The 72089-nt window shown below is 42.4% G+C and overlaps 1 protein-coding gene across 1 annotated transcript; it reads left to right on the top strand.

Annotated features, from left to right (window-relative positions):
* Positions 1-18668: 18668 nt before the first annotated feature.
* Positions 18669-62952, top strand: DOK5 (docking protein 5). Its single transcript, XM_075721154.1, has 8 exons — positions 18669-18752; positions 39648-39755; positions 50273-50387; positions 50488-50607; positions 51352-51541; positions 52881-53016; positions 59836-59956; positions 62885-62952. The coding sequence occupies exons 1-8, from the start codon at positions 18687-18689 to the stop codon at positions 62950-62952; spliced, it is 924 nt and encodes a 307-aa protein (XP_075577269.1). The 5' UTR covers positions 18669-18686.
* The last annotated feature ends 9137 nt before the right edge of the window (positions 62953-72089 follow it).

Raw genomic sequence — 72089 nt, 5'->3', positions numbered from 1 at the left:
GCAGCATAGAATGAAATACAAATTCAAATATAAAATTATTTCCATTACACTACTTCTTTGCTAAATTGTCTGTGGTTTGAATTCAGAAACTGCAGGGGGCCAAATGCTGTTCCTACAATAACTTTTCTGGTCTTGTAAAGCAACCGAGAGCATAGTTTGGTCCAGTTTCCCTGTTAATCACCATAATGGTGAATGAAACCTAATGTTAGGAATGTATTAAAAGTAAATGAAAAACAGCATTGCAAAGTAAAGTGGCGGGTGCATGCATTTCCTCATTATATACTAAATAACCCAAGCAGTTAATGCCTTTGCTGGCTAATTACTTTGCTATTTTAGACCAGAAGAAGTCATATTTGAATATAAATTGGGGTGCCATTTTCATCATGTACCATTTTTTTATGACTAATTAACTTTCTTTTGCATTTAAACCACTAAAGCCAATTCAACTTCAGACTCACAAGCACCATTCTCTCCATTTGGGAACACATTTAAAATTCCAGCAAGGGATCGCAGATGATCTGAAATTCATTATTGGCTGTTACACCAATACTTCAGATCACTAGAAGAACAAAGTAGTACTGCAAAGATTATTTGTTGTGTAATCTCTTTCAGAACTCTCTGCTATTTGCAGAGCAATCTAATGAGATACGGACGTGTTTACAAAAGGTTGTTCATAGGAGATGGTTTCAAGCACTCTAGTTAAATCCTTATTTGGTACATTAATTGCTCTTTTACAATAACAGTGGAGATTTTAAAATAACAGTTTTGTTATTGAGGATTAATTTTCAGATCAGAAGGATTTTTTTCTTCTCCCGCCTCCCCCCCGTAAATATCCACAAAGGTAGGTTGAATTACTGCAGATGGGTTAGCCTGGGGGAAAGTATGTATTTTTAACAAATTGTAATTGCAAAACACATTTCCATGACAGAGAGCTCTTGCACCGTTCATCTCTTGAACATACTTTATTTTATTCAATTTTTTGATAACTATCCTTTGCAGCTATAAATACATAATCCTTTCAGATATGATAATAGCACATGCTCTCCCACATGTGATACCTGAGTTTTGTCACTAGTGAGTTTTATTAACTGAACGGAGAGATTTTGTGCAAGGGTCTCGCACTCTTCAGCAGCAGTGGTGTTCGGGGAGAGGCAGCATCATCTGGGGGTCAGCAATCGGCCTGGCACAGGCTCTTTTTCCTGGGAAAATCAATCTCTCTGCTCCAGGTGACTATCTGATAAATAAGAAAACCTAAGGTGCATTGTCTGTGCTGTGTGTTTGCACTTATTTAAAACCCAGAATATAGCCCAGTGGTAGCGTGTTCTGAATTGGCCTGCCAATTTTATTTTTTCTGGCTCTCCTGGGGAAATGGGGGATAGGGGGGAAGCAAACTTCTTTTGTTCTGTCTAGTTCAGTGCTAGCTAAATTCCAAGATAATTCATGCCAGGTATTTCCAGAGAATCTGGATCCTTATGCAGGGCTCACCAACCTGTCTTGGTGTGCAGATGTTACGGTGACTGCATGCCAACTTACTGAAATGTTTTCATTCTCTAGTTGGTTACTAAGACAACAGTTCCACTCAATTCTTTAAAGCAAATTCATTATTTGAATGAACATAACAAGTCCTTCTGCCACTCCTTGCATTTCTCCAGTCATTTTTAGCTCCCACATTGCCTCAGGGTAGTTGCAGGGCGCTGACTTGTTAATTATACAGTCTCTCTATTCTCTGAAACTCCTAAGAATATGATGGCAGATGCTGCTGTGCCGGTTCTTGTTTAGAACTAGAACAGGATGCTGGTGTAGGGCAACTGCGTGATGATCATCTCTGGCACAAAAGGCAAGTGCTGGGTTTCTGGTACATATTCATGTACATATTCATCAAAAGAATGTAGCGGCGTACTGTGGTTTCAAGCCATTGTGATTCAATTCACTGTAGCACTCTTCCTCCTAAGAGGCACTGGACTGAGAATCAAACAGGATGAGAAGAAGCAGATTTGACTTGAGAAGAATTTCTTTAAGTGTACTAAAAAAATAGACATTAATGGTCCTTAAGTAATCTACAAATGTAGATCAGATGCAGCATTACAGAAATGGAGCATTGCTACGGTGTTACCGGTGGTCTGTGCAATGTGTCAGAGGTGTGGCCTGGATAGGTATAAAACTAGTACTTCCAACATTTTTAAGACTGAGCAGTGAAATAATTTTGTTGTCTTTATTCCTTAATTTGAGGGTCTTTTCAAAAAAAGTGCTGAACATTAACTTCTTAGAAATTTGACTATTACTATAAATTTTGCATCAAGGGTGCTCCAGTATAATAAAGATGGTTGGCAGTAGAAAATCTGAAGACAGGGGGAGAGGTTAGATGAAGAAAACGTCCTGATCACATAAATCATTACTCCAGGGCAAAATGTAATGAGCATTTTCTAAAACATGAGCTGTCTGCCCTGTGACATCCATTTAACGTCGTACCTTCGTGCCACACCAATAATTTGTTAACTTTAATGAAATCCTCCTCCCCCTTCATGTCACCCATGCTTTTGATTAGTCTGAAAGTATTCACAACAATACTCAGTATTGATTTCCCTATAAAGACAGCTTCTTGGTCCCCATGGATAAATGTGGGAGCAAGTGACACTTGTGACCGTGCAGATTTCAAATTAATGGGCTACTCTGGTATGACGAAAAGAAATGATAGGTACCTTGTGGTATTAATCATTTTGTGACAGTCCGTCCTAATTGCACCATTTTTAAACCTCTATAGAAAATTCAGCTTTCAGGGTTAAATCATCCTATTGCATATCATCCATCCTCAGTGATGTCCGTGTTTTCAGTACAAAACGTTGAATAAAAATGGTGCAGAAGAGCAGATGCTACACTGAGGCATTTTCCAGGTTTTGTATCACCTTTGACTTCTGAGCAGACATAAACAAGCTCCTGTACAGAACACGGTGATAGAAATGTCTTTGCAGTCACACGTGAATATCTGGAGTAAAACTAAAGAAACATTTCTGTTCAGTAATGGCCTCATTCGAGAGAATGATTGCAAGAGAGGGATCTGTTTGAGAGGCCATATTTATTCCACTTGATGCATATGTGTGTTTACTTACATTTACATAGGAAAGTCTGACATGTTCAGCTTTTACTTCCCCATAGGGGAAATGCAAATATCCATTTAGCTAAATAAAATATGGCCATCTCTGTGACTCCTAACATCTTTTCCTTCTGATCTCTCATTTATAACGTGCTCTTGAATACCAAGGGTGTTGATCACTGGAATCTTGTTAATTCCCCAATGGGGAATGGGGCTTTTACTGACTTTCAGCCTTATCAGCAAGGAGACAAATGAAGCTCTTTGTCTTATTGTTTTCTCTTTTATTCAACGAATTACAGGTTTGATGCAAATCCCATTAAACTCTTGGGGTGTGTTGGATAGTTTTTCCTATTGCAAAGCTGCTCTACTTTTTCCTTCTGTTAGCTGTTAGGAAGAGGTGAGAGCCTCCAGCAGCTGTTGTCTGGGGTTGGTGTCATGCTCCTAGTGCTCCTTACCTGTTGGCCAATGTCAGTTGTTGAACTGCTGTAATGCCAACATAGTGAAATCACACTAAAAAAGTGACTTAACATTTTGCCTGCATTTCAGTACCTGTAAATTGGGGGGGTGGGGAGGGTGGGGAAAAAGAACAAACCACCAAACAAAACAACCCAAAAAACCCTAAACCCACAATCCAAAAAACCCAGTAATTTACCTACATGGCAGAGGTATTCTGGTGCTTCACAAAATGGTGCAAAGGATATGGTAATTACTGTGCAGATATATATGTACACATCTATACAGGCATGCATTTCTTAGTACAAATGGTGCTTTTAACTGTCTTGTACTCTTTATCTGGCAATGATTCATGCAAGATGTTTCTTGTAATCAAACATGCTCTGAAGCATAAAATAGGCATGTCTCCCTTGTGAGATATTACTGCTGGGACCTCACAGTGTGTCTGAGGAAGGAAGTGCACATTCTTTTTCCCCTGTGCAAACTCTGAATCACCAAGAAGCTTGTTTGCACTGTGGCTTTGTGGTGGCAGATCCCGTATGTTGCCTCTCTTTCTGGCTCTTGTGTTCAAACAAGGTGCCGCGCTGAAACCAGAAGAGGCTTTTTCAGACCTCAGAAGGGCAACATCATTTTTGCTGGAATTTGTACTGGTTTTAATGTGGTGAGGTCAGGACAAGAACCAACATTCCACAGCTTAATGATTAAAAAAAATAATGCTGTTAGGGTGACTTTAAAGGAAAGACAGTGGGCTTTATTGATCAAGAAACAAAGTGGAGCCACAAACAGTTCAGCTCCTGCAAATCATGTTAAGTTGTCTCTGGGATACTAGAGATGGTGATGGGTCTTCTCACAGCTCTTCCTAACCCTACCCACACTTAGGAGGGGCTGGCAGAGTAGCTGTGGGACTGTGAGCATGCTGCTACCAGCCATAACCTCCTGAGAGGCTCACTTATTGCCTACAGGGGCAATAGGGGTTTTCCTGGAACTGGCATAAGAGGAATGGTTTGCATCCAAAACGAGCAAGTCCCTGCACTGGCCAGGGCAGGTGGGGGGAGTCTGGACACACGCCATGGGGGGAGAAGCTGCGTGTCGCTGTACAGACCATGCTCCCCACCACAAACTGGGTGGCAGTGGTGGATGTGGAGTGAAACACAAAGCTGGGGGAGGGCACTTCTGCTTGCTGCTACAGGATGTCGATGGGAAACCAATAAAGCAACGTGTCCTTACGTGATAGCTGCTGATTTGCTGCTGCCGCAGACTGAGTCAGTCTCATTAGCGCACCACTTCATTGAGTTTTTCTTTTAATTGCTTCATTGGGTTAAGCTTCAGTAAGCATCTAAGAATATTTTTCCATTCAGCAATAGAGAAAGCAGAGGTGTACAATACATGATGTTGTTCATGGGTTGTCAATGGAATAGAGATGGGAACATTTTTACTTTCACACAGCAGATTTTGGGTTTTTTCTTCCTCTTTATGATTAAAAGAGCTAACATCAATTGCTGGTGTTACAGTGAATGAGAATTACAACAAATGAATCTGAGGCACAAATATGATTTTTTTGTTCTGGGGTGGTTTTTTAATTCTTAATTTTACCAAAGGCCATGAAAATTGATCAAATCCATAATGCCAGGGGACATCAAACTGGATAGTTCCATTGAAACTGCAGTGGCTACATCTTCCAAAATACTGGTTTTGTCTAATTTAAAAAAAAAAAAGTTATTTCTGACTGATTCTAAAATTCTTGTCATTGAAAGACTTCAGAGTTGTAAGCAGTAGCGTTATATTTGCTCTTGTCTGCTTGTCATATACATTCTCACTTGCTTTGATTTGTCACATATTTTGTAATTACCATTAACCATATGAAATCTTCTACAAATGAAATGCACTGCCGACATGGTCATTTGCAGTTATTCAGTTTCAATTAAGCGGATCTTTTTAATAAACCTGAAACCCTCTTTTAATCTTATTCATACTTTCAGGAGCTGCCTTCTAGCTTCATCATACTGGATTTTGGGTTCCAGTTCATTAGTTTTGGCAACCTTTTTGGCCAAATATCCTTAGAGATATCCTAAAGTTCACATAGGTTGATTTAATTTATATTTTTATATGTGTTAAATCACATTCTTGAATTATTAATTTATTTTCCCCCCTTTCCTATATTTATCAGTAAAAATATTTCCCAACTAAATTAATTCTTTGCGCTAAGTTACAAGGAACTACTTAGTTTCCATATGTGCATGCACACACGAGTTATAGTATGACATTTTTGCATGGAAAATGCTTTTGTTGGTCAAAGAGCTTTTTATGTGTAGTGTGGCTGTTCATGTTCCCTTACCTTTGGGAAATGAAAGGCAGCAGGTTTTCTTGGCTTTATGTATTTCTGTTATCTGGACATGAGACCATTGCAATGGCTTTTCACCATCCTAAGCAGGTAAGAATTGCTGTCCTTGTAGCCGAGGTCTCAGTATTGCCCCCTGCCCCTGCGTTCATATGGCAGAGGAGGGCATGGATGTCTGGGCCCTGCTACTCCCAGTGAAGGGCACATGCTCTCAAATTACCATTTCCTTCTTTCTGTCCTGGACCCTATCTCACTTCTGTTCATTGTCCAGTTACTCAGCTTGTTGCATCAATGGTTTTTGTTGGCATCTCAGCTGTGAATTGAGGCAAGGCTGAGTAGGGGGTACCTCCCAGTGCCTGCACTCTGGAAGAGGAGCTGGACATTTGACTTGCGTTAGCCTCGGGAATGCTCTGTGCGCTCCTGGCTCTGCCAAAATAGTTTATTTCTGATAAACTTTATCAGAGACAAATTACATTTTGTTTAATGTTGATTTTTTTACATAGATGCAGTTTGCATGCAACTGTATGGTTTGTGCTTCCTTAAAGATTGGACTGCAATTTGCATCCGCTCAGTTATTAAATGCTAAAAAATTGCATACAGAGTTTAATACTGTGCCTTTCAATTCTGAAGTACAATTGTTTATATTTCGTAATATTTGGGAAATGTTTCACTGGCAGATAAGGTAACATCAAAGTCTTAATAGTTTATTTTATGCAGATATTCTGGAGTCTTTCTAATCTCCTTGTATGATTACTTGTCTTCTCCACTGTAATGTGTTGAATGAAAGGATAATCTTCCTTTTGGATTAGTTCAGTAATTTTAGACCAAAAAGTCCACAGTGTTTTATATATGAGAGTATTTTATTGTTGCTCATGGTGCTTCTGCTGAAATTCAATGTTACTAAATGCACACAAGATCAGTTTTTCATTCTGCTTAGCTGGTAGCTTTAATTGAAAGTCCTTAAAAAGAGTCAGTAAGTGAAATCAACATAAATATATATCATAAATTTTCTGCCTTTCTTCTAGAAATCAAGTACAAGCAAAAAATGTCCAGCAATTACAGTGAATCAGTTGCAAAATGTTTTCTGGGATTATTGAGGTTGTCTGGGCAGAGATAGCAATTAAGAAATGTGCAGAACTGTGTGAAAACCTAAATGAAAACTCCAGTCATATATCTTCGGACTCCGGTAACTAAAAGATGGTTCAAACCAAGCTGTTATTCAGGGTCATGTTATTACTCTGAAATTAAAATGCCTAGAAATGTAATTTACAAAATAAAAAAAAAACAGTAGTAGTGATATTAAACAAGGTGCTGGGGCTTTAAAAACCTTCAAATTTTCACATTTGTGATGCAGTCTTGTGAGGTCTCAACAGTACCTGAACATATCTAAAATGGATTTACAGATTCCACTAGGTGTATATTTTATTCTGTCAGTGTTTTTAAGGAACTGTTAACAATGCAGTGTAGTCAAGTTCCTGAATTTAAGATGGATACATACAGGAAAAAAAGCTCATGGGGAAAAGCCACTGAAGAATTCTATTCAACAAAATCACCAATTGCTTACACTTTTAAAGCTAGAAATCTCACAACTGAACCTTTAAAACTAGTAATTGTAGGTACGTGTTCGCTCATGAAAATAACCAGTTGGCAAGCACATTTATAAAGACAGTGTGTGCAATTAGATTAGCAATTATACATTTTGTTTTATTGGCAAACATTCCTTCTCCAGTTTGAAACAAAGAAGAAAATGTGATGAGTAGCTTTCGGATGACACTAAATATTACACATAAATGCTTTTTAGCACATCTACCCCAAGCAAGTCTAATAGAAACTGCTGATTTTCATAAAAGGTAATAACATTTGGTTAAAGTTTAATGTTAAGGAAATGAACTGTCACAAAGTATAAGGCTTGAACAGACTGAGAAGGGATGACAGCGATGCCTGTTTCAGACCCAAATGCTGCTAAAATGCCATGGTAACACTCATGCATTATTTATTTCTGTGACTAAATATAAGCATTACTTTTGCTATCCCGAACTGAACCACAGCTGGGAATTAGAGTTTTCTTTCAATAAAGCTCATCAGTCTTACTGATCTACCAATCTTACCAGGCAGGCTTTTCAATTAACCAGGCAGTCGTTCGATCCGCTCACAGCACCGCCGTGCCAGGCCGTGCGATGGTGGATGCAAACTGCCCCCAGGAGCTCGCCCAGCCACGAACAGATCCATGTGTTACATGAGATAAATTGCCTGTTTTTTCATCAAGTGACAGATGCGCTATTGCAGGACGCTCAGAAAAGAGAGAGCAAACTGCCAGAAAAAAGTATTAGTTGGTGACACCTATCCAGATCTAAGGGATTTCTCTACAAGGGAGCTGGCAGAAGATACGCTGATGGCCAAATGAATTGCCCTGGCAGCCTGCATGTCATTATCCGTGCACCAACCTTCTGTATTAAAGTTTTAGATCTTATGTAAACTCCTGTAGTGGAAGGTTAATTGTGGACAATTACTTGGTGTCTTAATTTTGCGGCATTGCGTTGGGATTGGAGACAGCGAGGAAAGCTCCCAAGAACAAAGATAAAGACCGACATGTCTGCTAGCGCAAACTGGCATCATTCAGCTGAAGGGAATGAAATTCTGCCAGTTTAGATTTACTGAGACTCCAACCGAAAGCTCATAATAAAGTTACAATGAGCAGACGCTAGTTTCTCCAGAAAAAAACCCTCAAAACTAGTGTTATTGATAGAGAGCGAAACAGAGGCCTCGGAATTACTCATCCGTCATTCAAGGAATGAGGCCCTGGAACAGCCATCGCCTGAGCACATAGCAAACATTATTACATGAGTAATTTATAACGTCGCTATGGAACTGCTTTAAATTAGGTTCACAGTTAAGGCTCTTGGTGAGTCAGGGCTGTAGTATTTTAGTGCTCTTGGTCAAAAATTACCAAGAAGAGCTTTGCAGGACAGAAACAAATCCTCCCCCACATCTAGCCCCAGCGAAGGCCAGGCTCCCCAGGGGGAGGCAGGGAAAGGGCGAGGGGTGTGTGGCGCCTACTTTAAGGACAATAAAGCTTCCCGGTCAGGCGTGCGCTTTCGCTACTGCCAGGAGTGCCGGAGATGTACGCACCTCTGGAGAAGGTTTGCTCCTTGCCCAGTTGATTGCACCTCATGGCCCTGCCTAAAACCTCCCAAGTCCATAGTGGAATGGGAAAATTCTGAATGCTCCTCCTGTCCATTGCGAGAGCCTCCCTCCAAATGTAATAAACAGGTGCTCAGAGGAACCTGACAGAGGTAGACTTCCGAACCCCACTGAAAATTCATTAAGAGTTGGGCTTCCTTAAGCTCTTCGGAAAAGCCCAAGGCACACAAGTGATTTCTGAAGCATGAAAGCGATGCCCAGAAGTTCTGCAACAGTGCCAAGAGCAGAGTACGCTGCCAGTTTTTCACTTCTGCTTCAAGCTCTGGCAATCAAAAGAGACAGGTAATATTGTTACAGCGAAATTAGTTACAATTTAAAAATTACTTCCCCCCCCCCCCCCCCCCCCCCATTCTTTTGGCTGTAGTTTGTTTTGGAAGAGAAGGCTCTTTGAGCTTGAATGTATAAACTCATAAGGACTCACCCCCGAATGACCACAATTTGAATTTCAATACTTTAAGACAGATGGCAAGTTTAGTTTGTTTATAAACTGTACATGGAATCCTTCTATCCAATTTCCTGTTGTTTACTAAAATGTATGGAAAAAGATCAATGCAAAGCTGAGTAGATAATTACCAGGATGGCTGGTCGTTGGCTGTGGCGCAAAGTAGCAGAGAACTGCACGCACCCAAACTACCCGTGCTGTATAGCAATTGGCATTAGTTCATCTTGCAAAGGGAAAATCAGTATACTCTATTTAAAGGCAAATTAACTGTGGTTTGGATTTGTACATGTGTCAATGATCGAAACTAAAAAATAATGCAAAGTGCACAGAGGACGTACTCATCGGCAGCCTTCAGATACTTTGCAAAGAGCTGGCCTGGATGCAGCCTGGGCTGCTGTTCCTCGCCACCTCACCGCCAAAAGGGTCTGTCCTGGCAGGTGGGAGCGGGAGGGGTTGTGAAACTGCGTGCTAGCGTGCTTCAGAGTGAGCTAAATTAGCTTAGGTAACCCATAAGAGTTCCCAGTATAAAGATATTGTAAAGTTTTAATACATCGATGGAAGTTTCAGCAAATGCTTTGTTACGGGTTATAGAGTACACAGGTTGTGCAGTGTGTTAGTAATTTTTCAGCCTGACATTTTATAATAACTTATAACCTTTTAGCTTAGTGCTTTTTACCACCCAAACTCACATATTAATATTAATTTAACATTTTTAATGTGGTGTAAACTGCTTATTGAAAGAATGTTAACATAAAGTGAGATAGATGAGTCTGGCCACAAATGATGACAAAGTTAAATTTGAATTAATCTAACATTTAAATATCAGTAAGGAAACAAAGGCACCGCTGACAAGACTTGTTAATGTTGGGCAGTGCGTGTTTCTCAAGTTGGTTTTTGTTGGTTTTGTTTATGAATGAGTGCTCTTTGTATGTGTATGCCTGTGCTTTTCTCCCCCTCTCTGTTCCTGCTAATCGGTGTGTATATCCACCGTTCAGGACAACTGATGAGTCCCCAGAGCCAGCTGAGCCTTGGCAAGCAAAGTCACCTGTGTTAATGAATACTCATTTGAAATAATTTACATGAGAGATGCAATTTACAATATTTTCTGTGTAAATTGCATGAAAATCAGGGATAATTGGGCGTTAAGTCATTCTTCTCGGTTCCTCAGGGAAGAAGCTGCATGAGAAGGATCTGTAAATTCCACCCAGTACAGCCAGATGTTCAATTTATGGCAACTTTGTTAGAAAACTTGTTAAACTTTGGGTAATAGTAAACAAATATTTTTACTAATATATTCTATAGTCAAAACCCCTGTCTTTTTTTTGCATTGCTTTTGAGTGAGCTGACATAAAATGGAAATTTACCCTTTGGCAAACTTTTCCTGTTTTAGACAATCTACGCCTGTGCTGGAATCTGCTCCTCAAAATATTGAACAGCAGCAATATTTACAGCCCTCAGGAGGTGTAAGCACATGGAATGAATTCTTGTGCTATTTCTAATTGAGACCCTGGGAAATCTGAGAAATCATTCAGCCTTTGAGAATCCTTTCCCATTTGTATACCGGACTGGAAAGGGGACTAGGAAGCACTGCGGCCGAACCCAGACAAGTCCCCTTAAATCTTCAGTTAGACTAACTTCAGCGTCAGTGCGAATGCAATTAATAAATAGTGTCTCACAAAGAAAGGTCACAAGTGACTCAATCTGAGGTACCTGCAGTTGCTGGGCAGTTAGCAGAAGTTTACAAAATCCGTATTCTACACAGCGCCTTTCGCTACGTGGTGTTACGGAGTCATGCAAATAGCTGAGATCCCTTCTTGAGCAGAGGGCCTGTCATTTGCATTTTACCACTCAAAGTGTTCATAATCTTTTTAGTTCAATACTGAAATACAAATTGCAGATGTGTTTGCATGCCGTAAAAAGAATGACTTGCTTGTCCCGGTGTCTGCCTTATTTGAGTTAGTCTTTGGTTTACAATGGCTGTTTAGAATTTCCACCTTCAAAGTTGGCAAAGAACATCTGTAAATTTGGGCTACGTTTTCAAAAAAGTGACATGCAGCTTTTCACATGTGAACCAAATATTTCCAATTGCGTGTGCAGGAGGGTGATTGATGCAGTCTTTTGTCTCAGCTCTAGTTAAGGAGAGGCAGAAAGTACGTCTTTTTAGTTAGCTCTCTTCTGATACTTCGGTGTGACGGTCCAGTGATTCAGTCATCATTCTTTCCTAGCAATTTGTCTTGCTTCTAAAGGGAAATACCTTGCTTTAGCCTTTTAGTGCATTACAAAGCACACATCTCTTGCACCACCTCCATGCAAAGGGATTGATATGTTGGGAGAATGACGCGGAGAACAAAATCCACCCTTCACGCCTTCTCTGTTCAATAGCTCCAGGGTGCAGGGCATTGTGAGAGCTTTGGCTTTTCCTACCTGCAAGTCATGCTGACACGGGGAGTGGTGTTTGTTTTCACATTGATTCATTTTATTCAGGTGCCCAGATCTGGTAAAGGCTCATGCAAATTTAACCTTGCAACTGCACAATGAAATGTTAAAATCCAGCCCCCGAATCTACTGATTATATAAGGCAGCACATAATATCACACTCTGCATTGCGAACTGACACTATTTGATACCTTTAACAAATGCCACCTGCAAATACTATAATTAGAATAGATACTTTTTTCCTAACTCATTTAACAGCAACACAAAGATCAAAAAACTTTCAGGTGTAAATTTTCAGTAGACAGGCAGCAATAAATGCTTAAATACGCACTGAGTCAAGATAAGAATTTGCCTTGTAGACATATTGTTAACACAGACATCAAATTAGCTTGACATTGGCTCAGTAATGAGTATTTAGGGCAAAACAACAGAAAATAAATTTCACTGGAATCAATCAGTATTGGAATATCTATAAAAATATATATTGAAGTCTAATTTGGAAACAACTTCTCACATTTAAATCGTGATATAACCTAAAGAAGCTTCTGTTTGAATTTTCAAGCGAAACCCTTAACATTTGGGTTTAAACTGAAACTTAGCTGATGCTTTTCTTGCAGTGTGATAATACTATGTATTTAAATACACTGTAATAGCAACCAGCATCCTGTTATAGCACTGATGAGGCATACTGCAGCCTGAGTGCTAGTACTAATCCCAAACCCTCTTCCTAGAAAATGTTACCAGAGGCAAGGTTTAGGTTCCTACAGAATGTCCTTCTTAAAAACCTGAGATACCATTTAATACAGACCCTGGCTTAAATATTTCCCTGGGTACCAGTAATACTTTCCCAGTCAAGTTCCTTTGTGAGCATACAATAGGCAAAACTTCCATTTATGGTATGATTTCTACACCTTTGCTAAATCTCACTCACAGCTTGATGTTGGCAATTCGAGTCTTGAGATACCCTTTAGCAGGCTTGTCTCCACTGTCTTGGAAAATGCTGCCTTATCCTAGAAGATACTGATTTTGCCATCAGTGGTGGTGGGTCCTGATTTGAAGGATCTCTTGGAGGAGTTATTCAACACGCTGTGGGGTCTAGCTGGGCCAGCCCCAATGACAACCACGTATGTCACGCGGTGAAGTCCACCTACGCAAGTAACACAGTTAAATCCAACCGCACAGGCAAACGTGAATGGCTCTTTCGTGTCCACGTAGTGTAATCCAGATGCAACTGTTGTTGAGGTCTGAGTCTCTGGCGCTGCTGCATTGCCTACTCACGGCTCGATAAGGACTACAGTTGCATATTTTGGGACCTACTCTGGGCTTACTCTTCTTGTGCTGGCTCAGACAGGAAATATCAAACGAGCAGCCAGGGAAACTGCAATTGCACAGGCTGGATCACTCCAGCTCTGCCATAGCTGAAGATCAGAGCGAGCTGCCAGTCCCGGAGCTGTGCTTTGATACACTGCAGACTCTGATAAATTACCTATAGGAAAAGGGAGGATGGATGGTGACCTTGTGACCTGCCACTCAGTCCTGCTTAATCCCTCCAGCCGTGTTCTGCAGATGCAGGAAGGTCCCTTGATGTATGTCTCCAGCAGAGCAAGGATGAAGAAGTTGCTTAAATGCTTGTAACTGTCACAGAAATACAAAGCAAGCAAAATGAGTTGGGTTTTTCAATAGCTAATGTTACCCTGGATTCACTTTGCTTGCAGATTCAGTCAGCATATATTTATTTCTATCTTAACATTCACTGTGTTGACAGTAATTTTGTTAGGGACAAAATATTACAATCAGAACCACAGTTTCCAGTAAAAGGATGCATTTCATTTGCTGCTTTCCCCCCGCCCCTGCTATCTTCCCTGCCTCTCACCACCTTGGTCTACACGAAGCAGAATTATTTGAATGAATTGTGCAGAGGCAAGGCAATTTCGGTGCCTGATACTGCAATATTACTGTGCAAAATGACATGTTAGCCTGGTTAATAGATTATTTATTTTCATTAAATATTGATTATCAGTGGCTTGTGCTGGGAGGCACTTTCCTGTTTACTGTGCAAGTAGCTATATGCCTACATTCTGTTATGGTAGGGCTTTTTTTTTTTAAGTTAACTGTTCAGTCTCATGAATTTTCATGTTTTGGCACTGACTGACATCTGCATAGTAATTCTGCCAATAAGTTATGTGTGCATTTCACTACTGCAATTTTATACCTAATGTATTCAAAAATCCCTGGAGCGAATGCGGATGTTTTAACCAAGGGTCCTGCCCTCATTTCACCAGGTAAGCTACCTCAAAAGGCTAGCCCAAATTTTATGAAGGTTTCCTAAATTCTGTGACCTAACAGACTATTCGTCTGCCTGAAGCCTGCCAGCCAGCGCTGGCCATTGCACAGGCTACCTTACGGGCATATTAGAAACAAAGACAGAGAAGAAGATGTAACAGCAGAGAAAAGCATCTGAGAAATCTTCATTTCTGCAGAATTCATTCACTCAGAATCAATTAGCACAATGATACGTAGATGGTGAGGGAAGAGAATTCCTGAGCAGTTTTGTACCGTGGATCCAATGTATGGTTTTGCATTAGCACCAGCCGTAGAACAAGCAACAATTATAAGGCAAAACTAATTAAATCTCTGCATTGTGAAAGAAGTAAATTCAGAATAAACTTCTTTTTTTCTTTTTCCAGAATTAAATATGGCTGGCCTAATGATCCAAGGCAGCACTACAAGTTTGGCTTTGCAAAAAGGAAAATAAGGGATTTCAAGGGTTTGCAATAGCATAGGAGAAAACACCACTTTTTTTTTTTTAAGAATGACACGCTGTTATTTTTGCTCATTATCTGTTGCATTTCCTTGCAGCTAGGACAAGTCCAAATTCAGAATTTCCACTATAAAAACTCAGCATGAAATGTCAAAAAATTGTCTCAGACCAAAACAAAATTAGACATAGGAATGCCAAAAAGCTTTTCATGGAGATACTGTGTTTGAAATATTGCATTCCAGTAACCTCAAAGTACTTGATAAGGTCTGAACACTTCATTGTGATGTTATTTCTAAATTGCTCTGAAAAATCAAAACAATAGTGGAAAAATGTTGGCATCTTGACCTTATGGAGACAAAACGTTATGGGAGCTTTTCATAAAAAAATATTGACGTATGTAATACATTTTCAGAAAATCATTTCAGGGTGATGAAATGTGAAACTTTTTTGTCAGGAAATACTTGACTAGTACCAGCTCCATCTGTTCAAGAAAATAACTTCCACAGAAAATATTGCTTCCTTAAAATGGCCTCTGCAGTTTTCTGATTCTTTAACTTGGTAAGTCTCAGAGACATTTGTCAAATTTCGCCTGTAGACTGTGATGAAATAATATCATGGACACGGGGGATGACATGCTGCAAATATAATAAGGTGAATGTAACTTATTTTAAAAATGTCAGTATGGCATTTTGAAAAAAACTGCTACCTTCATTTTCAGGTAAAACGCCTAACAGTGATTTCTGCTTCCAGAGCCCTAGACGCAAACGAGCTCATTGTAGGGCAATACAATGATAGTTATTATGAGATTAGAATATAACAATAATCCACTTAAATTATTAACAGCAGGCTAGTACTTCAAAGTGACCCTTGACTCTTATCTTCGTAAGAAATAACAGCAATAACATTGTCATTAAAAGGAAAAGAATTTGAATTTCAATGAAAGCTTATTAAAAAGGTTTTATACAGTTTTGAATAGAGATAAACATGTGCAGCATTTCCTAATACGGAGTGCAAATGGTCAAGAGACCCCTAGGGAAATGAAAGAAGGGCTCCTGTCAAAACAATGAGAGCACACATTTGCATCGGTATTGAAAACCTGGTAAACAAGCTTTTTTCTAGTGATAGTATTGGGTTGAGAAGCTGAACAATGAGATTTTCTGGCACATTCTTGGAACATATTGCGCACGTGGGAATTAAAATGGATTTTCTCTTTGAACCATAGCATGTGTAAGGGATTTACGTTGTTCAAAGTAAAAACGTAAGTGGACACTAATATCCTAATTCAGCAAAGAATAAGCACAGGCTTAAATCCACCTTCACTTAGCAAAGCTCTTAGGAATGTGTTTACCTGCAAGAATATGCTAGTGGCTAATGAAATCAGCACTGTGTGTTTACAGGTACTGGAAGGGATTAGAAGAAACATCTAAACTTGTTGAAAAGACATCTGAAGTGGCTCTGTAATTTGTTTCCTGCTACAAATGTCTTTGAAACCAAAATAAGCGCGCTCTGGTTTTTTCTGGGTTTAGAATATACTTGATGCTTCCAGCGTTAGTATTTTTATGGCGCTTGGGATTGTGCAGTATGGTTCTGTGCTGAATGCACACTTCTATACAAGATGAAGCAGGCTGGGGGTCTTTACTTTTTTAGCTTTTGCCCAGCAATGAAATCGAACGAATGGTACTATGGAACTGGTATTAACGGTGTTCTCGGGTCTGTACAATATATTTAACAAAAATACATTACTTGGCAGTTTTGCAGCGAGGAACCTGTGCTTTGTAATAGGCAACTTCTGTGTTGATTTAGGGTCGTATTATCCTAGTGGACGGGCTTGTCTCGGAATATTCTTCTCATTTCTGGCGTACTTTGGTGCATGGGTGTGGAAGTTGTTGTTGTTTCTAGCTGAAGCTGTTCTATTTTATGCATTCTGTAAAATAGCTCAGTGAAAAGGAGAGGGAAGTGTAAAATAATAAAAGTAGACTCTGAGCCAAGGACTGCAGACTTGTCTCCTTCATCCTAAGTGAATTAGCCTTTCAGCTAGAGTCTTACACTCTATCTCTGTAATCCACTCCATCAGTTAATATTTCGTAAAGCCTTGCAAAGCGTAATCACCTCTTCCAGCAAGAGCTGAAAGCACCATGCTGTTACCACAGCAGAGCAACCACCATCATTTCTGGCTGCTCCTAAACTGAAGGAGCTACATATTTGAACCAGAAAGGGCCGGCTTTATCATACGTGAATTTTGTAGTCGTCGCACAACTAAATAAAAACGGGCATCGCTTCCACATCACCCTGCGCTCGGCACAGCTGCGAGGTGCTTCGCTGCCCTGCCTTTCTCCGTGCTGCCCCATTTGTAATTTCCATGGCATGATAATTCTCAAAGTCAAAGTCATCTGTCTGGCTGACCTCCTCAGACTGCCTGTATTTGTGATGCTATTAAAAGACATTACGAAGAGACGAACGGTCCCTCTTTCCAGGACATAGTATTTATAGCGTACCGCTAACAGGTAGCCCATGTAGAGCAAGCGGAGTCAGCAGAGCCCCACTCTCCTGGGCTCCATGCGTACTTGGCAATGTTTGCACGTTCTTGGAAAAGGAGAACTCGGAGGATGCAGAAGGCAACCCCGGGGCCCAGTGCCAGGCAAAGTCTTTCATTACCGCAACCGCGCATTGCCTAGAAAATGCGGCATGTGCTCGTGTGACATTTCCGCGCCATGAAGCGCACCGTAGGCCAGCGGCTCAGGTTGCCCGTCTTCAGAAGGAGCTTCTGGAGCTGGGCCACTTGGCAGGCTTTCAGGCATCCAGAAGACTTTCTGGGAAACCCGCTTTCCCGGGCAAAACCGCAGGGCCGAGCCTCATCGCCTGGCACGGTGGGGCAGGCGGGATTGCTCCCAGCAGACCCACCTGCGGCTGGAGCAAACCGCGCTTGGCACAGCGCGGGGGCACAGCACATTTAGGGGGCTTGGCACAGCGCAGGGGCACAGCGCATTTAGGGGGCTTGGCACAGCGTGGGGGCATAACGCATTTAGGGGGCTTGGCACAGCGCGGGGGCACAGCGCATTTAGGGAGCCGGCAGCAGGACTCCCGGAATGGCCCGTGCTGCTGGGAGCCGGGGGCAGCTGACTCCCGAGCGCGGCGGGGACGGGCGGATGGGGGTGCGGGACGAGCAGGGCGGGGGTGCGGGACTGGGAGGGCGGGGGTGCGGGACGGGCGGGACGGGGCTGCGGGATGGGCAGGACGGGGGTGCGGGGGCGTGGCACGGGGGTGCGGGACGGGGCTGCGGGACGGGCAGGGCGGGGGCGCGGGACGGGGGTGCGGGACGGGGCTGCGGGGCTGCGGGACGGGCAGGACGGGGGTGCGGGACGGGGGTGCGGGACGGGCGGGACGAGGCTGCGGGACGGGCAGGACGGGGGCGCGGGACGGGGGTGCGGGACGGGCGGGACGAGGCTGCGGGACGGGCAGGACGGGGGCGCGGGGGCGCGGGCGCCCCACCCGGGGAGGCTGCGAGGGGCGGGCGCTGCGGGCGGCTCTGCCCGGGGCCGGGGCGCGGGTTGGAGCGGGGCGGTGCGGAGCGGTGCGGGGCGGGTTGGAGCGGGGCGGTGCGGAGCGGGGCGGGGCGGGGCGGTGCGGTGCGGAGCGGGGCGGTGCGGGTTGGAGCGGGACGGTGCAGAGCGGGGCGGGGCGGTGCGGGGCGGTGCGGTGCGGAGCGGGGCGGAGCGGGGCGGTGCGGGTTGGAGCGGGGCGGTGCGGGGCGGGGCGGAGCGGAGCGGGGCGGGGCGGTGCGGAGCGGGGCGGAGCGGGGCGGTGCGGGGCGGGGCGGGGCGGAGCGGGGCGGGGCGGTGCGGAGCGGGGCGGAGCGGGGCGGTGCGGGGCGGGGCGGGGCGGAGCGGGGCGCGGCTCCGGGGCGGCTGCGCGCCGGGCGGGCGGGCTGAGCGGCGCCGGCCGCCGCCAACTTTCCCGGGGAAGGATGGCCTCCAATTTCAACGACATCGTGAAGCAGGGCTACGTGCGCATCCGGAGCAGGCGGCTGGGGGTGAGTGCTGGCCCCCGCCCGGGCTCGCCCGAGGGGCACCTGCCTTTGCGCTTGGCTTTTTTCTATTTTCTTTTTTTTTTCCTTCCCCTCCTTTGTCCTCCTCTTTTCGCAAACTGAGCTCAGTGGGTGTCTCCGCAGGGGAGACACGAAACAAAAAAATTGGGGGGAGGGGGAGAAGAGTAAAGGCACCTAAATGCGCACGTATATATGCATTACATGTATACACGTTTATATATATTTTCTCCCCCTCTCTCCTGTCGGGAGCTGGGGATGCTGCCTGCCCTATGCTGCCTCCACCTCCCGGCTCTGCCCTTCGCACCGAGCTCCCCGCAGCGCCCGGGGCCGGGCGGCCGCCGCCAACTTGGGGCCGGGGCTGCGCGGCTGCCGCGGGGCGGGGCGGGGCGGGGGGCTCCGGCCGGCGGCCGGGCCGGGGGGGGCCGGGGGCGGGAGGTGCCGGTGCCCGCGGGACTGGGGGTCTGGGGTGCGGGGAAGCTTCGGGCAGGGGTGAAGGCTGAGAGCGCTCTGTAGCTGCTGAAGCCCCGGGGGTCCTGGGAGGGGGCTGCTGCGGAGCAGGGCGCTCAGGTGCTGGGTGGGACAGGGGAAGAGCTGGGGGTATATTTAAGGCTTCTAAGTTCATTGCATTGGAGTTGCGCAACATGGAAATCCAAAAAGCTCCCTTTAGCTCCTTGTTTCATTTTTAAACTTATTTTAAGTCTGTTCTTTTACTGCGATGGCACGTTCCTAGTTTGGTGGCGGGTACGAGATCGGCACCAGTGGCAGCGGTTCCCCACAGCACCTTGTTTGGCGTGGGCGCTCTTTGAGCCTGGGCTGTTCCTACCAAGCCTGGGCTGTTCCTACCGAGCCTGGGCTGTTCCTACCGAGCCTGGGCTGCAGGTACCTGCTCCCCCGAGCAAGCTCCCAGAGCCACCCCAGGATGGGACTTGCGTGCTCCTCACCTCCTGCCTGCCTCGCTGAGCCAACGGGGCTTTCGGGGGATGCACGCTGGAGGGAGGCTTTGTGTGTGCTTTAGTTGGTGTATCTGCCTCTCGGGACAGGAAGGTGACTCATTTCTTCTGTTTACTGAGGACCGATGGGTTGGCAATTCTGAATTGTTTGTAGCATGAGTTTTGCATCAAGATTTATTATGGGGGGGTTGTGCACGGTCATCTGAAAGCTTTTGCTGGCTCAGTACAATTATACTTTTGTTCTCTTGTTATATCCATCTTCAATGGCTTCTCTACAGTTTTGGTAACTTGCATCTCCCTGACTTGTTTGGAAACTGAAAAGCGTTGTAAAGTATTCCGGCAGGCATCTCTAAATGGAAGATGCTATTTTTCTTGTACCTGGACTTGCAGGCATAGTTAATTCTTTAAGAATCGCGTGATTCTGTGACAGATGGAGATAACGTCATTATGAGAGAACTTGTAGTAAGTTTGCCAGAATTAGTGTATTATAACTATCCTTTCATTACTGAATACATATTAGTATTCAGTTTGCTCCAGCATAAATGAAGAGTAAGATTAAACTTTAACACATCTTTCCATACCGTAACAGTGAAACCCAGTGGGCATGTGAATAAGGCACATCTAATTCTGAGATAGGTGTAAATTCTGTTAATGCCTGTGCCTTTCCTTTATTAAGGCTTTCCAAAACACTTTGAGGGTGGTGGTGGTGAGGAAGCATTCAGTGCCCTCTCAGTAGATGTGCATTTGACAGCTGAATGCAAAACCAGAAAGAAATGGAGAACGGCACTGAGTCCTTGGAAATGGAACAAATGTTAAATGTTTTCTCTGGAAAGACGGTTTCTTTATTTGATTTCATTCCTTCTAATTCCAAACATTTGTGTCATTATCAATGGCTGGAAAGCGTGACAAGGGTGATGGAAAGTGCTTTTGTGAAGAAATCCAAGCAAAGTCCCAGAGAGTTCCCACGGCCGTAGATTTGTTAAAACGAGGAGTCCCGAGTTTGTTGCCCTGAGCTGCCCTGGCTCTGGGCGTGCTGTCCCAACAGCTCTCCGGTGCTGTGGAGAACATTAGGAGGGAAGCTGGTGGCTGCTGTGATCTGGCTGTCACGGCTTTAGATCTGGTGACGGAGGCCGGTGCTATGGGGCAGTGGTGACCTAGTCAAATCTTGCTGCTCCATTTGTTTGGAAATAAGTAGTTTCAGCAGCAGTAATGCTTTTCTCTCCTTGTAGTTTTCAGTTTAGAGTGTTGGCCCACTACTTAAGAACAGACGATTGAAACATGGCTGAAGATTTCTTCCTGTAACTTGCATTTTCTATAAGCTGCTTAAAAGCCCAGTGCCCTGATTTACAACACCCAAGTAGAAGCGGGTAATTATGATTAACCCGAGTTCTTTAAATGCAGGGCAAGCTGGTGTTGCTTGAGCAGCAGCGCAACTGTCGGCACCCGCTTCTCGGTACGCGGCCCCAGCTAAAACGTGTCCTTCCTCCTTTGTGCCTTTTCCTCCTTGCTGCAGGTGGGTGTGTGCACGGCTGTCCTGGAGCTGGCTGAGCACCTGGGGCTACTGCCTGGCTTTAGGAAGAGCTTGAATTCAGTCTTACTCAGTGACTAATGGGAGCTTGGCTTCTTCAGAGGGGAAGGAACGATGCAAACAGCTTGTTTTCTGGTAGCTGCGTTGGGGAGGGCTGTGGGACACCCACGAGCTGGAGGTGGGAAGGGAAAAAAATACTTTAGACCTTAAAATACTAACTTTCAAAGAATTTTCCCATGCCCTGAAAACGTCAGGAAGGACAAGCCTACTCCAGCCCCATGTAGGACTCCTGTGTAATTGAGAAGGATTTCAATACTGTGTGTGTGGTGAGGTGTAAGTGGAAGTTATTAAAATACGTTCCAATATTATGGTGGCACAGCTGTAATCAGTGCATTGTCTTTTCAGACTGAATTCAGCTCCTGGGTTTTTCTCTGTAACACTATGGTAATTCCATCACCAAGGGAACTGGGAGCAGAGCTTGTATCTACAAATTATCTCAAGAAATGACTTTTCTGAATAACTGGGGTGCAGGTGCTAGATTTGGAAAGAAAGGGGTGCAGAGAAGCAGCTTGCTCAAAAGCAGGCCTCTTTTAACAGAAAAATGACAATTCCGGTAGGCCCTACTTTGTAATTTCAAGATTGAATTTAGGCTAATTAGTTTTGTACCTGGACTGTTTTTGCGCACTTTAAATATGTAAATTTAATTTAATATTATTTAATAGAATAGTTTCCATAGCAACATTTGTATCACATGTGTCTTCTGCAGAGCCAAATATATTCAGGAGAAAGTGCACTCTTCCCGAATCTTTCCATCCTTATAGGGAGAAAAAAATAATTCCCTCAGCCCATGCTCCCCCTCTGTTATGTCATTAGCAGTGACACCGAGGAGGTTGTGTGCTCAAAAACTGCTGACAGTGTAAAAGCACAACCTTCCAGAATAAAACAAACAAACAAACAAAATCAGCTTTGCTCTGTGGGCAGCGCTTCCATCAGTGACCACTGGAACTATGTTTCGGGAAAGAAGATGCTCTGTTGTGCTGAGTGCTTTGGCTTGCAATCTACCTTTCATGTGATTAAGTGCTTTATACCTATATACGAAACGGGGGAGTTGTTTTATGGCCTCTGTACCTAAAAATGCTTTTTTTGTGCTTATGATTTTCAAATAATGTCTTGTTCTGTGATACAGATGTGACCTGTGTGAGGGGGAATATATTATGGGGATGTTTCCTCTCCTTAATGAAAAGGCCAGTTCTTGTGTTTCCATTTTAAGGACAGGTGGATGTGCGCTGCTTGTGAACATACGTGGGCCTTCATTGTAGGTTGGACTGGCTCAACTGAATGTTCAAATAACAATTACAGGAAGAAATTTTTGGAATAGAGGGCCTTCGGTGAGCCTGAAGAGCTTTATAAGGAAAGGGGCGCTTGATAGTCGTCTCCGAGGTGCAGCCAGCCCACCTCTCCTCACGGGATGGGAGGCTCCCAGCAGCGTGTGTTGGTTGCAGTCTAACGCTTTGATTGAACTCCCTGTTGTTAAGGCTTACCTTACCCTTCCTGTGTCCCCACCTAAACTGAGGTTTGCTGGAAGCCACTTTTCAGTTTGAGCAAGGATCATGCAGCACAGAAGCTGGGTATCTTCTACTGCCGCTGCCAAGGTGTAGGCAGGAATAAGTGCTGGAGGCTCGAAGCGAAGGCAGGTGATGTTCCTGAAGCCCGTTCCTTGGGGTGCAGGCAGCAGCGTTGGGAGTGCTGACGGTGTGGCACCAGGAGGGTGCCGGCTGCCCTCCTGCACGCAGGGCTTTGAAGACGATGCTGTTCCCCTTGGAAGACCCTGCGGAGTTTGCAGGCATCTGTCCTGTCCCTGCCTCTTGATGTATGGGAGACTGCTGGAGCAAGATGCCATGGGGTTAGCTGTCAGCCCCTAGTTTCTGGTATGCCAGTTAACACGCTTGGAGTGTCTTGTTGTATTAAGTGGTGAAGTACTGTTAGTGTCAGAGGGAAACAATCTCTTCGATGAACAGCAACTGCCTTGAGCTGTCTGCAGCTAAAAGCAAATCGGTGCTGATCAAACAGAAGTGCCTCAAAGAGCCAGCTGAGATGTGCTTGTGGTGAGCAGAGATGTCTCTGTTAAGGAGTTGTGCATATTCACAGCTATGCAAAGCCTTGTAGAGTCTCGCTTGGTTCTGCACAATGCTTGATTGACTAGAAATCACTGGCTTCCAGAAACATTCCTCTGGCTGGCTTAGAAACTAAGCACCTTCTTCCCGAGAGAGGGTTTGGCTGTGGTGGCTTCCGTGGTGCTGCTTTCCCGGAGGGGTGGAATACCTTTCTGAACGTACCTTAAGAGAGCGCAGATATGACTGCACTCTTTCTCCCAGGCTTTGTCTACTATGAACACATCTGGCTTGTGTGCAAGCATTTCCATTGTATCCCCATTTCTCAGACAGTATTGCTTTTAAACTCACTAATAGAACAAGCATATCAAAATGTGAGCTTCATTCTATATACTGCGATGCTTCATCTGCTGTGGTACAAGGTGGATCAAAGCTCTGCACAGGCAATGTGAGGAGACTGTTACTGAACAATCTTCCAGGAAAAATCCAACAGCAAGGAGAGACAGAATCTTTTAAATTTTTAAGGCTTAAAAATAGATGTGGAGCCATCTATGGTAGTTTGTGCTCTTATGCACTCTTCCCTCTGTCACAAACTTCCCAATGCTGAAGCGATCTTTATCTGTCTTGCTAATAAAGCTCTTAAAATGTCTTTAGTCCGGAAGACTTTTGATATAAGAGGTCTATGCCATAATCCAATATAAATCCAGGTTGAAATAAGGAATGAATTATGGTTAAAAAATTGAATGTACAGTTGTTTGCATATTTATTTCTTTCATTACAAAGCAAAGAAAGTGTAACAGTTGTGATGCTTTCTGCTTCAGCAAACTTCTCTTTAACATTGAAACTATTTCTGTTCCCTGGCTATTCTCAGCATGTTTCAGGTTGTCTGTCTCTTAATTTCACAGTGAAGATGCAAGAATTGGAGCTATAAAACCACTTCGGCTCTCACAAACGTAGAGGTAGCCTTCCCAAGCTTAAATACATGTTTTCACAAGGGGTTCAAGAAAACACCAAAGATCGCATGTATCTAAGAGCAGACTAGGAAATGCTGAAATAATTTGCATATGAAAATTAAGGTGACCTGTATTCTGGAAGAGGATGAAGTTTTTTTCCTGTATAAAAGGCAGGGTTATTAAAATTGGAACAGTGTAGGACAGCATATGCTGCTGAATTAATATACATAGATTACTGTTTCTGCATGACAGAAGCACTTAAAACAAATAGTCCTGGCAATTTGTTGTTTGTTAGAGAAGCCTTACAAAGTATTTATCTTTCTAGAACATACACTGTTGCTATTGCTAACTAGATATGCTGGATGTTTACAACCCAGAAAGACAAACTGCACACTAAAAATAATGTGTGGAACTCTCAAAATTGGACATTATTAACAGGCAGCCTGATTTATTTTATCATTGCCATGATTTTATGAAGGTATTTCCTGCATGTGGAGGTATGGGAGTCTGGTCCACAAGTTTGTATTACTATCAAATTATTACAGGCTATTAAAAACACTCATCTGGGAGGATCCATTGCCTTTAATGGAGCTGTGCTAACAACCAAGTGTCTGTTCCTAAAAATCCAGGTCTCTGCAGAGACTTCTGTATCTGTTTGTCAGAGAATAAAGCTCATGGAGAGGAAGAGAGGAGTAAAGTGGAATTTTTTTACCTAGCAATCTGTTTCTTGTACCTCTGTCTGGCAAAGGAAACGCTGCTAACAGATCTTTGCAGAATCCTGTCTCATGAGGTATCTTCCACTTTGCACTTACGAGGCGAGGCACAGAACTGTTCTTGCAGTCGTATCTGTTTAACAACACTTCTAATTAAATCTGCAGTCTGCACAGCCTGCTCTTGGGGTTGTGTGTAACCCCATCTGTTGGAGGCACCTCCTTGTTATGCAAGGAATGATCAGCCTCATCTGTCTGTTAGAGTGGGTCCTCCACGGAAATTTGGGCTGGATCCAAGAAAAAGATCTGAGCACCCAACGTGAGGGTGAACGGGGTTTTAGCAGCTGAAGCCCAAAAGTGCAATCCTGATAGCACTGGTGTTTGTCCATGGGAGTTTCCTAAGGACACGGAGATCAGCCAGTGGCCTCCAGGGTTGCAGTCATGGCAAGCACCGGGTTGTCCAGCATCTGGTGTGTTCCTGCAGCCCTGCCTGGGGGCTTCCTGTCGCTGTCCTCCGATGGGGCCAGATCTTCCGGGAACAAATGTGTAGAATGGAGTTTTGAACGATGGCTTTCACCACCTTTGTTAAAGATGGATAAACTTCTGCCCATACCTCTAGAAACAAGGTTATTTCAAGAGCTAAAGATGAACTAAGCTCAGTCCAGACCTTTTCCTTCCACCCACTGCTTTTGCAGGGCACTTTCCTGGCCATTCTGGGGAGCATGTGGGTCAGAGGATTCAGCCTTTCCTCCTCAGTGTCCTCGCCCTCCCTGATGGGGCAGCGTAATTTGATTTTTTTGTGCGTCTCCAAATCAACTTGGGCATGATTAAGTGATTTTTCATTACAAGAATGGCGTTATGCAAGTGCTGAATGTTACTGGCGATGTGGCTGCTAAGTAGGACCTGACTTCTTGGAGTGAAGGGAAGGAGAAAAATAAGAATTTGTATTTCTGAAGGCAACTGTGTTGATACCATTGATTCACTGGTGCAAGGGTCACATTAATAGAGTCAAAAAAGTTTGTCTGGTTGCTGTTCTTCTGAACACTGTTTAACACGGATCTGAATCACCAAATTCAGTAAAGTCTTGATCATAGTGAAATCGGGGAAGTAAAAATTAGTAGGTAACTGTAACAGGGTGTCTTCTAAAAGATGTGGCTGCTGGAACTACAACAGTAGACTTGTTCCCTCTTTAGTATTAACCTTGTTAAGGACAGAAACTAGATCTGTGCGTGTCACTTTTCTTTGCTTGATGGGTCTGACTAGCTCAAAAACTCTTAATCACGTCAGTGTGAAGGAATGTGGTGTAAGTGGTGTCCTCCAATGCAGAACTAGGGCTCTGCTTGCCAGCCCCATCACAGGAATTTGTAATAGTTTAGTCTTCAGTTTGTGGCAGAGGAGGGAGCTAACTTCTTCACAACTTTGTAACCAGTTGCTTGTTTCTAGGAAATGCTTGCCTAAGTGCAGTAATGTGTGCAGTACTTAGATATTTCTGGAATGATTTGAAAATTATGAAAAATCATTCTTAGGTTTCTGGACTGCTTCTTACTTTGATTAGTGCTTTACCTACAATAATAAAGAATTTTTTTTATTTAGAAAATAAGTGGAATAATTCACCTAAAATTAGGAGGATGTTAATCTTTTGTATTAGAGTATTGCATGAGAATTTATGTGTTGGACAGTGCTCATAAACTAGATTTAAGTGTGAAAATACAATTTGTGCTATAGACTGTTCCTCAGAAAGTACAGCATTAATGCTTACTGCATACAGTTGCTTTAGGACTAGATGGGAAAACTGATTCATGCTTAGAAGTTTGGAAAAACTTTTGTCTAAAGTTTTGGACTTATCCACTTCAGCCTTTTTTTTTTTTTAAAACAAACAAACAAACAAAAAAACTTCAGCAGAAATTTTTGACTGTCAAAAGCTGAAAAGAGATGAAGCTCTCAGGGTTTTTTGTTCTTGATTTTAATTAAACTGACTTCTGTAGAAACTTCATTGAGAAGATTGGTGTTGAACGTTTAAAATGACATGTACTTTTACAAGTTTTGCATAGCACTGTTTCTGTGAAACCCTGTGGGAGGAGAGGTAAAATGGGGGAGAGACAATCTGCAGGACTAGAACCATATGGTTAAAGAGATTGGTGCTTGAATAAGCATGCCAGAAAGTTAATATGGGGATTTTAGAGTATGAGCTGTGAAAACTGGAAACAAGAATGATGTAAGGCGGGGGGTTGGAAGGAGAAGGAAGAGTTGTCTGCCTGTATCTACATTTGAAGCAGCTTTATTAATCAAACTCTAGTGTTCAGCTATACAGCTCCTTTCAGTCTGGAAGCACTGAGACAGAAAAAAACTGAACAGATTTCTTATGTACCAATGTCAACCTGCAAGATATTAAGCCCATTGGATATTCATATTTTTAGAAAACTCTTAAATAAGGTGTTGGAACATATTCACAGATACTAAGATTTTTTTTTACTGCTTGGAACTTGTCAGTGGCAGCAGGGATAGGATCCAGGACATTGCTTAGGAAGTTTGAGCTTTTATTCTTGAGCTGATAAGGGGAGGAATACCAGTAAATGTCATTCAAGACGGAATGCAGCTCCATCTGGCTGCTGGCACTGGGTCTGTCAGCCCATGAGCAAGTCCCCTTTGGATTTCCTCTGGCACGGAGTTAATGGCATTCGAGTCCAAGTCAGTAGGTGCCTTGATGGGGTTATCTCTGGAATTGAAGCAAAGATCCTCGAAGCAAAGCAAGTTGAGTTGGAGAAAAGTGAGCAGTGCTTGTCATTCGGGAGCTGCTCACCTTGCACGATCTGTAGAGGACCAGGGTGCTTAGCGCTGTATTCAGGATGAGGTAAAAGAAGGGTTTGCAAGTCACATGGAGGAATTACATTTTGTTTCTTCTCTTAAGGTATCTTAATTTTTTCCTTGTGAAAACAGGACGGAGAAGCAAGGGTCTGATACCTTTCCCATGGCCCCCCACTTCTCATCACACCGCTTTTCTTATCTGAGTTTCATTTTGGGGCAGCATCTGAGTTTGGTTTGGGTATCACTCATAGCCCAAGCTATGATTCTAAACTGAGCTGGGAAATCTGGAGGTTTGCATATCTTAAAAATAGGCAAATCTGATCTTCAGGATTGTGTGGAGAGAAACAAAAGAGAGCCTAATTTGGTTCCAAAAAAAACCCCACCAAAATCCCCAAAACCAAGCCTAAAACGGTTCCAATTTTTCTCCAAGAGGTAGAAGATGGGAGATTATGCAGATCATGATTTGGAGTATGAAATTCCTGGTTTGATGGTGGCCCTTTTTAGGAACAGGAACAGCTTTTCTTGTGCTTTCCAGCATATGTTTTCTGCTAAATTACCTTCCACGTTCTTCTTTGGAAGATGGGCTTAGTTTGTTAAGCGAAACAATGAGACTCCAAATCTGCCTTTTTTCATAAACTGAGTTAACTAGTAAACAAGTGGTTCTTACCCATTTGCTATCTTGTTTTAAAGATGGAGTTTTCATTTTAACAAGTCTAATGCAAACCTGACCAGAACACCCTTTTTCTTCTGCTTTTATCTCGAACACTTCCCCCATGTTCTGCCAGTTGTGGGTCCCGGTTCTGCGTTTTCACTCTTTGCTCTGCCTTTGTTAGCAAAGGTCTGTACGGTTGCTGGAGGTGACCGCACTAGCTGCTCTGCATACGAAAGGATATGCCAAGAACGATTGTAAAGGCAGTGAAAGGAAAAGAAAACCCAATTATAAGCAGGTGAAATTTAGTCGTCTGTGGCTTTGATGCCTTTTCATCATCAATTCGTTACGCAGTGTGAAGGTGATTCTCCTGCTGGGGTATATGGGCATTATCCTGAAGTTAGATCAGTGATAAATTAACATTTTGCGGTGTTTGTGGAAACACTTGAAAGAAACTAACAGATGTAAGGTCTGCACCTGAGACTGACATCTTAATTTGACATTTGTGTAGTTTTAGGTATACCATGGAAGTTGATGGACTGTTCCTATTATCTTCTTGTCCGACTTCATCAAGTGCTGTCAGAAATACCAGTGAAAGTTCAAGCTATTGGAATGAATAGTGGGTTTTTCCCACTTTACTGAAAATAATGTAATTTGTTTCGATTCAGAATATCAATACGGTAAAAGCCATTGGTATTTCTCCCCAGTAACATTAATGTAGGAGATTAAGTTGTCCCTTTACTTACCAAGTAATGTTTATCTGGGGAACTATCAATGCCCTATGGTAGGCAAAGGAAAAATTCCTCTTAATGCTCTCCCTAATGTCTCCACACCAGTGAGGATGGATGTTAGCTGATTGTACTGAATTAACTGCATACGACTGAGTGGCATACTCTTGGCACAGTGCTTATGGTAAAATACAAGTGGCTATTCTCTGTTAAATGAAGTAGTGCAAATGAAGGCAGTATTCTGCTAAGCGTTCCTAGACATTTTTTATGCAGCAGTCAGACTTTCTTGAGGGTGGAGTCTACCTAAATATGAATGAACTCTTGAACTCTTTCTTTAATTAGTACTACACAGCTGGGACATGAGAAATTAATAGAAGTTGGGTTTGTCCATTTGAACTAATGTGTAGATTAGCCCAAGCTAGTGCAAGAGGACTGCAAGAGCCAGTGGAAAGCTGAAGTCTACCAGGGAAATACTGGCTCTGGGATCCCCGTTTTAATCTGTGTTTCTTTAAGTCAGTATTAGTCCATCCCCCCAACCCAAAACAAAAGAAAAAAAAAACCCAATAAACAAACAAAACCCTACCCCTCAGCCTCAGTTACACTTTTACTAGAAAACTGTCTGAATTTTGTTTTTAAAATACTGGACAAACTGGCGACATTTTTCATCTGGTTGGTAGCTTTAAAAGTTCTGGCAGAGCAACGGAGCTCTTATGTGCAGGATCATCAATTTATACCCGGGATGGAGTCCATCTACTACAGGCCCCTGGGCTTTCTGCTGTGGCTTGGATCCTTTTGTGGACATGCCTGGAGTAATTCGGGAGACTGAAGGTTATCACTCTCAAGCCGGTGCAGCAAAGTGCTTGAAAAGGGAAATGCTTTTTGACTGCCGTGAACTTCTCCCTGCAGAGTATCAGTCCGTCTAGCAGTCTAGCCAAACCACTTCAGTTATTTGGGGCAATGCTGAAGTGCTTGTTACTATGATTTAATGGACTGTAATTCTGTAACTACATTTTGGTAAAGTCCAGCTTGCAGTGACTCACTTGGTAGCATTATTTGCTCTTTCATGCAGATTCACTTTGATTTTAAAACTGATCCAAGCTCCAGAGAGGCTGGGGGAATGACCTATGATTGCATAGCTTTGATGTCAGGGGTTGAAAGAAAAATGTGGAAGGAATAAGATAAGTTTACCTTGTGTTGGGACAGCATGATGGACTAAGCTTGAGACATACTTGAGGTGTCTGGAGGGTGTCTGTAGGGGTGGGAGGTAATGTGTTTGTTACAGGAAACCTGGGATGCTTTCTGAAGCTTGCAGTTAAATTAATTGGTGAATGGCAAAGAATGACACCGGGCCAAAAATGGGCAGTTATACCCATCTGTTAGTTATGGGCTTGCAGGGCATTTGTCATCCTTGGCTCTCTAAGCAGCACACAACAAGGATCATTAACTGAATTTAACAGGTGGGCAAGTGGCAACAGGTACAGCTGAACTGTTGAAGTCGCACACTCAAGACCGAGCAACTAAAGCCCTTCTCCCTTGTCTGGCTTTGGATGCTGGCAGCTTACTGCTGAAGAATTTACTGAGATAAAAGCCCAGTTCATGTGCGCTTTCTGCCTTCTTTTTGTCTCATTATGTGTAGTCTTAAAACAAGCCCAACTCTGAAATACAATGCTTACAACTGGTGTTATGCTGGTAGACTTCAGCTTTCCACTGGCTCTTGCAGTCCTCTTGCACTAGCTTGGGCTAATCTACACATCAGTTCAAATGGACAAACCCAACTTCTATTAATTTCTCATGTCCCAGCTGTGTAGTACTAATTAAAGAAAGAGTTCAAGAGTTCATTCACTGAAAGAAAGCCTGTTGCTGGGAGTCTGGGAGCAAGTACAGTTCATCTGCAAACATGGACCCAGTCCCATCTGCACCTTGTGACAGCCAAGTGCAGGAGAGCATCCCCCTACCATGGCTTGAGCAGGTGAGCTGGTGCTCGTTAGAGCTGCGGGCGGCTCTTACCAAGGGTTAGTGCATGTGCGCTCTGCAGCCTCTTTGCATCTGACGTGCTAATTAGCGAGCTCTGTGAACTGTTAATGAGCTGTATCAATGCCATTTTCCCCCTATAGCCCATGTAATTAAAGTAACCAAGTCAGATACTTAGTAACAAAAGAGAATGATTCCAAACCATAATTCATCGCAGTGATTTTAAGTTATTCAGCAGTTACCTAATTCTAACACAGCACTAAATTGTGTTAATTCACTGGACCGTAGTAATGGCCTGACCCAGCAGGACAGCACATCCCACTGCACTCTGTAGAGCTCAGCCAGCATCAGCTGGCTGCACAGAGTCAGTTTTTAGTCTGCATTGAAGCCATTACTATTTTTTCTTCCTATAGTAGTTAGAGTCCTAGGCTGATTTTCTCCTATCCAGTTTCATGCCTAGAATTAACTGTGCCCATATATAAAGCTTAGCAGATGTTCAAGGAGACAAATCAGATACTTAACTCCAGTCTGACTTTGTTTAAAATGTCACTAGCAAGAGAGGCTTTCTGCTGTAAATGCTTCTTGGCACTTGGAGGCACTCTCCTCTAATGGCCTTACGCAGCCTAGAATTACAACCTTTTCTGTGTATGATTTAAAAAAAAAAAAAAAAAACCCAACACCTTCCCCCCCCTCCAAAACCCAGCAACCCTATACTTTGAAGGCTCTAAGTCCATGAAGAACGGCCTGAAAGTGGCAGGATATTTCAGGTAATGCTCTCTTTATAATGATACCGCATCCAACTCATCATTTTTGCAGAGTAGACTGGAAGTTAAAATCGTGCTTTTAATGTCTTTTAGATCCCAAAATTCTAGACAGTCATTAGACAAACTAAAAAATGGAGTCAAGTTATATATTGCTCTCCATCACATCAAACAGCATGACTGCTTATCCCTTACATCTCCTGTGTAGTTTATTACACAGTGTAATTTATTTACACATTAGTTTATCAACAAGTCTCCTGTGAGTTGCATGTAAGGAGCACCTGCCAATGCAAATTCAAGGCACCATGCACTGAGTAGAGAGGGGATAGAAATGACTCCTTTGCAGAACACTTATGATACTCATGTGGGATAAGCAAGTCCTAAATCTCAGCCCTGTCTTCTTCATGACAGTTTGCATTAGCAGCTCTCACTGTTCTGTTCCAGGTGCCAGCCTCCTGGGTGTCCTGCGTTCTGGAGCCCTTTCCCTGCCACTCGAGGTCCAGAATGCTGTTTTAGGTGCCCCCCCAAGTGTGGTGGCTTCTCTGCCCTCTCTGGACTGAACCATAGTGTCCTTCCAAAGCCCTCAAAAGATACAGTCAGAGAGATTTCAGTGGTAATGTGCTCTGGCCAGGATCTGTAATTAAGATGCCTCTGAACTCTAGACTTCCAGCTGCTGAGTGCCTCAACAATTTGAAGGGGAACATTGCTTCCAAACTACTTTATTGCCAATTGCAATGATTCACTGTAAAGGGCTCTCATAAGCTCCTGGGTGTCCCTTTAAAAATTTTTTAAAGAAATGATCTTCTACCAGGCTGGAATGTATCAGCAAATCCCTTCTTGTCTTTCAATGAGCCCATTCCATCCTGAAATCTGGCAGAGGTGACCTGTGCCAGCAGCAGCAGCATTTTTGTTGGGCATTTTTTTCCCGTTTGTCTGAACCAATGACTAATATATACCAGTTACAAGCAAAACCTGTAAAATGCTACTTGCGTTTCCCTGTCAACATCCTTTGTCACAGAGCATAGTATAGACACAAAATAAAACAAAGGCTCCATTACTAAATTGTTGGGTAGTCGTGGGTGAGCCATTTTACTATGCGCTTAGATTATGCTCCTCACCACCCTGCCATGGCTTAGGCAATGTGCCCGAGATCACTGCACACAGACTTTCAGTTGCTGAGGATGTTTTGGAAGTACGTAAATCTTGTCTGTGGAATGAATCCCATGTAATCATGAAGGACCAAAACAAAAAAGAAAAAAAGAGATTTAGAACAGAGTTGCCTTCTAACTAGTGTGCCAAGTGGGAATGCATCTGTAGGCTCCAATCCAGCTGTTTGGTGTTTCAAATTAAGGCTGGAGGAATGGCTTTGAGTTCTGAGCCTGAACCATTAACAAAAATCCCACCCTGGTTGATGCAATTCCAGTTGGAAGGGAAGGGGTAGAAAGAAAGAGTTTTTGAAGAGGAGGGACTGATTAAAATGTCTCGTATTTTAGAGCAGTAGGCATCTGTTGTGACTTGCATTAATAAGTGTAAGAGTAAAAGAAGGTGTATAGATTCATAAAGATCTGCCAAGCATCTTTTTTTTGCATGGGTCTTATAGCAAGGTCTGGCCAGTGCCAAAGCTGGATTTTGTAACTTGATGAAAAAGCTTTGCAATACTGAGCAATATCATGTATTCTGAACAGGCACAGAGACAAGAGTACAGCTTCATTCCCTATTAGCAGCTGTGGAAGACTTCTTAGTGTAAAATATTGTTTCTGAAGATGTATATTGAATGAGAGGAAAGAGCGAGGTTTATCTCTCCACAAATGTGTTTCTCGGGGGAAGGAGACATCTAGATTATTTTCTTTGGTCCCCCAGAGAAGAAGATAGCTTGATGTAAACCGAGTTTAATTTATATAGTCATTATAACCTGATCACAATGAATAATGCAATATTGCTTACTCGTAACACACTCACATTAAATGAGTATTCTGGGAAAGTGAAATTGTCTTGTTGCCAAGTGCGGCGATATCTTTACAGACGACATGTGGACAACTTTGCTGCTTATTTTACAAAGCCAGTGAACCAGTCTACATTTCTATACACCATTTAAATCGTGCTAAACACATTTCAGTACAAGTTAGATATGTTTACAGCTATGTGATTCTTTCTAGTAATTCATCTACTTGTAATTGCTTTATACTTACATTGTGTTTTTTCAGACTGAAATAGAACTGAACATGGCTGCCAATATGGGGAGGAAGTGGGCAAAGGACAAAGCTGGGCTGGAAAAGTAGAGGCAAGTCATAACTGTATGGAAGAAATACATTCAAATTAAGTACTTCTATTTTGTGAAGTCGTGGAAAGATTGAGGGGTCTTCACTAGAGCCACACAGTCCCATTCAGCATGATACATAAGGCATCGTCATACTTGTTGGTACCTAGACCTCTTTACTAGCAAGCAGTCCTCCAGTTTTTCATGAAGAAACAGCTGCCTAATGGAGATCTACTGCTTCAGACATGTCTGAGGAGTGAATATAATTAAATGAATGAGCTGCAGTCTGCCTTTGTTGGCAGTATTTCATTTTTCTAGATGCAAAGCAAAATTCTAGATCCAGCCTCCTCACAAATTTCCTTCAGGCTAAGAATCCTATTTCAGGGCTCTTTACCACCTTTTGAATCAGAAGTGACACATTCAGGCAGTTTTTAAATAGAAGAATTAAGATCCAAACACTTAGCACTAGCTGGCTGATTTCCTGTGTGAACAACTCCCTGTTGGAAGGGACCTTGTACCTGAAACTCCGGTCTGCTGGAGACTCCCTGGCAAAGTTCGGCAAGAACGCTCAAATAAGTTCCCATGTGCAACTGAGGTTCTTCAGTGGGTGAGCTATCTTACCAGCACTGGATAAAGTGGCAGCATTTTTTTCCCAGGGGGGAAAAAAAAAAAGTTCAGAACATACTGTGAGAAATTTCTTGTGCTATTGTGCTGTGCCTTTACTAGATTATCTATTTCTAGAGGTTATCAGAGTCACAAAAGACAGGTTCCTGGCAATAGCCCAGGCTTTCTGGTAATCATCCCAAGCTGCATGATAGTACTTTCAGCTACTGCTTTTAAAAAAGCAAAGTTTGTGTTTATTTGACAGCAAGTTCAGTGTCCTTGTAAATGCAGCTCATTGGAATTCTTTGTTTTAGGGCAGAGAGCAGAAAAACACAACACATGAATAAAATAGGGCGGCTTTCCCTGAAGGTTCCCTTGTTCGCAAAGGAGAAATTCGCCAGATGAGACTTTGTGCTGCTGTCTCTGACCTCTATATCCCTCTTAAATAACAAACAAGAGGTGGGATTGTTAGGTCCTGAAGTAAAATAGGCTTGCTTTGCCGTAGTGTAGTGGAAGCCACGTATCTTGGTTTTAAAAAATAGCCAGTTTTAACCCCCCTGCCCCAAGATATGAAAAATAGCTTCCCCCCTCCAATTTCTAAATATTTGCCTATTTCCGGATGCTTCTTTAGGTCACTTGCTGAACGGAAGTATTGAGGGGTGGGGTAAACTTACTTTGGACTGAAATGCAAATTTTAGTTTTTAAATTCAAATGTTTGTTTCTTGTGTGCAATAGTTTGTGCTTCGCGTATAAAGAATGACATTTTAGGCGCTTAAAAATGTAGCTCTTGGTTATCTTGCTTTTCTGATCAGTTGGTAGGTGGTGAAGGCTGGCAGGTCTCCCTCCCCACATCCATTTCCAGGATGGTCCAGGGGCTTGGGTCATCACGTAGGACAGCAAGCCTCCGGCTTCAGTTTCCCTCTCTGCATGAGAGTATTCTCAAACCACAGCTGAACCATGACACCCAGGAAAGTCACAAGAAATTTTTCCACTTTACTCAGCCAGATGCTGACCGGTTCCAGCTGAGGTTAATAGCTCCTTTACTTGCCAGTGTATTTCCAGCATCAGAAGGAGCATGGGAATGGCTGAGCAATCCTGCCTGGTATTGAAGGCATAGCACTGAGAGGCAGGAATCCAAATACTCAGATTGCATCATTCCTTTGAAGTCACTCCTTCTTTGACTTCACTTGTGGTAATGATTTATATCAGCTGATCTTTAAAGCCAAGAATAGAACTGTTTTGATGTGACCTTGGACATGCATATTGAATCACCTAGCTGGGTTTTGGATGATCCACTTGATAAACAGTTGCATTATTTCCCTCAAGTTTTATGTGGTTACCTGCTCGATGGGCTGTTAGAAGCTGAAATTTTCAGGAGAGACCAGAGGAAGTAGATGCTAATTTTTGATACTCGAATTAAATTTTGAGTTAGGCTTTCTCAGAAGAGCTCACAGCGAGAGCTTTGTAAGTTTTAGGTGCTATGCAAATGAAAGCTATTACTGTTCTCTCTCAGCACATCAGATCCTGATTTGCTGTTTGGATTATCTAATCACTATCAGCCCAAGTGTTTGGAGTGGAAGTAATTACAGCAGTACTTTCAACTAATTCCTATTCATGGAGTAGTAGTGAAAATGTTGATTTGAGGGATAAGTGAGCTAAGTATTCATGACAGAATAGGCACCTAAGAGCATTTGGGGCTGGTTCTTGTTGCTGCTGTGAAAATGGCTGTAACAGTGTAAACAGTTCACGTGTCATCTTCAACTTGCAGATATACTGACAAGTCTCAGACATGTACTAGATCACGATGGCATCAAAGACCTAATTACTTGCTCTGTATTGTAGCTCATAACAGGGTCTATGATTAGCTCTGTCTTGGGCACCACATCACCTCATCTGTGTGTTGACTGTGTTGAAGGGCTTTCAGTGCTCCTAGGCAGATGCTGCCAAATTGGTTATTCATAGAATCGTAGAATGGTTTGGGTTGGAAGGACCTTTGAAGGTCATCTAGTCCAACCCCCTTTTTTATTGCTTTATTGCTAGAGGTTTAGGGTATCATGTAGTTATGCTCAGTTAAGATGGTGCTGGATGTTTGTGTGTCAGATATATGTGTCATGGGAGCATAGAAATGTGACTGTGATAATAGTACCCATTGTTGATGGCTCCATTATCTCATTTTTGAAGGTGCTAAGCAGGTTTAAAGTGAGGGGATGTATCTTCTTTTTGAGTTTGTCTATATAAGCTAAGCAGAGAGGAGTTAACCATTAGATCACTAACATTAATGGGATTCCGAACTGTATATTCAGGCAAAAATTTATTCATTGTCTCTAATGAAAACAAAGTACTTTATTGTGCTTTAAACTACTACTGCAGTAGTATCTCTCTGCCTAGAGATTCCCTAAGAGGAGAGAACTGACTAGCTCATACAGAAAGAGGAGGAAGTTCAGGGGAGGGACCTTCATGACCTGATTTTTCTCCAGTTTGCTGAAGTTAGCATCATGAATACCATTTGTTCTTTGTAGGTGTAGTTACTTGGGTCACGATGATGTTGTCCCAAGGCACTGGCATGATGTGTTACAACCCTTCGACTCTTTTGTTAGAGAATTGTTGTAATATGGGAGTGGAACCAAAACTCAAAGACCAGTATTTATATTGTAGGCTGATTTTTGGTTTTGTATCCTTGGAGGTACTTATATATAACAGGGTTTGGTTTTGGTCTCTCCCTGCCCCCCTACTCCCAGCTGTGCCCTGGTTCTGATCTAAATCTAAGAATTAGTCTTGGATTAGTCGTTGCTGAACTGCAGTAGTAAATTCCAGTAGCACCAACTTGTAGCCATCTACCGTGGCTTGACTTGAGTTGATTGTTAATAGTACTTAGGCGCCTAGCGGCATTTGGAAGGACGATAACCATCCTGGACCTGTGCCCAGCTGGAGGCAGAGCAAAACTTTATTTGCTTATTTGTATTAGAATGTTACTCTCCTGTTCTGCCCCTAATTCTGTGTGCTGCTGAGCTCACTCTTGCAGCTACAGCTTTGAGATGCTTGCTGACCCAGAGAGATGCTTCTGAGTGCAAATGGTCTAAGTAGGACATCATCATCATGTAGCTGTCCTTGTGTGTGTTATATAATGGCAAATGCATTACTAAAGGATTCTGTTCTCTTCTATGGCCTTCTAATTGCTAAAGTTAAAACTATAGGTTTTTGAAAAGCAAAAGGGCTGAATACTCAAACTTCTGACAATCTCTTTTGGGTGGGGTTTTGGAGAGTTTTTGTTGTCAAGTGTTATGAGGTTATCTGGGCCCAGCAAACAAGATTCTCAGAAAGCAAATGTAGACAGTCTCTTCCAGTAGAAGTGGGTGCATATCTGAATTGCTTTTTTGGTGGTAAGCTCTCATTTTGGTCAGTGTCTAGTAACTCTTGAACAATTCAATTCAAACCCTTGCATTAAACAGAACAGGTTGAGTGGCCAAAAAGCTGGAAAATTGGAAGAAAATCTTGATAGGTTCAGCTGGTGCCTGGCATCAGAGCAGCCTGTCCATATGCTAAATGCTTCTGCAGCCAAGTGGGCCAGGAGTCTGAGTGCCCACATGTGAGGCAGAATAATAAAGATGGGAGGAATAATAAGGTTCCCTGAACATCTTTATAGAAACAGCTAAAAGCTGGTGAAAGAAGCACAGCTAGTCAACTAACAATCATTTTTGGGCACAGAAATAAAGTGATAGATACGTTTCATGGGCATAATTGTTTTGTGCTGAATACATTGGTTAGAAACCCATCAAGGGTTCAAAGGATGGAGTTGCCTTGTCTGCTGGTTACCCTGTTGGGTGCTGGCTTAGCTGGAGGCAGTGAGATGTTTTGATGGGTCTCATCACTGATCACTCCAGTGAATTTGTGCTGCCTTGGAGCTCTGTCAGAGCTGTGAACTACTTGATAATGGCTGATCAGACTTTTTTCTTTGAAATCACACTAATTTTAGTGGCAGTTTTGTTTTATTTCTAACTTACCAGGTGTTACTTTGGAATTACTGATTGAATGTAGGCTGTGAACAGTTGGCCAGGCTTATAATTTTTTCCTTCTATACAGCCAGTATGTTATCTAAGCTGAGAGCTATGGTTTTGAATGTAAGAGGATGGCAGAAAGTGCACCACAGTTAAAGAATAGGTGGGAAGATTGCAAGAAATGGTGGCAGAAGTTTGAGAGATGAAGTGGCTTAATGCTGTAGATGGAAAGGTGTTTTTTCAACCACTCTGCACAGAGTCTGCCCTAAGTGACTTGAATTTAAATTCAACTGGACCTTGAAAGCAAAACGCCAGTTGTCAGAATGGTCCTGGGTTCTACAGTTAAATGATCCGCCTCTTTCATTACCTGGTAATGCAATTCCTTCTCCCTTATGTATCCTCATTTACCCTTATACATAGAATATACACTTACGGTTTTATCTCTCATACTTGTGTGATGGAAGGTCCATTCCTACCTGTCTGCTCAAGCTTTCTTCGTGTCTGTCTTAAGCATGCAAGACTGGAACTAGTAACAAATCTACACGGAAAAGTGTGTCACTTTATTTTTAAAGAGCTGTTTCCTAGAAAGCCCTGCATTTGCAAGCATAATTACAGCTCTTTCTTCCTAGCACCTTTGATGCAAGCATGCACCGTCTTCCTAAGAATTTCTGACTGTGTCATAATTCAAAAGAAATAGGATGTAACAATCCGTTACCTTGATTTTATGTTTTGTCTAAGCTACCGAGAGTCATTAATTGTAGCTCCAGAGCAACAGCTGATTTATGCATTTAACTTCTATGCAAATATTAGTGATATTCGAGTCATTGGAGATGCCAAGTTTATTCTCTTGTGTTTCTAGATTTACCAGAGATGCTGGTTAGTATTCAAAAAAGCTTCAAGCAAAGGGCCAAAGAGGCTGGAGAAATTCTCAGATGAACGAGCTGCTTACTTTAGATGCTATCACAAGGTAAGACTTGGTAATATGGTTGGTTCTCAAACTTTTTTTTAACCTACAATCAAGAATAAAATCTGAAGTTGACATGTATTAATTGGCCTGAAAATTAGAACTTTTTTTACTATCAAGGTCCTAAACCCACTTGTATGTTCCTTCATTTAGTGGAGGCAGAGTAAGTGTTCCATTTTCTGCTTTGTAGCAAACATCTTGCTAAGCTAATGGAAAATTACTTTATATTTAGAGAAGATGTCCTTTTCTCTCCTCAGCCCTTTAAAATCAGAACTGAAATACTTTGCAATGACTACTACTCTTCATAATTACAGTAGCAACCATCCAAGGTAATGTGTGAATTCAAAAAGCTGGGTATTTAGAGGTTCCCGTTTTACTAGGATTTTGCATCTGTGGGAAGACAGTACACAGCTACAGAAATGAAGGGCAATGTGCAAATTTTTCTTGCAATGCTGATGTGGAAACCTTTGCTAAATTCACTGGTATTAAAAAAATGGAAGTTTTTCCCTCTAATCACTTCTCTGGAGTTATGTGCACATTTCATATTCATCTGAGGATTTACATGTGTAATTCTCCTGGGCATGGAGATGAAAATAAGAAACTCTTTAATTTATAATCATTGCTGGCAAAAGCTTAATATATTAGAAGATTAGGAATTATGTGCATAAATTCCTAGGAGTTGGCGAGCACAGCTCAGCTTGAGGCTGATCTGCAGTTACTCACTTTGACGTACATTTAGGAGGAAATCTTGAGGGAATACTGAATCTGAATTCCGACTTGTCTGTCTACATGCCACGTAATTTGTAATTGATTGGTCATAAAACTTGTGGCTATTTGTAGTAAGTCATGCCCAGAAATAGTTCATTCAAATTTGTATTAAGCAACTTTCAAAAATAATGAGAAGTGCATTTTTTTTTTATTTGATGTGCGTGAGGGTTGCACAGTGTGTATAAGACTATTTCCAGCTTTGTGTGAAATGTTGCATTTATATTAGTATGGCTCTGTCAATTATTGATGCAAATCTGTATTTCTTCCATTGTATTCATCCAATATATCATCAGCACACACTGACCTGACGTTCAGATTAGGTAATGGATATGAAATCCATGAGGAATCTAAATGGGGCTGGAATTTTTTCTCTTCTTTCAAGAAAATCTGTAGGTTAGCACGCACTTGTCGTGTATGAAACCTAACAGCAGTTTCCTGCATCTGGATCTGCAGACTAAAGCACCGTAGAAAGCCCCGCTGGCTTTGAGGGGTTTTCAGCTTTAGGTCAAGCTTAGTCTATAGTTAACAGTTACTTACTGTTAAACTATTGCTGCTTCTGTAATTTTAGTATCTGTATTTCTCCGGTAGCTTATTTGACAGGAATGAACAATGGTCAAACTCCACAATTGGTCACTTTTGGAGGAGTAAAACAAACTTGAATGCAGGTCACTTGAATGTAGAGTGCACTCCTGAAAGCACTGGTTCCAGCTGGAGTGAACTGATAGATTATATCCTAAGTCTCCTTTTCAGGAATTGGAGGGCGGTGTCTTGGGGTCTGAGTCTTACGCTGAGTGTACCTGAGATGATCAGTCTGAGCTTCTGGTTTTTTGGTGTCTTGGACCTGCTGAGCTAGACTGCCAGCCCCGATGCTCCGAGCCCTTCCCCTAAACATCTGTCTGCTTCAGGTTCCAGGTGTGTAGACCCAAATTACGGGATGCATTGCTGAGGTTTCTGCCAGAAAGCCTGTGGTCCTCCTGTACAAAATGGAGATCTGTCTTCCCAGCACCACGTCAGCCTGGACTCTGCGGCTGAGCTTGCTGAGAGCCACTGGGGTGCAGACAGGCTGGACCACTGGGCAGCGATCTCGCTGCCGTTTGTGGGAGCTGCTCTGGGAACATTGCCATCAGCGTTTGTTCTCCACGTTTATCACTCCTCTTTGCCACTCTGTAATGAAGTGGTGCTAACCAAGTAGAGCAGTTTAAATGTGATTGCCCAGGACAGTAGGTTGTCACTTACGCAGCGTTGCCATTTGGCAGTGCGGCTCAGTGTCCCCATTTTTTCACTGTGATGGTAAATGAGGCTGTCTTCTAGTTCTAGAGTCATCAGCTATACAGGTTGATGGGTCCTGTTTATTTTTAACAAACCTTACTGAAAGGAAGCTAATGAATATTAAATAGCATTTTCTGGCAAAAATGTGTTAACTTACAAAGAGCACAGGTACATAAAAATGAGTTTCTTTTTTAAATAAGCTTTGTAAATGTGTGAAATTCTAAGGTGGTGAATGATGCAGCTTCTAACAGTATTAAATATGAGGCGTTGAAAAAGGAGAACATGTCACTGCTGCTCTGTACTGCTCTATGGTTAAACTGATTCTATAGAAAGCATAGTTAATTAGTAATTAAAAACTGCAACAAACAATATGGCAGAGTCTTCAACTAGCACTACTTGTCACCTGGTTTTGATGTAGAATATTAACGTGACTTTGGTACTCAAGACATCATCCGGAAGTTTAGGATGGTCATTGCGGTTGTCTTGAGGTACGTTTGGCCAGCAAGAGCAACTGTTGCAATAACATCTTGATGGTGCGTAGAAGCTTTTCTGTGACTATTCTAGTTCTGTCACTCCTGGACAGAAGGCTGCTTCTCTTTGTCTCTGACAATAAAGTTAATCCTACAAATGAGAAGCCCAGCCAGTCCTGTTAACATGTCAAATGTCACTGTGTCATAAGCTTGTGCTAATGAATCTAAGGGTGAATGCAGTTCAGTCTGATAGATGATACTGTAAGAGGAAAACCTCACTTATAGATTACAGTGTTTCAGAAGTATGGTCATTAACTTCCTACCTGGGTTCTGAATTCATTCTCAAATGCTGTTGAAAGCAGCATCAAATCCAGAAAACTGAGGAGCCCCTGCTCACCCCATCAATCTCGGGAAAGGTTTAATCCATCATAAAACTGTAAAGGGTAGAAAAAGAAAACTGATGAATGGAGCTAATTTTTCAATAGCACCTGCCTCCTTCACTGAAGTGTTAAATTGTTTCATTTTGTTGCTTTTTTTTTTTTTCCTTGTGATGAATTAAAGTGCAAATATTATTTCAATTTATTAGCGGAAAGAGTCTGTCCAGAGCATTTGTTCTCTTGGCACCGTGGTGGTACCAGCCACTGAAGCTGAGTTGCTGTGGACTGAGACCGTACAACATCTCCTTGGCACCCTTACCCAGCCAAGGTCTCTCCTTTATCCATTTGAAGTCTGGGTCACAAGCAGCATTTCCGAGGTGTCTCGGTGGTGTTTCTGTCATATTGGGGCGTCCAATTTGTTCGCGTTTGAACACGTGATGTACGTGTCCCCTTCTGCAGCCCTGCACCAGAGGCTGAATTTTGATGTCCTTGCCACTCAAAGTTCAAAACAACAAAAAAAAAGTACTTTTTTTTATAATACTGACCTTTAAATACTTTCTAGTCTTTTTTTATTTTTTTTTAAAAGCGGAAAGGTTAAAGTGTCCTAAAATACAGGTCATCTGAGAACAGTCATCTGTACCTTATGAAGCGAACTGGAAATTTGCATACACAAAGCAAATTGCCCACTTAATTCATTTGGTCCCACAAGGGAGAGAAACTAATCAGGATCAGGGCTACAAAATCTATGCAGAGTTGCCTTTCAGGTAGCTGTCTAGTTTTCACTTGGTAACTGTAAGTAATCAGCCACAAATTACTGTATGCTTTAACAAAATAATATTGGAGGAAGGAAGAAATTATTATTTCTCCAAGTGACTTTTGACTTTGCAGTGTGCCAGAAGAATCCTCAATATTCCAATACTAAACCAACTAATTGCATACTGCTGACAGGAATGTACTGATTCCTCGAGGGGATCTAAGTTTTAATCCGATTGTATTAATCTTGCCTTGAAACAGCAGAAGTAATTTAAACAGTCTTTCTGTCTAGTTATGGAATAATCCATTTGGAAAATTGAATTGTGTAATTTGTAATTGTTTTCCAGGCTTGCTAATGCAAAACTGTATCGGTAGCAAATTAAATGTTTAAAGTATGACCACTCTGCTAATAACTGGCTGTTAAACATTTATTTTAATGAATACTATCACTTACTATGAATGAAGTGTCTAGTTTGAGGCTTTAAAAGAATTAAAGCAACTTGTCGGGATATTTTGGTATCTTCACTATAATGCTGTACAGCGAGGCTCACTACAAGTCTGTGGGGCAGGTATGTGTCCTTCCACATGGAAGGGATGTGTCTTGGGCACGGTGAGTGAAGGAGCAGCCTCTGAGAGTGATGGTAAAAACTGAATCTGTAAATCTGGTAGTTGGTCCTGGCTTTAATTTCTTCAAATAAGCCAGCGCTGGACTACAGCAGGGTTGTGGCCAGTGTGTGCGATTCTGTATGTGAGCAAGTGAAAACCAGCAGCTGATGATTTTTCCCATTGAAGAAAGGGAGATATAGGCATGGCTGTAGATTTTATTTATATAGCTATATTTATATTTTTAAATAAATCTTTAAAAAACTATGTAAAATTTTAGTACGTTAGGTATACTTAGTATGTTAGATATGTACAGGCAAATCTTATAAGCAGGACTGGGCTGGAATTGCAGCAGCATTTTCCATTAAAAGTTCTCTGGTGTGTCCTTGGAAGTGTTCTACCTGTACTCGTCATGGGGGGAATTTTCAGGAAGCCAAGATGGAAGCATGAAGCCCTTAATTAAGATTAAAACACAAGGTACTTGAAAACCATTGAATGTGGCAGTTTTGTAGGCAATAAATATACTCCCTTGTGCTGTGCTCTGAAAGGCTACCCATATTTGAGAATTATGTACTAATTTAAATAATAGTTTGAATGCTAAAGACCATTTTTAGTAAATTGTGTGTTTGGCCTGTTTTTGAAGGGAATGGGAGAGATGGAAGAATTTTTGCCTGAGTGTATCTGGTCAGGGTGAAGCTCAGTCTGCTTGTACTGTCGGTTGGGAAATGCATGATTAATCCCTGCTCCTGGTTCCGAACTCTCTCACCACACAGCTCTGCAAGTATTTAGTTTTTAATCTAATGAAGTGTATTTCAATTATATGGATTGTCATCTTAACATAAAGGAGGCTTGAAAGTCAAGGGGAGGGGAGAAGTATGCAAAGGGAGGTCTTTAACCCCTAACAAAATGTTGTTGTTCTTGTGTTCTTCTCTGTTAATACTGTCTTAGGTCTGATATTTGTGGTTTACCCACCTTTTTAGAATTAAGTTTATAAATGTACATTACTTATGAATCTCAGACAAATAAAACATACATGAATTAAACTAACCATGAAAAGACTGTTTTGCGAGAGCCTGGCAGGAGGAGGGTTCTTTAAAAATGCAAAAAAAGAAAACTTCAGCCTCAAATGTTTGCAGGTGTTTGGTGTCTGCTCCTGACTCCTTTCCAAAAGGGCGGTAGAGAGGATGTTAGCAGCCTGCCACTTCTTCAGTATGAATTCGGTGCATATGTGCCAGACAATTTGAACCATCTGTTGCATAAGGGTGAGCAACAGGAAGGCTATTTAAGCACCTGGGGTAGTGATGGCATTTTGAAGCACCTTGCTGGGTGACACAGCAGGTCAAATATCAAGTGGTCTTCAGACAGCTTCTCCCTCAGGAGCGCAGGTGCACTGTTGAGCCTTGGCAGCAGGAGTAGCTGCGTGGCTAAAGCTGGATCTTGCCAGAAGGGGCCATCACCATGCTGGAGCACATCTGAACCTCTGAAAGGTGAAGGCAACTTCAGCGCTGCAGTCCCAAAAGGGCAGAGAGGTCAGCTGCTTATTGAGTATATTTTTGCCAGACATAAAAATCAGGTGCCACAAGGTTGTATCCAGGACAGAAGGAGTGCGTGAGCTGCAAGACTGAATTCAAGTGACTCTTCTGCACTTGTGCCACTGGCTTCAGCCAGCATCCCAGAGTGCATGATTTTGCCCATCTGTTACCCTCCCTGTGTCTCCTAGGTCTGGTACTGAAGGAAAACTCAGTCTGAAGCCAGCTGGGAAGAGACTAGAGTCTGTGCATATTACTGTAGACATTTGGACCTGGGTCAGAGGTGAGAACTGGGGGCTACCTGTCTGTCACACTTCAAAGGGAGATGCTTTGGTGTCAGCTTGTGCAGCTCAACAGAAGCAAATGCCATCGAGAAATCTGCAGGTGCATGTGAAGGCTTTCAGACAGTGCTCTGTGAAATGCCATTATGCAAGAGCTCTCAAGCAGTAAATGCAGCACGAAATAACCCAGGAGCTGCCAAATGTTGTAGCTAGCATTTCTCCCAATATAAATACCCTTTTTTTTCCTCAGTTCAGAGCTAAAACATGAGTTGCAAAGGACTTGATGATCAGTGAAACTAATGACACAATACTGTTGGTTTCGATATTTCTTCAAGATACCACGCACGGGGTGAAATCGCCTGCAATTTTATTTGACCAGGCTGTGAGCCAGGGCTCTTGGAGTGTGGTTTTGGTACATGGCTGCTGTGCTTTGCGGTGCAGGCAGTCTGCGTTCGCACAGGGCGTGAGGTCCTTCCTGGAAGCCCCTGACTTGCTGCATGCTGCTGCAGTGCGTGGGCTTATACTGGGTTCCCGTGCTGTCCCTTCTCCCAGCATATAGCACTCAGAGGTAGAGGCAAAGTGATGAGGAAGGGGCTTAGGATAGAACTTTATAAACACGTTAAAAAAAAAAAATCCTCATATAATTAAGTTGTTCATGCTCACCCCATCTCTGTACCCCTTTTTCCTTCCTCCCTTCCCTGTACACCCAGGGAAAAGCCCATCAGTCTGAGTTGCCCTTGCACTAACGTCCAGGTCAGCGGCACGCTTGTGTGAAGCTATCTGAAGATAGCTTCATCCTCTGCTCTTATGTTGACTTAGGGAGAGTTTTTGCTGAGAGAGATGAATTAACTGCTGGTTGATACCCCAGAAAAGCAAAACAGACCGCTGTGAATACTGTGAAGGCAACAGATAAGAGATAAATAATGTCTTAGGTAATCTGCATTGTGTTCTTCATAACACAGTATGCTTAGAGGGAGTACAGTAATAAAAAGCAAATGTTTAGAGAAGGCATATTCAAATGAAAACATATTTTTCTGTTCAGAAGCATGAACTTTGGGATTTCAAGCATGAGCTGATTCTTGTAAAATCTCTATTGGAATATATTACTCTGCATTTGAGATTACAAAGGAGTACTTTACTGCAGTAACTAACTGGCTTTTGAGAGGAATTTATGATAAGAAGGAAAAAATTATTGCTATTCTCAGCTCCAAAACAATAATGCTGTTATATTCATGCTTTTTTCATATTTAGCCCTTTCTGTAAGGGGAATGCAGGAATTGCGAGTTATGCTGTCAGGAGGCCAAGTCACTCAGCCACCATACTTGTGGACACCTTGAATTTTGCACAGCTCCATAATGGTGCCCTGAAGTGACTGCAGCATAAAGTGGCTGTCCTTGCGTGGCGGGAGGAGAAGTGGGGTTGCTGTGCTGGGCCATAGGATGGAGGAGGAACTGCTGTGTAACTTTTGGTGAAACTTTTCTGGACTGGGAGACCTAAAGAAAGAAAATTCTTGATTGCAAGGAATGTCCGTGGCTTCTGCCCTACTCTGTGCGCTGGGTAGATCTTGCTGGAATGGTCAGCTGCTGCTGATGTGAAGCCCTAGACTGGAGGGAGACTGCAGGTATCCGAGATGTTGGCAGGAGCAAACCTCAGTCCCCGCGGCTGGGTTCAGGGATGATGCAGTCCTAGAGCTGCAGCTGGGTATGACACATAAGCAATAGCGTGCAAGGCTGGAACCCTGTGGGGTGGGTAGGGGTGGGCTGGAGATCAGCGTGCAGAGAGTGGAAACTACAGGATGTCTGTAGTAGTACAGAAATGGGTGGTGGATACTCTGTGCCAGGGATGCAGAGACTGCAGGAGCTCATGTAGGGAGGTGGGGCAGTAGTTGCAGCTTGCAGCCCTAATGAGAATAAAACATGACAACTTGGGGGATAAAATGTGGTGTTAGGGATGCTGGGAGTGGTGAAGTAAGATGTACGAGGTTAGAGTCACAGTGAAAGAAACAGTGATCAGAAATGTCTCTCCTTTAGTGTAGGCAGACAAAGCAAATATTTTAATCTTGTCCTTCTCACGTTCCCAGCAGTGTTATGAACATCTGCTCCCCTCTGGCCTGGAGGTGCATGACTCAGTCTGAACGCAGGCTCATTAGTGATACTCTTTGGGTTGGTTCTTGTTTTTTCTTTCCCTGTGCAGTAGCTAGCAGCTTTCCACATGGTGAAGTGTCCTTGCCTCCCTCGCTGGGATGTAGGGTGTCTCCCTGCCAGGGGCTGAGGCAGCACGTGCTGCCCATCGCCAGGGGCTGGCGGGGGGCATGGGCAGCAGCTGAGCACTTGGTGCTTCTGAGCCTCCCAACCGCTGAAAGGGCTTTTGGCTCCTGAGCCAGCACGGAGAGGCAGCGTGCTGTTCCCTGACCGGTACAAACCTTTCATCACCTCACTGAGCCCTGTCACGGCATCCTCAGGGGTCATCACGCTAGAGACAGTTGCTGGGATAGCCGGCAGTAGGAGTGTGGCACGCCTGATTTTAAGCTTTCCATTAGGACAAATCCTAGCTAGCTAAATGATGCATTACCAGAATGTATGGCTACATTCTGCTTCTGCTACCTTTTGTACTCATAGGTACAAAACTTCATTAGCACGTTCAACTTGCAGAAAATGTAAATGTGCTCAGTATAGATGTCAGGGTGGCTGCTGTCCTGAATGAAAAAGTCTAGCTCTTTTTTTTCCTCTTGCATTTGAATCCTTTCTTGGCATATGAGAAAAATATATGAGTTGAACTTGGCAGCTGGCAATTTGTGCTTGACCTGTCATGTGCTGAGCACGATGGGAATAGGTTATGACAGATTTGTCATATTTAACAGTGAGTTTGTCGGTGTCGTGTTAGCACTGGGGGATGTGCTTCTATCACAGGATTTCCTGGAAGAGTAAAAAATGCTCATGCAAAACTAAGCACAGTTAGGAAGTCTCAGTTTTGACACTTCTCAAAATCTTGAACCTGGAGGCTATAAAAACCTGAGTTCTAAATTTGGCAGCTAGGCAGGAGGTTTGGTGTGTTCCCCATGGCATGTTCCTTCCATTATTTCCTTCTGCTACTGCCCCTCGAGTGAGTTTCTGGGCATTGGATGTGTTGCTTATTTTTATTTGGGGAGGCATTGCCCATCAACTGCTCTTTGTTCCTTCCGTTCACCTTTCCAGGGGGCTTGCTTGAAAATGTGATTTTGGCTGTCTGTTCTCCCTTGCCGGAAGGGAACGGGCAATAAGTTGACTCCAAGAAGAAGGTGACTTAGGCTGAAGGGCCAGAGGGATGCAGTGGGTGTGCTGGTGAACCCAAGACGCTCTAGAGGAGCGGTTTCTGTTGCTGGACCCTACAACACTGATAACTCTTTATGCTTCCTGAGTCTTATCTGTAAGACAGTTGCTGCATTTCTTTGTTTAGAGTTGACACAGTTTGATATGAGACTATTCCACAGGACTTATGAGACCAAAGTAGTGAAGTTGTTAGGTTGTACAGCCTTGGGAACATTTCTGTTAAATTCCCCATCTCTCTCTCTCTCTTTTCAACCCCTACTACGTAAAAGAATCGGTGAAATGTTTTCTGATCATGAATATTTAAATATAACTTCCTGATTCCCTGTCTGGGTGTTAAACCTTAATATTAAAAGGAATTTAAATAATGAAGAATTCCTCCTCAGTCAAATTCAGGAGCGTTACTTATGGTTGCGAGGGTGAAAAATGGATGGAAATATAAAGCAACTGTAGTATGTATTTACTAAAGCTGTGTACAAGGTAACAGAACATGTTTATTTTTTTGGCGTGAAAGCTATTTTTCCAATCAGTTTTTGGCAACCAAGCAACAGAAATCTGTGTTTACAAGTCTGTGTGAATCTTTAAAGCTAAAAAGCTTTCTAATAACTGAAACTGTGATTTTTTTCTTTTTTTTTAAAGTAGACTGTTCTAACAAATCCTCAACTTTCCATCAAAAATAATTTAGAGAGCAGCTTTTCACTATTCTTACAGTTTTGTTCTCCATGACGAAAGCTGTACTGGAACTGGACTTGCTCCTCCAAATAGGTGAATCCGTTAGATTTTTATCTTCACCTCTCTTCTTCTGCTACATCAGGTTGGTCTTTCTCATGTCCTTCATGTAAATATTTCTCAAACTGGAGTGAGCTTTGATTCTACCTGCCTCTTGGTTAATATCCTGTTCAGATGGTGTTGCAGTGAAGCTCTTGTGCAGAGAGAGAACTGGAGGACATGGCTGCTTCATCATCCAGGGTCTCCAAGTTGATTGTCTAAGGTGATTTATGTCAAGGCTGCATTTCCTTCAGAGCAATCATAGACATGTTCATGCTCTCTCTCCTTTTCTCTGTCCTTTGCAACATGATATAATTCTTTTCTCTCCTTTTCCAGTCAATAATGGATATGTATCTTTTCAAGCTCCTAATTAAAACTCTAAATTGTGCTTTTTCAGGTCACGGAGCTCAATAATGTGAAGAATATATTACGAATGCCAAAAAGCACAAAGAAGCATGCTGTTGGGATTTATTTTAATGATGACACGTCGAAAACCTTTGCTTGTGAGTCAGGTGGGTAAAATGGCAACGCACATTAGAAAACATAAGAGCATTAATTGTGAAATTATGGATGTATTATACCTACACACAGATGTTCTGGGCATTTATACAGAACTTGAGGCAGATGAGTGGTGCAAGGTGCTGCAGATGGAGTGTCTTGGAACGCGAATTAATGACATTAGTCTTGGAGAGCCTGACCTGTTGGCATCTGGAGTAGAGAGGGAGCAGAGTGGTAGGTACATAAATGTTGACCTTTTAAATCTTTGATTACATTATTTTAAAGTCTTTTGGACTGTGCATATGAATATCAGAAATAAATTGGTGCAAAATTGTTTTTCCAAGTCCTCCTTCCTGTTTTGTGGGGGTTTTTTTTGTTTGGGTTTTTTTTTGGCTTTTGTTTTTTTTAATTGCTACCAGAGATAATAAGCAAGGTAGCTAGAATTATTTTGGAATAGCATTTTTCTTTCTCACACAAGTTAATCACTCTTGGAGATGGGGATTATCTTTTGTTGTGTGTTTTCTTGTATGATGTCTGTACAACAGTTTGAGTCTGTAACTGAGGCTCTTTGGCAACATTGTAAAGCAAATAATAAACAGTAGTAATTGCATGCAAACCCTCAGCCCATGGCTACTTCACTTTCCTATGCAAATTAACTAATTACATGCACAAATACAATTGCAATGTATTTATTCATGCACACAATTTTATTAATTGTTTGCAAATATCAGGATGGTGCAGTTCTCTTTGGTATCTGAATGCACGCACAAATGTTTGACACCCTTTGAGTGCAGCATTCTGAATGCCCCAAACGTGGAGCTTATTGAGTTATTGGATGGAATTGAGTCTTTGTTTTTGAATTAATTGTTCAAAGGGGAAATAAGATCTTGTGATAGAGATGGAAAATAGGAAATTCCTTTAATGACTTGTACATTTAAAGGGCAGGGATTTTAGACTAACCTTTTGTTTTTCTCCCAGAGAGATTCAATGTGTATTTGATGCCATCCCCTAATTTAGATGTGCATGGGGAATGTACCTTGCAGATAACATTTGAGAATATCTGTCTTTGGGACATCCAGAATCCCAGAGTAAAACTCATCTCTTGGCCATTAAGTGCCCTCCGACGCTACGGGCGGGACCCATCTTGGTTCACGTTTGAAGCAGGGAGGTAGGTGTGTGTTTGCTATATTGCGTTGCTTTTCTTAGTGGTGCTGGGTGGTGCTCTGGACCACTTCTGAAGGTTGTTGAGGGACATCAGAACTTCGCTTCAGACAGAGGCGAGTCTGTACCCTCTGCTAAAAAAAAAAATTAAAAAAGTAATATTGAAACAAATATAAAACAAAAAAAAAACCGCTCTTAATCCCAGATTGCAGCTTGAATGGAAGCAGTTGCCAAGTAGAAGTGCCTAAGGGTGGGGGTTGGAGAACTGTGGTATGCCAGAGGGGTGAAGGCTGACGGCATTGTTTATTACTGTACAGGGTTGTTCTTAAATAAAGCATTATATGAGCCAGGGAATTGGATGGACAGATCTGGGAAGAAGGGTTGAACATCACTCCAGAATTTGTACAACATGGGCCTTTGGGCACAGAGTTATGGGTTCTGTAGGAGAAGTAGAGTTTGAAGTTGAGAGCAGTGAGTGCCAAGTTGTTTCCCAAAAGCAAACTAAAGTAATGGAGATGGGACTCCTGTTTTGCATTGATTATATTCCTGGTTTCCATCTATTTGACAAATGGATTTATAAGAAATTTGAATGCAATTCCTTGTTTTAGAGATGTTGTTCTGTATTGCTTCCTGAAGCTCAGTCTTAATGAGCTGAAGTCTTTGTGTGGCTGAAGTTGGAGCGCTTATTTATTGAACTAAACTATCAAATCCTTTCTAAGGGATATGGATGCATTATTTTAGATAAGCACATTAAAGAATTACAGCAGTAAAAGAGAAACGGATCATACAGTTGACTTGCCTGGAAAGGGAAGAGGCATTAAATGTCCATCCTCCATGTTACTGCAGAATTTAGTCCTCTTGTGGGGTGGGGGTGGGGGGAAAATACATTTTTATTTAGCTGATCATGCATTAGCCATGATAAGACAATGCAATTGGGATGCTGAGGATATGCATTTATTGTTTCAAGTTGAAGACAAAATTCTGCAAAACTCATTACAGGCAGGATTAAAAGTCTGAAAGGAGAAGACAAATTAATCCTACCTGGCACAGATTCTAGATAGTGTCTAAATATTAAAAATCTGGGTCTTGCGCATGAACTCTCTAGAGCTTAAGCACTTATGATAGAGATCAGTGGTACTTAGCTGAGTCCCTGTTTGGCGAGAACAATACAAATAGGGGATAAAAGAGTAAGATTGGACCAGGGGTGGTAAGACCCATACACGAAGACTTTTAGATAACTTTGTTCCATATTTCAACAACCTTTGTTTTCTTAGTGCTTTTAGAGCAGCATGGTAAAGTTTTGCTTGCATCTCACACGTGGATCCCATCTGTTCTTGCTTTGGCAGGATGTGTGACACAGGAGAAGGACTATTCATCTTTCAGACCAGAGATGGGGAAGCAATCTATCAGAAGGTTCACTCGGCTGCTTTGGCCATAGCAGAACAACACGAGCGCTTGTTGCAAAGTGTGAAAAATTCAATGGTATGGCTGCTTGTCATGCTTGTTATTTCACACTGGGCACCAATGAACAATATGTTTCTTCAATGTGACTTTAAGTTTTGATTCACAGATAGTAAGCAGTCTGATTATTGCTCTTATTAAATTCTGCTTGATTTTAATATTTAGGGCAGTATATGTAACTGGAGTTGCTTTTCAAGAATCAAAACAACAGGGAAACTTACAATCCTCGATTTTTGTGTTTGCAAAGCTATCAGTAAGTGTGAATTAATACAGAGATGATAAGCTCCTGTCAGTGCACTTTCTCATTAGGTACCTTTGATTAATCAGCATCATGAGTTTGTTTGGAAGCATTTCTCATCAATCTATTTAGAAAATGTTGTGGCTCATGCTCAGTTTTCCATTTGCTAATTGGCGTCTGCACTCCAAGGATGATTTGGAAAGAGTCATATGGTTCAGATTAAACTGTGGGGGAGGACTAGATGTTTGTCTGATCTCTCAGTGGATGTGTGCTTTCCACAAGTGCTTTTTGTGTCTAAAACTTGTTTTATGACACACATGACTAGTAGGAAATGTAGGAGTATAAGATGCAAAACTACCATACATACTGAGAACAGTCAGTGTGGCATCTCTGAAAGCATTGTCTAAGGAAGGCAGTTTTATGGCACTTGCACCTAATGTGTTTCAGGATCTTATTAATTTTTTTTTTTCCATGAAACCTGTAGAGTGAAAAGGAATGTTCTGTTTATCCCATATCATAATTGGTCTCTACACCCCAAGACTCACAGGTTGACTTTGACAGCAAAATTAGTATCCTGAAGATACTAATGTGAGATGGAAGGCTTTCTAGAATGTATAAAATGCCCACAGTGGACAACTGTGGAAAAGCCTGGCTATAAACAACATCTCTATTCTTGGCAATAGTAATTGGTTTGTGTAATCTGCAATAAGACTTATGTCTTTCTCTTATTCTAAACATAAGCGCTGCTGTTATCCACATCCATGTCTAATCCTTTCAGTAATTCTACTAACATCTTGGTTTCGGGGATAAGTTGTAGCGATGAATTATCCCAGTATTAACTGGATGACCCAGCTGGGATGAAACAGAAAATGCCATTACTACTTGTGGAAACTTAAGAAAAGATGAGAGTGGATGTTGAAGGAATAGGAAAGGGAACAAATTGTCTTAAGTACTTGTATTTCTTTTGTTCTTCCACTTTCTTGGACTTGAGACAGAATCGAAGCCAAATACATGATAGGAAAGTTATTTCTCTTAATAACAGTCCAATGAGGAGGAGCAAATGAGGAGAGGAGGAGCAATAGGAAGCTCTTTCCAAGTGTCCCGAGCAGTCTTGTGGACTGGATAACTGATTGCTTCAGCCAAGCATGCAGGCAAACAGGTAGTTCTGTCATTTGTAGAGCAGGTAGGATAACTGAATTGGGAAAGTGAGGAAAATTCAAGTCTGTTTCTAGATGATGTGGGTCCTGCAATGTCTTTACTTTCACCAGGAAAAAGGCTAGTTAGTGTTATATATATATTTGTATGTATTTCACACTACGTATAGTATGATATACCAGTTTTCAGTTGATGCTACTCTGTTAACTTCCGGCTGGTGTCATTACAATGTGGTCATTTCTGTGAAGCCCGTGGGAGAGTGCTGTGTCGGTGAGGACGAAGTATAACTTGGAGCCTTTCTTGTGACAGCCTCTGTCCTGTGTCCATTTAGACCGCATGCTTTTCCCAGCGCTTCCAGGTTCACTAGGAAGAGCTTGACACTTTGCTTGCTTTCTTTCAAAAACATTAGAATTAGCAGGTGAACTGCAGCCGGCTGCACTGGTGTTCTTCCCTTTCCCAAGTAACGTATCGTCTAACACCATCTTTGCTGGTTTTGACTTTTGTTTAAAACAAAACTTAATAGTTCTAGTTAGCGAAGGGAGCTTTTGTTCAAAAATATCCAAAATTATCTAAGTTGAGACAGATAGGTAGATGATACAAGTACTCAACAGTAACTCAATTAAGCAGATTAAAATTAACCTAGGCTAAGTCAGCATAACTAGCTAACATTTGTAGCCCACCAGGATTGGAAGCGATTGAGTAACCTGTTGAGAGCACAACTTCATTTTCAAAAAACAGAGATAAGTTCAGTAACAATACTGAATAGGTTTACAGGCAATTTCTTATTTGGTGGTTTTACATTTATGTAATAACATCTTTAATAGATCATGTCTGATGCTGTGCTGTAAAATTTCCATCTTACAAGTGCCAATAGACTCAACAGATGCACATTGCTATAGATTTCAATAGAGAGCAGCTGCACAACCTCTAAAAGCTTTTTCATGAACAGTGTCCAACCACAACCCCTAAATCTCATTTTATAGACCCTAGAGTGCTAAGTGGGGGATAAGAACATATTCCTGGCAAACTGAAAGTCTTGTAATTTAGTAGTGGAATACAATTGTTTCAGATGAGTCCATATGCCCCTGAATATGAGTTTCCCAAGTCTGTTACAGAAACATTGTCTGGTTCTGAACTAGTCAGTAAGACTTGGTGGCTTCTCTGGGGTTCAAGGATAGTCAGATTTTAGAAGTTTAGGCAGAGGATTGTTATATCAGTGTAGAACTTAGGTGGCTTATTTTGCTGATTACAAAATATTTGTAAAGTACATCTTTGTTCAGATTGATTGATTTCCTCTGTATTTTTCTTCTGCTTTTGAATGCTTCAACAAGGAGTTCATTTGAGATGCTTGCACTTCATGCTTGGCTGTCTATATTGTTTCTATCTCCAAGAATTATTTACCCTCTGTGAATTTTCGTATTAGTGAAGCTTGAGCTGTTATTTACAGAAAGGGTAAATAAAAGTAGAAAGTAGGAGATACTGATCATGAGAAATTAAGTCTACACTGAATGTCTTCTGTTTGCCCCTGTGATCCTGAGCACTGCTACATCGATGATATGATTATTCAAGACTGAAGTGAAGATGGTATTGAGCTACCTGAGGGCTCCTGGAGCCTGTGCAAAAAAAAAAAAAAAAAAAAAAAAAGTTGAGTTGAACGTCCTATGCTGATTGAGCGCAATAAAACTGCCAAGTAGTGTTGAGAATGTGGGCTATAATGTGTCTGTCACCTCCCTAGCAGTCGCTATCTTTATATTACAGTATGTTCGTTCAGTTCGTGACTGTAACTGGCTCTGGCTCTTGAAATGCCTGTGGAAAATTGATGCAATAGTGGTTTCTCAGCTGGGAACCTCACCCTGACACTTTCTGTTAATGTGCTGTTGCTTTCTGGCAAGGTCTGAGCATACGCTGACCAGAGTCTGTGACACTTTCACAAGTGGGTTTCATTTATTTTCCTTTTCAGTGAATTCAAAGATCTCTCCCTTTTCTCTTTTAAAGGGAAGAAAGAGCTGGCTTTGGTTAGCAGTGCATGAAGCCATTCTGGTCATTTGGTAACTCATCTCCTCCAACTGTTTCTTTCCTTTCGCTTTTGCATTGCCAGACAATAGAAAGAAAATATCTATTCAAGTCATATTTTCATGAGTATTTGGTTGCCATGAAAACTGACAGGAGTAGTGCTGTGATTCAACTGCTGTCATTTATGCCTACTCTCAGTTCAGGTTGCTTTAAAAAAAGACATTACAACTTGACATCTCACTAAAGTAATAACAGTGAACTTCCCAGTTTTGGCAGTTAAAGCTCAGTGCTTCATAGAAAGATATTATCAGCCAGTTTACCGGCAGCCTTCCCTGACTCTTACTCCCCTCTCAGCAACTCGAGTGTGCGCTCTGTACTAGATCCATCTGATGTGCGAGTGCATCTGTCCAGGCTGGAGCCTGCTATTATCTCTGTCCATTTCCACAGAGATTTGTAATAAAGAGTGGAAATGGTGCTCACTAACTTTTGAAATAAGAGAAGAATGTTGAGTATTAGCGTAAGATGGATAGTAGTCAAAACAGCAGCAATATGTTAGTGCCCTCTACTTTCTGAAGTTTTTATTAGTTTACCATTCTGCAGTTTTGCTGTAAGGAATTTAGCAAATGTTTCTTAAGCAATTATTGTTCTAATTGATTTTGAATGATTACATGAATTTGCTTCACTGGGAATGAAATTCCCTCAAAAACATAGTGAGTGCAATCTTCTCTAATTGGGGTTCCCAAGATGAAGTTTTACTTAGTGCAAGGCATTCTGCAGAATCTTTGAAAATGGCGTTGTCCAGCCTGAGGAAACCAACCAAACGTAACAGATCTTAAATCATCTTTCTTTTCTTGCCTTTTGGAGCCATGTTCACAGCTAGCTTGAGAGAATGTTGGTGTGGGGGGGTTTTTGGGTGGAGTTTTTTGTTTGTTTTTTGTTTGATTGGTTTCTTTGTTTTGGTTTAGTTTTTCACCCAGCAGTGGTTTTGCCTTTAGTGCAAGTTTTGCTGATTAAGGTGGGACCCAAGAAAGAAAATACTTAATCTTTCCTTCCTGAACCCCCAGGGAACCAGCCGCCCCCGGTGTTTGACCCAGAGCTGTGCTTTGGCCCAGCAGGCTGCCTTAGTGTAGCTCTGCACGTCTCTATCCCGGTGCCAAGAGGTGGCACAGCAGCTCCCCAGCCGCTCTCGGCGCTGGCTGCCGATGGCTGCGAGTGCTGATTCTCCATCCCCTTCCTCTGCAGATCTCTTGTACCAACTGGAGCTGCGGGGTGGCTTTGTGTTGTCCCTCGCCACTTCTCACATCTTTGCCGCTTCTTTGCTTTAAGCGTGACTTAACATAACTTGATCCCTGCCACGTGTGCGGGGAGCTGCGTTTGAACTGCCCTGGGGACCCTGATCTCCTTTCAGGTTTCAGCATTCTCCTTCTCCCTTGGGCAGAAGAGGGTGAGAGGCTATGGATTAGGTGCCCTTCAGTTAACAAATTATTTGGTGTATTAATGATATGTGGAGTCGCACGGCCCGCCTGGCGCTCTGCTCGCAGCCTTTGCTCACGCGTGTTCCAGCATATCAATTGTGGCTGTTTTCGACCTGCTTACGGTGCTGGGTGCTTCTGCGGCATAAAGCCAGGTCATTATCAAGTCATTCCTACTCTTTCTGTTGCCACAGAGATACAGTAGGTTAATTGTGAGAATGAAATCAATCATCATTAAAGCTGCCTTTGCTCGCAGTCTGAGGTGTTTTGATGAAATACTGTGTATTCAGGACATAACATACTAATTCTTATCTCCAGCTGTGGGGTTTTTAATTTTTATCCCTGCTGATTGAGTTCAGGAGGGGCACCCTTCTGGCCCTTTTTTGTGTCTTTATCTAATCTTTCTCTAGCTGTGTCTCTTTTTTTCCTCCCAAGATAGCCTATTGTATTTTTGCACTCCTTCTGACAGCCAAACCATTGCTCAAACTGCCTTAGCTTGCTGTCCAACTCACCAATAAATGGAACCACCAAAAAAAGTATCTCCAGCCAGGAAATGCCATCCTCACAACGCTCTGCTGATTTTTATTCCCAGTAAAAGGTCCATCGTTGTTTGTTTCCATGGTGCCGAGACGTGTGTGGTGACACAGCAAAGGGTGTTGGGGCTTTAGTGAAGGAGCTGTAATAAATATGCTGTATGATGTAGGTGGAACCTTGCATGGAGCAGTGATTCACATCCAGCTGATGTGGAGGTGGGTGTTTTAAGAGCAGGAGCTGATCTGGGTTTGGTTTTGTTTTGTTTTACCTTCACATCACAGGCACGGTATCCACTGTACGGAGAGGAGGTTGAAGGTAGATGGCACCTCTAAATAACTTGGAAATGGGTCTCTTTGGATACAGCCAGCCCTCACCTCTTTTCTGTGCTTGCTTTGCCTGTTTGGTTTTGCTCCAAAATATACTGATCTTCTTGTAAACGGTTCTTTCACCTCAGGTTTTGTGAAACTAAAATGTAAAAACTTACTTTTCTGTAAAAAGCTACCTTTATTAATTAGAAAAGTCAAGTGCAGTCTCGGTATGTTTGAACTGATGTTTTCCTGAGCTTTGGGAGAATTGTAGCTGTACTGTGAAGCTTATGATAAAATCCAATTATTTTTATCAGCTTGCACATACATCTTACTAAATTCATGGAAAAAAATGCCTTAAAGTAGTCAGTTCCCATATTTTTATGTTAAATACAGTATAACTAACAAGGGGCTGTGATTATGTAAGGAACTGTAGCTGAAGGCCCTGTATGGAGGGGTGGGTGTGAGATGGGGCGTCCAGCAATGCACTGCAGTCCACATGCTCTCCTCTCAGCATACCTGGACATGCCATTCATTCAAGGAATTTAGCTGAAGGATGCAGTTATCTCCTGTGTTGAACTCCTGTGCCATCCAGCTGGCACATTCCTCAGCTGTAGGAGATAGGAGATGAATAGAAAATGCTTCAAAACTGACGAGAACAACTTGTCCTCACCCATGCGAAACATCTCCAGTCAGGTTCTCGATGTTACGAGGCTGTATTTAGCTTTGGGAAGTTGCTTGTGTAGCTGGGAAGACCCTTGGATGGCTTTGCTGCTAAAGGGGGAGCATACCGTCACTTTGCTATCTTCCACTGATTCCTGGTTTCTATTTCAGCTGCTTGAGTTAAAACTCCCCTCAGGGGAAGCAGTGCTAGCCCAGGACCAGGGGAGCACCAAGGTGAGCTTTGGTGTGCAACAGCAGCGTGGCCTCCTAACCCGAGTGGTGTGTGCCCCTGGAGACTAACCCCGCAGTTGCCTCTGCTCGTGTAGGGTGGGCAGAGGGAGGGAGGGAGATGCTGTGCTGGCAATATTGTTAGAAGTCCTTGCAGCCCGTGGTCATGCTATTCTTGGAGGATTTGCAAGAAACATGACTGTCTCCTTCACATCAGTTTACTGCTTTGCAGCTTCAGATGAAAATGACCGAGCGAGCCGTGTCCCTCAGCACCATGGTGCCCTTGCCCCGCAGTGCCTACTGGCAGCACATCACGCGACAGCACAGCACCGGCCAGCTCTACGGTCTGCAAGGTACGGGGCTGGGGTGGAAAGAGTCAATGCACAAACCGGATCACAACATTGTTGAATGATTTCAGTATCTGTCCTTCTCACTGAAGGCTGATGTTTGGTCTAAGCCAGTTGCCGCTGCTGTCTGGTTGATGGAGAGAAGGGCACATCCCACCTTGAGATGGACAACGTGGTAGAGGGGTTGTCATCAGGAGGTGCTCATCTTACTTCCCATTGGAGAGGGATCCCTCATTTGACAAGTTTTCTGACCATTTTTAGGTAAACAAGGAGAAATTACTGTTACAGGATGGCCAGTTATCAAGGTCACCCAATCCTTTCTGCTACCAAACTCTTTTAATGGCACTTGATTTTTTTTGCCAGACTTATAACCATTTGGCTCCCCTCTCCTTTGGATGGCTGCCTCATGCTAAGAATGATGCAGTCTTCATTATTCATTTTGTGTACTTGCTAACATTCAACCTAAACAACTGCATCCTCAAAAACAGCTGAATTAGGGAAAGTAAAAGGAAACGGCCACGATAAGTAGTTCTAGAAAACTGTTGCTCGAACAGCTGCAGTGCTGCCACTGTGCATTGCCGCGTGGCCTGAAGATAGGCAGATGTCTTCTCCAAATCCCCTCCTTGCTGTCAGCCCAAGGGGCGGCACGGTTCTGTCCCCTCATGCCTGAAAGCCTCCCCAGGCTGCAGAGAGGGAGGAATGGCTCCGGGGGAGGTCTCTGCACCTGGCTGTCCCTCCGTGGTCACCAAGGGACGTCTGGTGGTTCCTGAGCACGGGTGGGGAGACGGAAGGGAAGCCCACTGCATCTGCAGGATGGGTGCCTGACGGGCTTCGCGGGAGGGCTGACGTGAGCCATCTCAGCCCGTGTATTTCGGAGTGTGTTTCAGCACCGAACTTGGATCTCCTCAGACAAAGTGAAAACTGCAGTGCCTGCCACCCACTGTTGTTGCTTTGTGCCGGTTTCCCCAGAGGCGCCTCTGGAGTGGGAGCTGCAGGTGCTTAGTACCTCTGAGGAGCTGGTCCAACGTCAGCATCTTGTAGTCGCGCATGTTTTTAGACTTTTTTTTAAAAAAAAAAAAAAGCGCCCATTTGTATTTCAAAACAGTCTCCCACTCTAAGCTGCGTGGATTGGTTGAGTTAGTGTTTGTACAGAAGTTGGTATTGATGAGTTGTGAAGTCAGGATCAGGGTGTTACTTGGAAAAGCCAGCAGCAAACAGACTAAACACTTAATAGAAGGGGGGTAGCCTGGAGTATTGAATGGAAGGAGCCAATACCTGCCGTAACTTCATTTTCACGATATATGGAACAGAGGCTGAGCTTGATTAAACATCTGGATGATAAAGATGGACTGAAGCAGCTTCCCTGCACTGTGGGGGGCATTAGAAAGTGAAGCTCAGCTTGGTCCTCAGGATACAGGCTGTTCCTCTGTCATCCCTGAAGGCCAGGGCCGGTGTGTGTTGCTCCAAGGGGCGCAGCCCTGCTCTTGGCACCTCATCCTGCTGCAAAAAAACCCACAGGTAAACCTGTGTTGAGCAGAAACCTCAGGAGCTGGCGGGGCTTTCTAGTACTAACATGGAAATATCATTTACCAACATCAAGCACTCAGAAATCACTAGACAGATAGGGTAAAACATCCTGGTTTGGAAAACTTCTGCAGTCTTTTTTTGTTTGTTTCTTTTTTCCTCCCCTCAGATATTAGGAGTTTCTCAAGGAGTAATGAATGATAGATATTTATATTTTACTTTTTTTTTTATATATAAAGCTGAAAACTGTAGAGGCTAGCAGCTCCAGAACATGAAATATCACAAGGTGTGATTAAAAATTACAAGCGCTGGCAGCTCCGACCTACATAGCCATATTCCATTCTGGTCCTCTGATTTTCAGCAAATCATAAAAGCTGGTGTTTTTCCTTTTTCCTTTTGTCAACACTAGAGGGGGCAGGCAGCACATAAAAAGCCCCAGCTAAACCTGGCAGACGTTCCAGGGGAGGAATGAGTAATAAAAGCAGCGCTTACATGCCTGTTCAAATTTGTTCAGTAAATTAGGGCATGGGAAGATGACCTGCTGGTGGCAGCCTGTGGCACACGAGAACAAGACTGCTTGCAGCACTCTGACACAATCAGTGAATTGGGCTTACTGTGCCTTACCAGAGTGTCCTTTATTAAAACAATAATTCAGTATTGAGTTGACACAAAGATAAATAGACTATATGGGTACAAACCAGTTGTTTTATATTTAGAAAAATAGCTTGCTTGTTAAACTGAAAAAAAAAAAAAAGATCCTAGGAGACTGTCGTCATGAGAATGGGGTAAAAGTCTTTGAAAAATAAGCCAGCCATGCAGCCAGCATTGTAATTAGGAAAGACACTGAAGTCCTTGTCTTGTTCATCAGTCAGGGCTACTACTTCAGTGGTACCCCAGGCACCTCTAATTGGATTAGGTTGCCAAACTCTTGCAATGCTTCAATTACTACTGGAAAAAGAAATATGAAATAATTGTTATACCAAGTTGTGTAATTCCATAGGTATGAAGTGGCATTTCACTCACTGAATGGTAAAGGCGTCTGAAATCTTGTATGCAAAAACTTTTGTGCACCATAGCTGGAATTTATGGTTTCTGAATTGACTCTCTTCCCCTTTTCTAATGTACAGAAAAGAACTGATGCTAATATTGTGAGCTAAAATGCATTTTTCATTTAAAACACAAAGTCCGAACTTTTAAAAAATTAATTTGCTTCGTACAACTCTCTGTTTTGAAGGAACTGGGAAAGAAAATCTGAGTGGAGATGTTCTGAGATGGAGCAGCAGATTAAGCAGAGATAGGTTTAATTAAAAGGCTGTAATCTGTAGTTCACGTAGTCCTTTATAAAATGCTGAATAAGATGCCTATGTCTTACTGAGTGTTGTTCTGTTTTTTGCATCTGACTTGGCGAAGATGTTTCTAGCCCAGTGAAGCTTCATCGCACAGACACTTTTCCAACCTACAGATCAGACCATCGATAAAAGACTATAAAGAACTTTACAAACTCTTTGTCTTCTGACAAACTGCCCCAGTGGAAGCCAGTGATGATGATAAGCAAGGATGGAAACACGGAAGAATTCAGGCTGGATGAAAAATTCTTGCAATACAAAGTTTTTTTTTAAACTTTGCCAAAAGATAAAACTATTCTGTAGATATTGGGGAGGGGACAAAACCAACAAACCCTCCAGTGTTTCTTTTATATCTTACAGCTGGACAGAGAAGAAATCACTCCCTAACTATTTCCAAATGTTTTTGTATGATAGGTATGTTGTAAATATATGAGACTTTCTTGTTGTAGTGTGGTTTCATTTTGTCTATTACAGCTGTGTGTTCACTGATGTCAGCTGTGTCACCCTTGTTGGTTGTAATGCTTATCTTCAGTTATTTACATTATTGTTCAGCCTAATCCTTGACCTTTGAAATGGTGGCCAGTTATAACCAGCTATTGGATACAATTTTTCCTGTTTGAAGCCTGATGAAGACTTGACTGATTTGTTTTAAAAGCACCCTCTCTATCTTCTATTTCCTGTATTTATTTCCATCTCTGTAAATGTTTAAAATAATAATAATAAAAAAAGTCCCACTTTATTTGTGGTACAGTGCTTTTTGTTGTCACTATCAGCATCATCAACAGAGCTGTTGTGGAGCCGTTAGGGCGCTGGAAGGAAGGATGGAGGGGGACGGTGGATTGCTTTGGGTGCCCCTTCCACATCTAAAGCCACACAGCCACTCATTGGGTGTTCTAGTGAAACAGAGTAGTAGATTCAACAGGAATCTCACAATGCCATAAAGCATTTTGTGGCAGAAGGCCGATTTTTCTGTTTTGTGACAGCATCCATGTTAGGCACTGCTTTCATAGATTTGCACCAGCATCTTAATTTAACAGCAAACAGACTTTTCAAAAATAGTGTGGTTGGTTACTGTGTGCTATGCCAAATGGTCAGAAATGTGTAACAGCTGTAGATAGAAAGCTATGATTACCCCGAATGCAAGTGAAGCACTGTGCTTAGCAAGGTATAGTTAAGCCATTTTGCTAACAAGCTCTGAGTAAGAATGCCTTGTCAGGTTACAAGGGAGACTGATCATCTCTAACCAGCTCATTCCTGCTCACCTAACAAGCTTAAGGACTGGGTCTTATTTTGATTGCACTAGTGGGGAATATGGCCTCCACATATTTTTAATTGAAAAAATATGTGATACAATTCTAATGATAATTAGGCATGTATAATGTTAGCAGCTAATTTTTCAGCAGATATCCTGGAAGAAAAGTAAAAGTGCAATGGCCGGAGTAGGTTTGTAGAGAATGAGCTACATTTGTTCACGTTGGTAGAGAATGAGTTAGCACAGGCTAATTTTCTCATACGACAGAGGTAATGGTCTTATGGTTTGAGTAAAAATAGCATATATCTTAAGCTTGGCTTTCCATTCTGAAGATGAAGTTTCAAAGCAGACTTTCAAAGCTGTCCCTGCTCCCTGCAGGGGGTTGGGCTAGATGACCTCTAAAGGTCCCTTCCAACCCAAACCATTCTATGATTCTAAGCAAGGCTAACTGACTACACAAACACATAATGGGAAGAGAAGCAAGACAGCAGCCCTTTAGTAAGAGATGTAAGGGTTAGAGCAGATTACAAGTGGAACATCAGGCAACAAGGCCATGTTGCTGCAAAACTACTAAATGTCATAAGGGAAGGTAAAAGCATTTAGCTTTCAAGACAGCTGAAGGAATTCTTCTGCTCTGCGTAAGACTGGCAAGGTCTCAGCTGGAGTCCTGTATGGTGGCCGATCCCAAGCTAACGTGCTCAGCTACTGCAAATAGCTGTGCCCTCTTACAGTGCTGGCATGCTGGGGTAGTTCAGCTCTTGAATTGCACTGTGCGCTGTGTAGTGTCTTTACCTACCTTTATTTAACAGGCTTTCTCTCCTGGAATAAGGAAGGAGCAGATGTTTCCAAGTCGATTCAGCCTTTTTGTTTGTTACAGTGTCCTGAAGGAACCAGTCACTGCAGTAAGATCTCTTTTAACTGGTTTGGGCTTAGGATCCGTATATCAGCTTAATAAACACATTATTGGTTGTGAAATAGAACACTGGGAAAACGTAAGATTTTGGGTTCTTACATCCAAAAGGGTTGTACTAACAGAACTGGAGGTGAGGGAGGCTTTCAGGGAAGCAAACCAATGAGTATGGTGAAGGTAAATGTGTTTCTGAAGGAAAAAATTAATATGCCATCATTGTTTAATAGTGCACCATAGTGCAAAGATAAGCTTAATTTATTGTAAATAAGGATTATGTTCACTTTATTTCAAAGCTGAACTGCTAACATAAATAAGTGATTGAAAGGCATGTTATGACTAACAGGTCTTTATTTTTCAGGTTTACTTCTGCTAATGTATTCCCTTTAGAGCTGACAGCATCTGTTGTTTTATCATGGATATGACAGTTCAGTAAATGCTTTTATTCACCTTTCACTCATGCAACGATTGATATAGTAAGACTATCTGTGGTTGAACAGTCCAATTACGAAGAAGGCAAAAAAGCCCACTCTAACCTTGGCCTTTAAAAGAAGGGTCATTAAATCAACTAGCTCTTATATTATTGTTTCTAGTGAAACTGTGAAGGATGGAAATAAAGGCCTAAAAGTCACTTTGCTTTGAATTATTCTGTGTTTATGACACAGTATCAAGAAGTTGCTTTATTTTAATTTGTGGTACCAACAGATTAAGTCACTTAACTTTGCATTATTGCTGACTTGTTTAGTTAGCAAAGTCATTAGCTGAAGGAAGTGAGAGGGTTTGCTATTCCTCTAGTTACTGGCTTTATGGTGACGGAAGGGTCTTCACTGTATTTGGAGTTGGGTTGTTTAGATGGTACAGTAGACTGCGTAGGTACGACACCGCTATGATGATGCCATCATATGTGCCAGTTGGATGCCAGCGGTACCTGATACACTGGTGAAGACAGATGCAGAATTATAGTGGAAATCCTTCAGATACCTGAGGTATGCTCTGCCTGAAGACATGTACTTCAGAAAATACGCTGCAAAAACATTTGTAGAGCAATGGGGCTCAGGGTCGCCATGGGATTCAAGGATTGGTATGTGACAAATCCTTGAGAACTATTTTTCTCCAGCTTCTGCCCTACACATAGGCCCCCCAATTTAACAGGACTTCACAAGGGTTTTTTTTGAGCTTGTCCTGTATGTAAAAAGGAGGATAACAATTTTACAGACTAGTTTCAATTGCTCCACCGAATTCCAGCATGCCCTTTTATATTCGTCAACCTTATTCTTTCTCGAATGTCCACAGATCTTCCTAGATAACTTTTTCAAAGGCAGAAAATGTTCTGCAAAGTCATCCAAATGAGCAGGTCTTTGGCTCTGTGTAACCTCTCCCATTCATATGGCTCTGAGTAACACTGTGCGATTTCTCAGACGGCTGCTCCTCAAAGACTGGACAGAAACGCCTTACCCTCTGGTCCCTTTCATCCCACAAAAGACCGGTGACCAATCTGCAAGCCACAATTGTGGAGATGGAAGAATATGTTTTAGGGGTAAAAGAAGAAGGGATTGGAAGAGAAAGCATAGAGCTGCTTACCCCACTTTTCAAATCTGTGCTAAGAAAAGTTGTTCTATCTTTTGAGCAGGTATGAACCAGCAAAGTGGTAATAGAACAGTGGGTAGATGGAGACAGTCCAAACTGCAGCAGAACTGAGTGGGTAATGATCTTAAAAGGCAAATCTTGGAATCAAGTACATTAGGGAAAAAAAAAAATTGTAATATCAAGACTTCAAATTGCATTTCTTTTTCTTAGACATTCTTATTACAGGTAACAGAATGCAAATGCCATTATCTAAAATAGCATAGAGGGCAACATAACCACCGTAAATCATTGTGCTGCTGAGAGAAATGGGATGGCTGACATCCTCTCCATTTCTATTTTATAGAGGGAGATGGAGTCACGCAAGGACTTCACAAAAGTCGCTCAAGACTTCAAGGTATTTTCATCATACTTCAAAACTTTTTTTTTTTTTTTTTTTAAATAAATGAGATCTCACACTTTTTGCTTGACCAAGATATAGAAAAAAACATTTTTGCTTCCCTGAGGGAGGGAGGGTAGTGGTTTAAGTGGGTTGTTTCAGCATTTGTCTGAGTGAATCAACTTTATTTTTCATGCTTGTACTGTTGTTAATATTTATTCTTGAAACTATTAGTATTTAGTTTTGCTTTTCTTTCTTACACCTTAGAGCAGAAAAGCATCATTAATATTTAAGCAGATGAACATCTCTTGAAGTTTGTGACTTGCAGCCAGAATGTCATTAATTTAAATAATCACACAGATAAAATTAATGCAATAAGAGTTGTATCTGAGTCCTGTTGCTGAGCAATTCTGGTGAGTGCATAATAATATTGCTGCCTCAGGCATTGAGATCAGGGGTCATGATGTGATATTTCTGTGTATTCATTAACTTTCACAAGGGCAGATTGATCTTCTGTTTCCATGAACACTAATGAACCATTTTCTTATTTTTAGGGAATATTCTATCACTACCACTAGCCACATAGTGTTTAAAGAAAAGCTATTTTCAAACAGAAGACTCTAATTAGAACTTGGGCCTCAGCTGTATTGATTGCCCTGCACTTTCTCAGTGGTTTTACAAATGCCAGCAAATAAACTTGCCAGGAAAAAGTTTATTGTAGTGGTTTTCTCTTTAGTATTTGGCCTGTGCATTGTTCTGTTTCTTCACAAGCCTAAAAAAGGGAATTAGGTGCTGAGACATTCAGAATGGTTGGGTTTGTGTATGAGTATTTTCCCTGCTAGCTGTCTTTTAAATACTCTGGAAATCTTAGAAATAAAAGGTGTGAGGCATTCATCTTACTCTAAGCCATCTAAAACCAGTTATCGGCTCTCTGGTGAAATTAATTCCTGGTCTTCCAGCCATACGAATGTGAGAAAATATAGAAAGCAATAACCAAAAATAGCTTAGAGTGTGTTTGGCTCTTGTTTTGGCAGGTCTGCCTCTCCCGATGCTCAAAGTCACTTTGCGGCGGCGCGATCTCTGCCTTGGCCACCGGGTGCCAGCCTTGCCATGGGAAAGGCAACGGGGCTCCGGCTGATTTCCCTTATCGCTCCTGCCCGGCGCGCTCATCTTCCGCCGCACTGGGGTTATAGCTAATCACCTCAAAACATCTCCTACTTTTTTTTTTTCTTTATCTGTCTTGTGGCGCCTTCCGTCATTCCCTCCATATCAAGCCTGTACGCGCCGTCTTTTCCCTTGCTTGTGTATCAGTAGAAACAAAGTGAAACGTTTGGGTTATTCTAAAAGGGATCTCTGGGGCTAAACCTTATAGAAACGCAATAGAAGTGTAAATGTTTTGGAGAACTGTAAGTTCCCTTTGTACAAGCAATAAATGTGTAGGAAAACGTGCTTTCCTATGCACTACTGGTGCCATTTTTGCACGGTGTGAACAGGAGTGAGGGGGCGAGCAGCGTGAGCCCACCGTTTGCGCTTTGCTGCTGACCTGGCGAGTTTTGCACAGGGAAAGGAGGGATGGTGGATGTAGCTGGCAAACAACTGGATTTGCACAGATTCCTGCTGCCTCTTATGTGAATTTGAGAAACCGAAGCCTGTAAATGAGCCCTGACCCTCTGCTTTCAGCTCCCGCCGCGTCTCGCCAAAGGTGCCTGAGTTGGCAGAGTGCAGCACGGCCGTACAGCTACTCCGTCCTGGTGATGGAGAGAGGCAGGCTCTGAGGCTTGCCTGAAAGAAAGTGGCTCATTTGTTTGCTTGGGTTTTTTTTATTAAATTATTTCAGCTTCTAAACGTTAGGTCATGGTCACCCAACTGCAGCAGGTCATCTTTAAAGCTTCCAGAAAGCCACCTCCTAGGGAAGGGAGCAGTGTACTTCTGGGCCAATTTGTTGCAGCTGAGCAGAGAAAATGGGGGATGTGGGTGATTTATCCTGCCCTTGCATTTCTGCTACAGGTCACAACCTAAGTGAAGAGCTTTATATCCTCAGATGAGGAAACTAGCAATGTCTAGATGGGATCATTTTTCGGCTCAGGCTCTATTTCCAGTACAACTTGGGACTCCCACTTGATTTTCACATCTTAAAAATGGGAATGGCATGTCCACAGGCAGTAGTCCCCAGGATAAACGTGTAGTAACAGTCCTGCCATTTTCAGAAACAATACAGTAAGGACCACGTAAAATAGTGTGAAGAGGACCTCTGGTCCTATCGGACAAATTACATTTTAAAGGACGCATAAAAAAGAGACTCTAATTACCTGTACTCGTTAAGATGCTTTTGGGGTTTTTTTTAAAGAGAATTGTACCCTAGCCACACTTAAACTCTGGCAACTGCCTGAATTTGTCTCTCAATTTTCTAGATTGACTTTCCCTAACCTCCTGTCCTATACTTTTATATTCTGCTGTGAACATAAAATATCTAGCACACTCTACTGCAGAGGTGGATGCGCTATTTATACGTAGTGTATGAAATCATGCTTGTATGAAATTATAGCTTCTAATCAGATATTGTCTGTATTTTGAGATCACTGGATAAAAGACATTGCAAAATGCCTAAGAGAAATGAGTAAGAGAAATTTACTTGCTAATATAATTTATTGTATCTTTTTGACTGAACAAAGAGTGCTTAATTTTACATAATGAGATAAACTGTGTACAGACCAAATGATATAGAAAACTCTTTGTGCTGAAGGCAATGCATCCTTTTGGAATATATTGTCCATAAAACTGAAGTAAATAGTTGCATAAATACTTATTTCTCCATAAACATGTAATGACTCAGCTGAAAGCCAGACAGTATTAATGATGTATGATCTCTATTTTTGGATCGTTTAGTAAAATGAAAGTGTACCTACATTTAGCATGAATGAAACACGTAAATGTTGTTCTGCAATGTAGGAAGGGAAAAGGGTAGCCAAGTTAGATTTATAGCTCCTCTGCCAGCTGTGAAAGATAAGGAGTTGGAGGAACCTATCACAGTGAGAGAGCTCTGTTCTGGGGTCCCCTTGGTGCCCTTGAGTAACCTGCCCTTTTCTTCATCTGTTTGTCCCAAAATGAAGACCAGATCAGACTTCCATGTGCCTTTTAAATGTATTGGGGGTAGGCTCAAAGGATCTCCATCTATTCAGATACTGGATCATCCGTGGACATAGGCAGCAAGGAGGAACAAGAGTGGCTATGCTGGAGTGATGTCCACCTAAAGCCCCAGCAAAATGACATCCTTTCCTGAGCCAAATGAAGAGATGGATTGGAAAAACCAAGTCTGTGGTTTCTCCAGATGCTACCGCACCTTACAACCGTGGCAGCCCACAAAAAGGAAGATGTCGCACAGTCCAGCCTTGTGGAGATGAGCTGCAGTAACTCACTTGGCTCGGTCCATCTTGCTGCGGTCCATCACTGCCCACAGCCTTCAGCTCTTTTGTACAGACCCAGCAGCTCACACCGCAAGCCAAGAGGATCCCAACATAGGCTGATCCTTCCCAGGAGAGGACCAGTGGTTGTTGGCATGGTGCTGGAATGGCACTGAGGTGCCTGATTCCTCTTGGGATAGAGACTGTCAGTGGAAATTCTCGAGAAAAAAAATCTCTCTCTCTTTGATCCAAAGGCATCCATCACTGGAGAATGGGCTGGACTCACATTCATGGGTGGTCCCTCTAAGACACAAGTGGCATTCCTCTAGCTGGGAAGGAAGATTGATTTGGCGCAATACCCAGGCAAAGGTTCTTTACTAGGAATACTGTCAAGTGCCATGCTTTGACCTGGGCTGACTGCACATTCTTACTATTTTCTTCCCTTTCTTCCTTGAGACATTTGGAATTTTTACAAAAGGCATTTTCAGTATCAAACCAAAGGAAAAGCAGAATGCAAACTTTTGAGAGGGGTTGAGTCATTCTCCTTCCTGAGAGCCACGATAGGTCTCCAGCACAGTCTATCCTTTTCTCTACTCCAGAAAGGTAGCAAATATTTGCAAGAAAAAATGCTTCTGTGGCAGACCTTTGCCAACCTTTTGCAGTGAGCCAATAAGGATCGATCCAAGGCCAGGGTCCACCTAGAGCAGCAATATATAAAATAAAAATTCCATTTAGCTTTGTTGAGGGGGGGTGTCTGTTATTTCTAGCGTTTGTTTATCCCATGTATTATTCAATTTACTTGCTTACAGAGTGAAACAAAATCAATCGAAAGTTGCTTTTCCTTTGCTACACGTGACTGTCAAATCCTTGTGGAAAATTGCTTAAATTGTGTGATCTGTGGTTCAAAGTGAGAACAGAATGCTTAATTAGAGTTTAATTACCTTGGAAGCTTTGACGCTCTCTGATTGCTTTTGTTTTGTTTCTTTACTTGCTCAGTGGTGTCTGTTGAAGTGTGTCTTCATTTGTAGCAGAACCAGGTGCACAGGTTGACACTGCACAGTTCACCAGCATGTAAGAATATATTTTCTCTTCAGTCTCATGCTTACATGTATATCTGTCCAACTGACCAGGTAGCGAGAAAAATACAATATGCCTGTTAACATGGGCCTGATCTTTAGAACTGATGACTAAATGCCTAAAAGAAGTGAGATGGGTTTACACAGACCCAGCTGTTATGTTCTCTTCAGTCAATGTTTTTAAGGCCAGAAGTAGGATTTACTGAAGAACTGTGACTTTTGACATTGAAAGCCACCACTTGCCCACTAGTGCCTGATCTGGCACCAACTGAACTGGATGAAAGTTTTTCCCATAGGGCAGCCTAGGTACCAAAAGCTCGGCTTTCCATTGTAACCAGGCTCCTAAGATGTTGATATGCTGCAGATTAATCAGAATATATCATTTCCAAACCATATTCATTCAGGTGGTGGAAAAAGGGGAAAAATGGGCTGTGCCTTGATTTAGATCTTTGTCTTTAGATCTTTGTTCTGGCACAGCAAGTGTTAGTTCTCCGCCAGCAGAAAACCGATCTGCTTAAAACTGCACTTGGTTTTGGGGAATGTTTTGTTTGGGTAGGGCATTTTATTAGGTCTATTTAACTTGAATTAGTTCCCAGGTTATCTTCACTCTGAGGCTGCTGGCACGGAGAGGTGCAAAGCAGAGGCAGGAGCAACTAAAGGGGAGAATTTT

This window comes from Pelecanus crispus, chromosome 14 (assembly GCF_030463565.1).
Source record: "Pelecanus crispus isolate bPelCri1 chromosome 14, bPelCri1.pri, whole genome shotgun sequence".
In the NCBI taxonomy this organism is placed as follows: Eukaryota; Metazoa; Chordata; class Aves; order Pelecaniformes; family Pelecanidae; genus Pelecanus; species Pelecanus crispus.
This window is presented reverse-complemented; position numbering and strand designations above follow the sequence as displayed.

What these genes read in the sequence shown, in the direction of transcription:
- DOK5 (XM_075721154.1), top strand. Translation starts at nt 18,687, where the DNA reads ATGGCCTCCAATTTCAACGACATCGTGAAGCAGGGCTACGTGCGCATC. An exon ending in ACTTTAGATGCTATCACAAG is followed by an intron (nt 39,756 to 50,272) that starts GTAAGACTTGGT and finishes GTGCTTTTTCAG; the next exon opens with GTCACGGAGCTCAATAATGT. An exon ending in AACCTTTGCTTGTGAGTCAG is followed by an intron (nt 50,388 to 50,487) that starts GTGGGTAAAATG and finishes GCATTTATACAG; the next exon opens with AACTTGAGGCAGATGAGTGG.